The following is a 68373-nucleotide window of genomic DNA, read 5'->3' on the forward strand; positions in this document are numbered from 1 at the left end:
AGGGAAAATGGCAAGATTTTAGACAAATATATCGACAATTACATTCAAGTAAATGGATGAAGATTCCTTCTAAAAAGCAGGCATCCCCAGACTGGATTTAAAAAGCCAGAGTCAAGCAAGTGCTATTTATAAAGAAACCGCTTCCTCCTTAAAGGTACAGAGGCGAGAGGTTAGGGAGGCGACGGCTGCTCACAGCAGACCCCACCGAGGAACGCAGGCAGCCACATAGCGTCCAAGTAGACGTGGCGCCAAGGAGCATCATCAGACGCGTCGTAAGGATGCAGGGTCAAGTCATCGAAAAAGCCACGGCAGCGCCAAACGCGCATGCGGCCCAAACCAGACACACACACGAAGCCAAACCGGACGCAGGGGAGGAAGGAACAGACCGACCAGCAGAGCCGGAGGTCTCACCGCTCCTCGTGGTGACTGACGGACAGAAGAGAGAGAGAGAACATAAAACGCTGACATGAGGGACAAAGGAGAGGCATCGCTACAGACTCCGGAAGGAAAACAAGCACGTCACGCAAGGGACGAACTCCAGCCCTTGAAAGACAGATGACCAAGACGAGCACGGGGAGAAGTGGGAAATCTGCATATCCCCTTGCTATCAAAGAAATCGAATTTGTCCTTAAAACTTCCCCACAAAGAGAGCTCCAGGCTCAGGGGCTTCACTGGTGACCTTTAGCAAAGGGTTAACGGAGCAATGACGCCAACCTCACACAGACTTTACAGGAAACAGGAAGAGGAGGCAATACCTCCAACCCACTTTATGGGGCTGGCACAAACCTGCCAAAGACATCACAAGAAGTGGAATTCTAGGCCAGTGTCCCCAGTGAGTATAAACACAAATATCACAGGCCACATGTGTGCTCGGTCGATCAGTCGTGTCTGACTCTCTGCGACCCCGTGGACTGAAGCCCCCAGCCTCCTCTGTCCACAGGATTCTCTAGGCAAGAAGACCGGAGTGGGTAGCCATTTCCAACTCCAGGGGATCTTCTCGACCCAGAGATTGAACCTGCAGCTCCTGCATTGGCAGGCGGAGTTTTTTTTTTTTTTTTTTACCACTGAGCCACTGGGCTCACCTCAAAATATCAGCAAATTGAATTCAGCAATATCTAAACATGAACCTAATAATGTGAGACTGATATTCTGTTCAAAAGTCAGTCAGTGCAATTTACCACGTTGGCAGAATAAAGAAGTTATCTCCACAAATACAAAAAAGCATTTGGCAAAATCCAACAACCATCAATGACTTTAAAACAAAAACTCAGCAGACTACAAAGAGAAGGAAACTTCCTCAGTCTGATAAGGGAATCTTTGAAAAAGCTCAGCTGACATCGTACTTAACGGTGAAACACTGGACTCTTTCCCTCTAAGATCACAAAAAACACAAGGAAGCCAGCTCCCACCACCTCTGATTTCCATTGTGCTGGATGTCTAGACAGTGTGAGAAAGCATAAAGTTGTTAAATCTGTCTTCATTCACAAGCAACAGAGAAAACCCTATGAAATCTACAGACAAGATATTAGAATAGGTATGTTGCACAGGGTTATGGGATACAGTCAAGATGCAACAATTTATTTTTAAAAAACACTAAATATGCCTGCAACCCCTGCACAGTGAAAACTATGAAGCCATGCTGACAGAAATTATAGACCGGGACAGACGCACGAAGCGCCATGTTCCTGGACCGGAAAACTCAAAACGTTATGGAGTCCGTCCTTTTTTAAGTGATCAAATTTCATGGAATCCCAATCAAAATCTCAGTCGGCTTACTTTAGGAATTGATAAAGCGACTCTAAAATTTACAGAGGAAAGCAAAGAATCTAGAAAAGTCAAAGCAATCTGGAAAAAGAACAAAGCTGGTGAGCAAACACACCCACTTTCAGCCCCATTGTGAAGCCACAACAGTCAGTCCGCTGCGGCCTTGCTGTGAAGACAGACAAAGAGGTCAGCGGGGCAGAGTAGCGCCAGGAAGAGGCCCCGCGTGCAAGTTCACCCGACTTTCTAGAAAGATGCGGAGGACCGTTCCTGGGGAGAGGACGATCATCTCAGCCAGCGGGGCTGGATCACAGACATCAGACCGCAGAGGAGGAGGGGAGTGAGGAAAGGAGAGGAAGGGGGCAGGGAAAGGTAGGAGAGGGAGCAGAGAGACGGAGCTCTGGCCCGGCGTCTGAGCGACATAAACACCAGCCTGAAGTGCAGCGTGAACAAAAGCAAGAATCGCTACAGCCGAGTAGGAGTATCTCCACATCGACCTTTTAAATTTGAAAGTGGTCACATTAAAGACCTGAGGTTACCAGAGACCACAGGATGAGCCGGAACTCCATTTCCCTTTTAAGACCTCGGTGGAAAAGGTGAGAATCTGGAATGAGTTTCCTTTGAGAAAGTCTGGTGGGGAAATACGGAAAACCCTGGCCAGTGTCGAAAGGCACCGGGGTCTTTCTGGAGTCAAAAGCAATGCAATTAACCTCTAGGAGCAACAAGCTCACTTCCACTCCAAGAGTCTGGTAGGTTTCAGTGTAAGTGGTGAGTTTTTCTTTTTATGTCTTTGATCTGGATGCGTTCCTATCATACAGCCACCCGATTTTGTGATGGGGGGATGATATGTGCTTTTTGTACAAAAGAAAAAAAAATAACAGTAAAACCATAAAAGCTCTAGAAGAAAGGAAAAATAGTCTTTATGACCACGAGTTAGGTAACTATTTTCTAGACAGGACACAAAAGGAACCAACCCTAAAGGGAGAAATGAGTGAAAAACTGGACTTCCCCCAGATTAAAAGCGTCTCCTTTCCCAGCATGATCACTGAGGACTGAAGGGAACGACATGAAATGCAGACTGGCCCCCCTGCCAGCACAGGACCAGACTGGCCGCCAAGGACGCGGGGAGGCCAGCCGGGACGCAGGCACGCCGCACCCGCGGCCCAGGGCAGAGGCACCCACTCCCTTCGCGGTCGGGCCCCTGGGCGGGGCCACGTGCTTTGTGCGCTGACAAGACGGGAAGTTGAGTGCCCTTGGGAGGGAAGACGCTGCTGATAAAAGAGTAATTAACAACCTACTGAACCTCTCAATTAACAGGATCTGCACACGAGCAAACCTGTGCTCTCTGGAGCATTGCTTTTTTTTTTTTTTAATTAAAAATAACTTGAGTTCGTTCTGTAAAGGTTCCTTGAGACTCCACTGGACAGGCACACATGGGTCCAAGGCCAGGCCCACCCCCTGGCTCCAGGTGACCACCGTCCCCTCGCCGTCTCAGCCCACGACGCTCACTGCAAGGCTGCACCCCCAGGGCCTGAAGATGGGGGTCAGCCCAGGGAGAGGGCAGGCAGGACACGCCCCTGCCCTGGGAAGTGATCGACCCCCAGGGAAGCTGTGCTGAGCAAACCCGGCCCCCCAGCCTGCCGCACAGCGCCCCACGGCTCTGACCTCACCGAGCGCTCCGCACGGAGCCCCCAGCCTCGGAGCTGGCGGGCACGGCCCGCGTGGGCTCCAAGTCCACCTGTGTGCTGAGATGGCCATTCCTCAGCGGCAGCCCCCGTGAGCCGGACGCCGGCAGTGGGAGGGACGCGGGTCGCCGACTCCTGCCGTCCCAGCAGAGAAGAGGGGCAGAGCCCACACACGGGTCAGGCATTGGCTTGCCTCCGCTCCAAACCCCGGGCCTCGCTCAACACCCCAGGCTTCCCTGCAGCAGACCACGGGGTCCTTCCGAGGGAGAACCTCGCGGGGCCTCGACGATGACGCTGCTTCTCCAACGTGCAGGGAGACAGCTGCCTGGGAGAGCTGCCCACCCCACGGAGCCAGCACCGGGGCACCTGCACCTCCATGGGGCCAGGGGTCCACAGCAGGCAGGGGGTCCACAAGGGGGCCAGGGGGCCACAAGGGGGGACGGGGGTCCAGAAGAGGGGACAGCCGAGGCAGTGCCTGAGAGCCCGGCCACGGCGTGCACACCCCAAGCGCACACATTCCCACACACGCTCAAGCTCACATGCACACACAAGTTAACCCCAGAACCCCAGGCCGAGCCCGGGTACCCTTAGAGTTCTCAGCCCTGGGGTCCCTGAAGCAGGCACTGGGGTTGGTGAGCCTGGCTGCTACCTCGGGATGGAGGGGCAGGCAGGGGTGCTCGGCGCTTGTGGAAGGGCAAAGACAGGGTCTCGGGACGTATGGAGGGGTGGGGAGGGGGGCTCGGGACATGTGGAGCGGTGGGGACACGGGCAGTCGGTGCTCTGGAAGGCAGAACCAAGGTGCCAGGTGAGGTCCAGGTTGGGGAGGGGGCGTGTCAAGTGCAGAGGGGTCAACAGGCATTTGGAAGGATGAAGTCAGTGAGGAGGGAGACTGGAGGGGTGTGGGTGTGAACACGCTAAAGGACACACGTATGACACACGAGCCAGAGATGGAATGTGGGAGGCAAGGTCCTGGCTGGAGAGAAACTTGGGAGGCCTGGCATATGGATGGTATTTGAAACTGTGAGATCGTCCCCGTGAGCGAAGCAGGAAAGGAGGGGGCAGGGGCCCAGGAGGAGAGGCCAAGGCGGGCAGGGGCGTCCTGGGAGAGAGGGAAGCTGGGAGGGCGTCAGCCTGCCCCCCCGCACAAAGGAGCTTCACAAGGGCTTGGGGGCCGAGGGACAAATCCTGGCCTGCAGGTCCAGGGGACAGACACCCGCATGGACCAGCGCCCTCAGGATCTGCTGAAAACAGGGAACAAACGAGCAGGGACAGGGCATCAAGGGAAGCTCTTGACACGGGAGCAGGAAGCAGGCTGTTTACTCTCCCCCAGACACACGGAGAGTGTCTTCCGGATGCCTGGCATCAATCTCCACCCTGGGGACACAAAAACGCCCGGTTCATGCCATCCACCGCCGGGAGCATGTGCCATCACGCGTCAACGGTTATGAAACGTGAACTGGGCACAGGGCTCAGACACAGCCCTGCGTCCCCGAAGCCAGACCTGCCGGCCGCTGTCCCCGAGCTGGGACCCTGGACAGGCCTGCCTGCAGGCCTGGAGACAGACTGCCCCTGCCCCAGTGCGGGTGGAGGGGCCCTGGCTTAGGAGGGGATGGGGCAGGGACCTGCTCTGGGCGCGTGCAGACCTCCTGAAGGTTAAGAGTCTGGGCCTGAGGCTGAGCGGTGAGCTGGGTACACCTCTGTGCTTTAAAAGGTTATTATCTCCCAGGAAGGGTGAGCACCCCCAGCACCCAGATCTTGGTTTCTGACACCCTACCCAGAAGAAGGACCAGGGCTCCTGGGAGAACTGGCTGGTTCTAGGGTTGGGTTGGGGAATACACAATGAGTCCAGAGCATGTTCTAGTCCCAAAAAGTAAGGAAGTGCTCAGAAAAAAGCAAAGACAGAAAACAGTGAGGGCAGCAGGCCCAAGGGGCCAGGAGCCAACTGAAGGGCTTCTGATGGCCAAAGTTGGCCAATCTGAGCAGAAAATAAGTAAAACACAGGAGTTCTGGATCGTAATGCAAAGCATAGAACAGATATCCATGAGCCTGTAAGGGCTCGAGTGAATGACTGAATAACAAAGCAACTGGGAAGAATACACAAATTTTCTGTGCCAAAGAATTCCAAGTGATTTCATGAAGATGCCTCCCCCTAAAGGAGGTGGACCCCAACCCCCTACCCCGTAGGGATGAGCACTGTGTGGACGGGGGAAGGAGCCCCTGACAGTGAAGACGCCTGCCAGATACGACCTCAGCCAGGTGGTCAAGGTCAAGATCAGCAGCAGGAAGCCAGGCTGAGGATCTTCACCCTCAATAGGACGTGACGAGAAGAGCATTTTTCCCGTAGTCTTCCTCCCAAAGACCCAAAACTGTCATGGTCATCAAAAGAAGGGATGTCTGAGAAACTGACTCAGCTCACAGGGGCCTAAAGAGGGACAGTGAGATGTCGTGTAGGATCCTGGACGGGACCCTGGAGTAGGAAAAGAATGTTCAGTAAAAGCAGCGAATCTAAATAAACCATGACTTCAGTATCACTGAGAGTCGTGGGGGTTCATCTCACGTGTCATGCTGACTGGCCCCGGAGCACCCAGGTTCAAGTGTTCTGGGCCTGTCTGGAGGGAGCTTCTGGGCAAGATTAGCAGTTGAACCAGGGACTCAGCAAAGGAGGCGGCCCTCCCTGATGTGGGTTGGCACTTGAAGACACTTGCTCTTTGGAAGAAGAGCTATGACAAACCTAGGAAGCGTTTTTAAAAGCAGACACATCACTTTGCCAACAAAGGTCTGTATAATCAAAGCTATGGCTTTTCCAGTAGTCATGTACAGATGTGAGAGTTTGACCATAAAGAAGCCTGAGCAATGAAGAATTGATGCTTTTGAACTGCGGTGTTGGAGAAGACTCTTGAGAGTCCCTTGGACTGTGGAGATCCAACCAGTCCATCCTAAAGGAGATCAATCCTGAATATTCATTGGAAGGACGGATGCTGAAGCTGAAGCTCCAACATTTTGGCTACCTGATGAGAAGAGCTGACTCACTGGAAAAGACCCTGAAGATGGGAAAGATTGAAGGGGGAGGAGAAGAGGACGACAGAGGATGAGATGGTTGGATGGCATCACCGACTCAATGGACATGAGTTTGAGCAAGCTACAGGAGTTGGTGATGGACAGGGAGGCCTGGCGTGCTGCAGTCCATGGGGTCACAAAGAGTCGGACATGACTGAGGGACAGAACAACAAAAATGTACATTTACACACACACACACACGCACACGCACGTGCGCACATGCTTGCACACGTGCTCACACGCACACATGTTATTACTCTATTTGTCTAATGTTTGTCTAGAGAGCCCTGACTAGTACAATACCGTCTCACCACTGGCCCCCTAGTTACGACAGATGCGCTATATTAACATTAGGGGACACTAGGTGTGGGATATGTAAGAACCCTCTGTACCACCATCACAACTTTTCTGTAAATTTTCTGTAAAGCTAAAAATGTTCTAAATAAAGTTTACTTTAAAAGTCATACATAGTTTCTGGTCTTACATTTAGATCTTTAATCCACTTTGAGTTTATTTTTGTGCATGGTGTTAGAAAGTGTTCCAGTTTCGTTCTTTTACAAGTGGTTGACCAGTTTTCCCAGCACCACTTGTTAAACACTGGCAGAACACTCTCCGACATAAACCACGGCAGGGTCCTCTATGACCCACCTCCCAAAATATTGGAAATAAAAGAAAAAATAAACAAATGAGACCTAATTAAACTTAAAAGCTTTTGCACAAAAAAGGAAACTATAAGCAAGGTGAAAAGGCAGCCTTCAGAATGGGAGAAAATAATAGCAAATGAAGAAACAAACAAAGGATTAATCTCAAAAATATACAAGCAACTCCTGCAGCTCAATTCCAGAAAAATAAATGACCCGATCAAAAAATGGGCCAAAGAACTAAACAGACATTTCTCCAAAGAAGACATACAGATGGCTAACAAACACATGAAAAGATGCTCAACATCACGCATTATCAGAGAAATGCAAATCAAAACCTCAATGAGGTACCATTACACGCCAGTCAGGATGGCTGCTATCCAAAAGTCTACAAGCAATAAATGCTGGAGAGGGTGTGGAGAAAAGGGGACCCTCTTACACTGTTGGTGGGAATGCAAACTAGTACAGCCACTATGGAAAACAGTGTGGAGATTCCTTAAAAAACTGGAAATAGAACTGCCATATGACCCAGCAATCCCACTTCTGGGCATACGCACCGAGGAAACCAGATCTGAAAGAGACACATGCACCCCAATGTTCATCGCAGCACTGTTTATAATAGCCAGGACATGGAAGCAACCTAGATGCCCATCAGCAGATGAATGGATAAGGAAGCTGTGGTACATATACACCATGGAATATTACTCAGCCATTAAAAAGAATTCATTTGAATCAGTCCTAATGAGATGGATGAAACTGGAGCCCATTATACAGAGTGAAGTAAGCCAGAAAGATAAACACCAATACAGTATACTAACGCATATATACGGAATTTAGAAAGATGGTAACGATAACCCTATATGCAAAACAGAACAAGAAACACAGATGTATAGAACGGACTTTTGGACTCTGTGGGGGAAGGCGAGGGTGGGATGATCTGATAGAACAGCATCGAAACATGTATATTATCAAGTGTGAAACAGATCGCCAGTCCAGGTTGGATGCATGAGACAAGTGCTCAGGGCTGGTGCACTGGGAAGACCCAGAGGGATGGGATGGGGAGGGAGGTGGGAGGGGGGATCAGGATGGGGAACACATGTAAATCCATGACTGATTCATGTCAGTGTAAGGCAAAAACCACTACAGTATTGTAAAGTAATTAGCCTCCAACTAATAAAAATACATGAAAAAAAAAAGTCATATATATTCCATGTGTGTTCAAGTATGGACTGGGAGGGGGTGTAAAAAAGCACAAATGGTTATCTTAGCGCTGAGATTACATAAGACACCGAATTTCTTAATACTTTTCTTGTCACCTTTCGTTATATAATAAAAAGCTAAAAGGAATAAACGATCACCAGCAGCAGTGTCTGCGTCTGGACAGCCAGCCGCATCATCTATCATCCGAACTGGGGTGCGCCTCCGGGTGGGAGCGGGTCCGCGGCGCTCCGTGGCTGAGTGGGTGTGGTGAGGTCGGTGATGCTGGACAGGGGACAGCAGGCGTTGACCCCAAAGTCTCGCCCCCTTCCCCCATGCCCCCCTCGCCCCCAGGGTCTGCACCAGGTCCAGCTCCGGGGCTCTGCGGGGACCACGCCCCTTCCTGTCTGCAGCTCTGACTGCCACGGGCCCCACACGGCCCAGGACCCCCGTCCGATTCAAGTTCCACCAAGAAGAGCGTCCAGACCCCGCGCTCAGCGTAGCGTCCTGTCCCGAAGGGCGGCCACCATCCCACAGCTGCCCACCTGCCCCTCCGGGTCAATGCCAAGCAGATCCACCACCAGGCAGGGCCGTGCGAGTGGGCACAAGCCGGGCACCGAGGAGGGCGCTGGGGCCCCCCTTCCTTCGGCATGAGACTCTTCGCCCCTCCCGTCTGCCTCCTCTGTGACCCATCTCCCTCCTTTCCTCCCCTCAGCCCCGTGCTGTCTGCCTCAGCAGCTAAAAGATGACTTCCCAAACCCAAGATGACCTTGACATGAAGGAAACAGGAGAATCAGGGACGAAGCAAACACGCGTGATCCCCGCAGCCCAGCGCGGCCCTGATCCGGGCCACCCCCAAGCCACCAGCTCCCGAAACGAGGCGCTGATGTGGCTGCATCCAGCCGCCCCTTTTCTGTTTGGGGGCAACACGGTACGTGGTCACAGATAACTGACCGGGCATCCGCCCCACAGGAGCTGAGACCCCAGGGACCACCCCCAACCAGGGACACGACTCCCGCTGAGCCAGCCACCAGCCCTGGGGAGGCCGTGACGGGGAGGCCACCAGGTTTTCCCAGCTCCGCGGACGTCACGTGGAACGGGTGACCCGCCCAGATTCCCAGCCACAGAATCAGGAAAAACAGTATAAATGGTTGTTGCTAAGTCACTGAGTTTGGGGGTTGTTTACTACCAGAAACAAAGAACAAACAGGCTTCCCAGGTGGTGCTAGTGGTAAAGAACCCGCCTGCCAGCGCAGGAGCCGTAGGAGACTCGGGTTCGATCCCTGGGCTGGGACGATCCCCTGGCGCAGGGCATGGCAACCTTGCCTGGAGAATCCCAGGGACAGAGGAGCCTGGTGGGCTACAGTCCGCGGGGCCACAGAGAGTCGGACACAGCTGAAGGGGCTGAGCGCACACATGCGAATAACAGACTGTCCCGGGGTGAGCAGCCGGGGCCAAGATCCCCCTCCCGGCCCCCAGGGCCGAGTCTGAGACAGGAGGCTGGGAGCGGCACCCAGTACCGCGGACCCCGCAGGGCAGGAGCAGGAAGAGGGGACTCGTGCCCGGGAAGCCCGACAGACTCCAGACCCGCGCGCATGGCGCGGCACGTCCCAGCATCAGTGGCAGGTCCCGCCTGGCGCGTGCAGAGAGAGCTGCAGTGAGCGTCTACACCCCAGAAACCCAAAGTGCTCAGCTCCTATTTTTAATAACTTGGGGGCGACACGGAGGCCCACCCACACCATCTCCTTGGCTTCAGGACGTAAATAACACCAAGCTGGGTTTGCACGGCGTCGACCCTGCAGGGCCTGCGCAGGCCAAGTGCTGGAGGCCACCGCACACTCAGTCACATCCGGGGCGCGGAGGGAGTGACCTGGGGGCTGGGCGGGGCACACTGATCTTGCCCAGCGCCCTGGTTTCTAAATAAGAGAGTTCAGGTCAATGAGAAAATAGCTTTTGATGAAGCAGGCATCCTGCTTTTTAAAAATAACAATGATTTTATTAATTGCAGCTTCTCCCCAATTGTCTCAAATTCTGAGCATTAAAGTAATTCTGCATGCTGGCCACAGCCAGCGTTGAGGGAAGCAAGAGGAGCCCACTGTGGCCTCCAGGGCGCCGGTCAGTGTGCGTCCACCCCCTGGGACGGGACAGAGGCCTGGACGGGGTGACGGGTGACCACCTGACTCCCTCGGGGAAGCAGGGACAGGGCTGGAGGAGCCTGCCAGCAGCTGTTGGGAGCAGCAAGGTCCAGCGTCCACTGGACTCGGGCCTTGTAGCAGAGAGGCTGGTCACCAAAGTCTTCTCTCTCCCTAGATTTATCCAGAGACGGCAGAGCGAGGCAGGGACTGAGAAACACACAAGGAGGAAAACTCTGATTGCACAGGACACAGGACATCAGAAGAACAAACACCAAGTCTGGTTCTGAGCATCCCACCCAAAGGGGACTCTGGCCCACGGCCACACAGCACAGACCCTGAACGCGGAGCCACCGGCCTGGGGGTGGGAGGCTGGCACGGCTGGCCTGGGGCCCCAGGAAGGCTCTGCCTGCAGCGGCCTGGAGCAGGGCAGCCCCCACAGCAGGGCTGGACTGTCAGAGCAGCCTGGACGAGAGGACACAGTGGCCAGAAGCGGGGCGGGGGGCAGGGGGGGGGCGCACAGCCCTGAGCCACCCGCCTCTGGCAACACACCTCCCCCGGGCTGGGTGGGAGTCGGCGGGGGCTGAGTGCTCATCACGGGAAGGAAGAAGCTCAGGCTGTGGCGTCGGCTGCAGACGCAGCATCCAAAGCGCCGTGGCTGTTCCGGGTGCGTGTGTCCACGTGGTCGACGCCAGAGAAAAAGAGCAACACAGAAATAAGAGCAAAACTAAAGCGATCCCTCGGCAGGAAGAGCCAGCGTGCATCCAGACGAGGCAGCGCCCATCGCCAACGGCATCACCCAGTGGAGTGCCGGGGCGGGCACACCCCACTGCCCCCGGTGCCTTGGGGCTGGTGCCCCGGGGACCACGCCCCCAAGTCCAGCCCCCCCGCCCCCCAACAAGCCCTCCACCCAGAGTGCGTCCCCTCTGTGTCTAGCACCGCTGCCCTCGCCGGGGTGGGTGGGATGTTGGATGGAAATACAGAACCCGAGGCCTCACCCAAGGCCGACAAACAGCCTCTGCACCTTCACAAGGTCCCATGAACTGGGGGCCCCGACAGCTTGAGAAGCTCCTCTGAGCCGCCCCGACCCTGCTCCGAATAAACGCCGGGCTGAGGCCTTGCCTCCCTCTGACCGACCTGGGGCCTTGGGAGGGTTCATCCTCAGAGAGCAGCCCCGGACAAGGCTCACCACCCGTGCATCCTTGCATCCCTCCTCAACTGGAGAGACGGGTGGCTAAATGTTTAAAAGAAAATCAACTTATTTTTAGCATTTTAAAACACACAGCCAGATGGATAGACACGCAGAGCTGACATTTGTTACATAAAAAGCACGACAGCGAGTCCCTGGTCCATCCCGGACCAGCCTCGTCAGCCGCGGGAACACATCAAGCTCAGGGCTGCCCCACGGCCCCCCTGGGACACCCGACCCTGCACCGGGGCGCCCAGGGACTCCTGCTGGCTGGTAGAGGACCCCAGGGTCTGCAGCCACCGTGCTTCTGCCACCAAGGCCCCCGCGTTGTGGGAGAGGGGGTGAACTGCAGTCAGCCCGGGCCTCACAGAGAGCTGCCCCCCACCCCGGCCAGCCCCGCTCCCCAGGGTCGGGAGGGAAGGGAGAGGCACCTATTGTAAGTCAGGTCCATGCACCACCGGATGAGGACTCAGTGACAGGGCCGGACTGATGCTACGCACCCAGCACCGCACACTCCAAAGCCCCCAGCTCTGGGCACACACACCTTCAAGTCACCGAGTCGTCCTTGGCAGGTGACTCGACCGACCACCCAGGAAGTCTGGGAAAATCAACTCAAGAGTCATGAGGAGCCTCCGCAGAAAACCACACTCAGGCCAGACATCTTTGAAAGTTAAGTTTTCCTTTGTACCAGCACTAACCAGTGTGGAACTTGACGGGTGCAAAGATCTTGTTCACAATTCAACAAAAACAGGCAATGAACATGCCCGGTCTAAGCATAGGCAGGGTCCGCGGGAAGAAAAGCCCTTCTCTCTGTTTCCCATGTGAGTCCAAAATTACCAAAAGTCGCAACGTAAAAAGTGAAACCACAGAAGCACTAGAAGAAAGTGCAGGTTTTTAAAACTGAATGAGCATCACATAGTGGTGTAACTGAACACAAAGGCAGAAAACCACCAGGAAGGAGGGCCTTGATGACTCCGACCGCAAAAAATCAGCACATGCACATGGAAAAAAAACAGGCAGCACAGAAAGATGAATGACCGCCCCGGGCCCTTCTCTCCTGGGAACTGTGAAAAGACACAGGGCGGCAAACAGCCCAACCAACCGGAGGCTCGGCGCAGGGGTGTGTGCGTGCACGCTAAGTCACTTCAGTCGTGTCCATGGCGACCCCATGGACTGCTGCCCGCCAGGCTCCTCTGTGCACGGGATTCTCCAGGCAAGAACACTGGAGTGGGCTGCTTCCCAACCCAGGGATTGAACAAGCGTCTCTCATCAGGGCAGGGGTAGGAGCTGGCGATTCAGGAAAGCAGAACACAAACGTGGAAAGAAAAAGATGACCAACCTCAGCAGCAAGCAAAGCAAAGCAATGTTTCAGGTGGTCAAATAGTAAAGCCGTCACCAACACCCAGAGGCAGTGAGGATTGGACGAGAGGACCCTCCACGGGCTCCGAGGGCAGGGCCTCCCTCCTTCCCTCTCCCCCACCCGCCCGTGTTCGCTACATTCATGTTTCCTTGTCCAACACCGGTCTCTCCACCTCCTCCTTTCTCCGGGCACCCCGCACCTGCAGCAGCCACACCCACTGGGTCACCACTGTGTAACAAGCACCCGGGACAGCGGCGTGTCCCAGGACTGCTCGTCCCCAGGAGCTGGCGGATGCACCAAGCTGCCCTACGTGTGCACTCCTGACTCAGCAATGTCATCCCCAGGAATGCACCCTGAGGAAACAATGTCAAGTGTACAACGATGGACACACAAGATGGCTCGCTGCTGAGTTGCTTATATACTGATGCCTGAGCTCCAGCATCCCCCAGCCTTTCCCCCCAACAAATCCAACCTGGATTTCGGGGCAGGGAGACACCCACAGTTTTTAAGAGCATCCTTTGAGTCTAGAGGACTGAGAACAGCCCTTGGAAATTTAGCCAACAAGAGATCCTTTAGATCGACGAGATATCATGACACCTCGCTAAGTAAAAACAGCAGGTTTAGACAAAACCATAAATGAAGCATGATCCCATATCTGCACTGAAGCCATAAAGAGTGTCTCTACACGACACTCACACAGATGTGAGTGCATCCGAGAGAGGGGCTGGGGCAGGCGTACACTCAGAGGCCTTTCTGGGCTGAAGTTACCGAAGCCTTGGTTTTCCTGTTTAGGATAATTTTAGGAAAGTCTAAATTTTTCACAAATTTATACACTTTAATCTCTCTATAAGTTAAAAAAGGTTTTATAAGTTTCGTAAAAGGTTATCAGACTCCGGGAGCCCCAGGTCCCGCCTTACCGCCTGCCCCACCCCGCACGCCGAGGACCGGCACTCTGCCGCCCCGGGAAGCTTTAGTTCCAGGACGCTGGGTGAAGGCAAACCTCCCCGTGGCCGGTTGTTTCCCACCTGCAACCTAATCCCACGTGAGGCTTCAGAACAGCCAGACTGCTGAGAAGGGCAGGGGCCGCCCCGCCCCCAGTTACTGGGCACCCAGCTGCTTGGGGAAGGTGCTGGAAGACGTCCAGACAAGAGGGATGAGGGCGTCTGACCAACACACCGCAGGCTGGGCAGAGCAGCAGACTGCAGGCCCCGCAAGGCCCACCCCTGAATCAAGTGCTCCCGAAGCCACGAGGGCAGGATGAGAGGAGGGGTGGGGCTTCGGGCAGACAGAAAGGGGTCCGTTGCGAGGAGGAGGCCCAGAGGACTCTGAACACGGCCCGGCGGCACAGGCTGATCAGGGGCTCAGACACCTCGGGGTTAATGGGGACGCGGGACCTACAGGGGCCAACATGTCACAACTCTGCTTTTCAGTTGGCATCTACCTGGCACACGGTTAAACTGCACTCTTCTTTTTCTTTTTCTTTTTCTCTGCATACCAAATTTGATATATTAATTGGGTGTTTTAATCTAAAAAATTCATCAGAAGGTCTCATATCACCATGGCAACCAGGCAGTCCCAGTAAACGCAAGCCCTCAGCATAGCACCGTCACCTCTTTCAGCTCACCCGGCACGGGGCCGAGGAAGTGTGGGACCTTGTCTGGGGAGGACAGCTGCACGCCCTGAGAGAAAGGTGGGGTACAGCCTTGCCCTCCTGGAAGACCGGCCCTTCTTTTCAAAGCTCGCTCTTTCCATGTGAATAAACCCACAGCCTTCAGGCCAAGAGCTGCACACACTTTCTTTGCAAACACGTACTATGATCCCCAAGCCGGGTGCACCCTGACGATGACACAGAAACAGAATAAAACTGGAACCAAGTGGCCACCAACCAGGATCGCATCCACAGTGATCAGACCCAGGGTCAGTCTCGGCCCTCTCATCTCACCGAGCAAAGCCCAGCTAAGTCTCATCCTGAGGGGTTCAGGTTGGAGAGCTGGCCGCGGCGCCCAGGGATGAGCGCTGACTGACAGGCACGTGTGCTGAAGAGCGCGTACCTGTTGCCGAAGCCGGCTCCCGCCTGCACCAGCCCAGAATAGCCGGCACCTCTGCTGTCCTGCTTCAGGGACAGGGATGGCGGAGGGGGGGAAACGTATGAAGTAACTCTCAAATCAGACTCAAGAATCATAGACGGATTCTGTGCTTTTTTTGCCTCTTTAATGTTCCTTGGATTCTGACACCTAATACTCTGAACAGGTAGTAAAATTCGACCATTCAAAGCTGAAGGCAGCCACTGGGCTACATCAATGCCTCTCTGCCTACATTTTCCACCTTGGAGAGCAAAATGCAAAAACATACGAGAGCGGCCAGCCCTAGGCTGACACTGGCGAGTCCTGAAATCAGATGTATTTCTCAGACGTTTTCTGATCCTGCCCCTGCAGCCAGAGCTAGGTGTAATCTGCTTCCTGATTCCTTCCTAATTCACTGTGGGCTTTCTGCACTTGGAATATTCACACTCAAAAACATGTAACATATAAAACATCCCCAGCGGTAAGTTGTACCCTAAAGTTCAGAGCACAAAGACAGGTCTCCCCAGAATACACTGTGCGGGCGTGGTCGGCCCTGAAGGCCTCGCCCCTTGACCGTGTCCAGACACCCATGCCCCCTCCCCGCTGACCGAGACCGGGCTCACTGGAACCCAGCTTCCTCCAGACCTCCCCCACCCCGCCGGGCAGCAGGCTCCCCTTCCCTCTGTGAGGACCGCCACCAGGCTGCAGAGTCTCCAACACTGGCCTTAGGTCATAGTATTGTAATTTCCTATAATGCTTAAATTATTTATCAGAAATAAATAGCTTGGGTTCCTTGGCTAAGCTGTGCTCTAAAATTATAAAAGATCCATTCTACCCGCTGCAGGCTGCCTACAAATGAAAAATGCATGTTTCTACTATTTTAAGAAAATGTCAAAAAAAAAATCAAATGTGTCATCTTATAGCATTTAACTTATCTGCATGACATCTGAGAGAAGAGCTGCCTGCTTGCCTGTGGAAGTGTCACGGTGCTCCTCCGGGGCGGGCACTGCCACCTCCCCGGGGGGTGCTAAGGGAAAGGCCCTGTGCCCAGCAGGGCTCAGGGAGGCGTGCCCGCAGGCCTGCATCGGTCTCCTGCTTCCCACCGGCGCTCACCTCCAGGTCACTAGCCTTACCTGCAGGGGGACCTGAGGGCAAACTAGTTCCCAAAGGGAGGCTTTCTGCACAAAGGCATGCCTCCACCGCACATCTGAGTGCAAAGGTGGGCACGCCCGAAGCCACGCGGCGCGGTCGCCGGCACTGAGAACTCCGAGGGCCGGGCCCGCGCGCCACCTGTGGTCGGGCGTCTCCCTTGGCGAACTCGGCACCCCTCAGGTGCAGAGGGGCAACCGAGCGCGCGCAACGCACAGTAAAGGAAACCGCAGACACTGCGCACTGGCTGCAGTGGGGGCCACCGACCCTCACTCCCCGCGGCTGGAGGGCCTGCTCCGCGCGCCGCGCCGCGGCTGGACACGGGGGACGCGCGTGGGCACCGCAGGCACCGTCCGCGAGTTTCCTCGGAAACCGAGACGCCCCGGGACGCCGTCCCGCGCCGGGAACCTTGGTGCCCCGACGCACGGAAACCCTCCCGCCGCAGCCCCCCTGCGAGAGCGCGCGGGCTCCCCAGCGGCGCGGGCCCTAGTGCGCTGCCCAGGTCCCCGCCGCGCGGCCCTTCTCACCGTCCTCCTTGTCGTCAAATACCGGTCTCCGCGCGGCGGCCGCCGACATGGAGGACCCCATCCTCTTCTTCCACTTGCTCCACTGAAACAGGGGGCGCGGCTGCGCGCGGACATCGCTGGATTCCCGGGCTCGGGGCTGGCCGGCGGCGGGTGGCGGCGGGGCCGGGGGCGCGTCGGGGCCGGCAGGGCGCGCGCGGCCGAGGGGCGGCGAGCCGGGGGGCGCCGCGGCGCTGCTGCCCCTGCGCTCGGGGCCGCTCCTCATGGCCGGGCCGGAGTGCGCACCGCGGCCGGAGTCCGGGGCATGGCCCGCCCACCGGGCGGGGAGCGGGAGCGGGAACGACAGGCAGCACCCGCCTAGCGCCCCGAGCTCGGCGCTCCCGGGTCCCAGCAGCCCGGTCAGCTCAGCCGACTGCGAGAGCCGGGGGCCGGGCCTGGGCGGGGCCGGGGCGGGGCCGGCAGGCAGGAGCCGGGGCGGAGCTAGTGTGGGGCGGAGCCAGCTCGAGGGCGGGGCCGGAAGGCAGGAACCGGGGAGGGGCGAAGGCCAGGGGCGGGGCCAGCAGGCAGGAGCCGGGGCGGAGCTAGCGCGGGTAGGGGGGGGGAGGGGGCGGGCAGGGGCGGGGCCGACAGGCAGGAGCCGGGGGCGGGGCTATTGAGGGGGCGGGGCCGGAAGGCAGGGGCCGGGGCAGAGCTAGCGCGGGAGCGGAGCTAGCTCGGGGCGGGGAATGGGCGGGGCCTGGGCGGGGCAAGGGCCGGGGCGGGGCCGGAGCGAGAGCCCTCCCGCGGCCCTGGGTACCCGCCGCCTACCACTCAGGGGCGGGTGCCGCGCACAGCGCCGCGGCGGCACAGACAGAAGACAAGAAAGGGGTCCCTCTTGCTTTGGTGGATAAAGGCGGCCCGCGAGCTGCTGCCGCCCGTCCCGGGGCGCCTTAAACCTCATCCTGCGGTTCTGAGTTTGGCGAGGCCGCGCGCGGGACCCGCGAAGGGGCAGCGGGAAATGGCTGTGCGGAGGCCAAGGCCAGATCGCCGCCTTGCGGCCCCGCGTCCGGCACCGATTCAGCGCGGCGGCTGCACCAGGGCCGCAGGGAAAGAGGGACGCGGCGGCAGCGGGCCCGGGGCGGGAGAGGGCCCTGGGTGGGAGCCCCTCCCCGCGCGGCCGGCCAGACCCCGCGGCGAGCTCGCGCGCACACGCACGCACGGGCGCGCTCGGGGTCGCGGCGACGCTGAGCACCCGCTCCCGCGCCCTCGGGTCCCCTGGTTAGGTCGCTGTGGTTGGGTCTCCGGTCCGGCTCTCAGTGCGGCCGGCCGGGCATGGGACGGGACGAGAAGCTCCCGGAGTATGTCCGCGCCTCGGGCCGGCCCTGGAGCCGTGTGCGGCGTATTGCGCGAGGAGTGGGGGTGTCGAGGCTCGGTTTGACCTCCTTGCCGGTTCCCCGCCCCCCCATCGCAGGGCCAGGAGAGACCTCGCCGGTAAAGCACAGCGGACGGCCCACGAGATGGCTGCCGGTACCGCCCAGCCTGTGTGCCTGACACTTGGTCATTGAAGGCTTGCTTTTGTTGAGTTCTCCGCCTTTGACTTTTGGAAGCCTTCACCTCCTTAGGTTCCTCCCCCAGGAAGTCCCGAAAGGGCCTCTGCTGCCCCTGGATGAGGGTGGACCACCTACCCGACCTGCAAGCCGGGACACCGGACCTGCGCATCTCTCCCCCCCCCCCCGCCCCGCCTCCCCCTGGAGGCCCCCGTTCCTCCCTGGCCCTGTCCGCCCCTGGAGCCGCCCCGCCCCCCCCCCACCCCGTTGTGTCCCTCAGTCTTGGCTGTTCCTCCCTCCGCGGTAGGACTAGGCTTGTCCCCCATCCCACCTTTGAAATTCAGTGGAGCCCCTTTACCAGTGTGGGCTGCTTGAACAATGCAAGGTGAGCAGAGGTGATCTGGGTCATTTCTGAGCCACACTTTAGGGCCAGTGTCCAGACTGGCCGCACACGCCCCCTTGGCTCAGAAGGAGTCAGGATCACTGGGGGGCCACCTTCCAACCAGCAGTGGAAGAGCAGAACAAGGGAGAACTCGGCCCCTGTGGGAAGCCACTGAGGTTTGGGGCGCATTTGCCACAGCATAACGTGGCGGTGCGTCCTACCTTGAGTCCAACCCCAGGGAGGCAAGTTCCCTGGGCTCCGGGCTGAGCCTGCTTCCGTGGAGCTGCCCCAGCTCTCTGAACACAACCCCTCTGGCAAGCCCTGTCTCCCAGTGGGCCTGTTGAAGGCTCCCAGCTAAGACAAAGGGCTCTGTAGACAGCCTCCCCAGGCAGCAGCGAGTGCAGGAATGTTTCTGAAAGGGGGGTGCTCCGAGGCAGGGAGCCACTCCAGGCAGGCTGACAGCATGAGGTGCAGAGTGGGCGGGAGACAGGAAAGGGGGGTGCGAGCTGCTCACTGGAGAGCAGACCAGGCTGCCGCACCCCCGGGGCCCCTGTGGCGCTCTTGGGGCCTGGCGGGCAGGGAGGCCAGCAGAGCATCCGTGTGCCCAGGGATGCCCATGCGGAACAGGCACGCGGGCGGGGTGAGGACAGGGCCGTCCCCTGCTCTGCCAGTGACAGGACACTACGGGTGCCGCAGTCACCAGAGAAACGTGTCCCCGTCAGCCCGCCCCTGGAGCACCCGCCCCGGATCCTAGGCAGCGCGTGGTCACGGGACCACCAGAGCTGGGATGGTCTGCAGGGGTCCCAGCTGGTGACCTGGTGAAGGCCTGGGGCCCAGGAGCTGTGAGGACACCGTCCCTGAGATTGAAATGAGCTAGTGTGCGAGGACAGAAAGTGGTCAGTGTCTCTGGGGGCCGGCGGGGGCCCGCTTAGACAGGGCCTGCGCAGAGCAGCGGGAGTCTGACTTATACTCCCAGCTCAGCTCCTGAAAGCCCAGCATAAATGTGCATCGGCCTGTGATTCATCCAGAAAGCTGTGCTTCCCGAGAGGATGCGGTTGTTAGCAGTCTCCATTTCTCACCTGTACCTTGTCTTATCTCCTCATTCTGAAATTAACACGCTGCCTGCACCTTTGTAAATGGTCCCTGTTATCAATCTCCCCTCAGACTGCTCAATTTGAATGCACTGGTTCCTGCTGGGAAACATACCAGAACGGACCCTGGAAAACAGGAAACAAGCTCAAATAGGATTCCAGTCAGAGTTGCCCACATATGTGGGGGAATCCATGAGTCCCCTTTCCAGCAGGAAGTGGAAAACCAGATCATCCCTGACCACAGGGCCATCAGACTGAGCCCTGGGGGGACACGGGACAAAGGCCATGCGGAAGCAAGGATGTGGGGACCAAGTGCTGGGTGGCTGGGTTGCCTGGTGACAGTACTGACTCTCGAGGTCATGTGACTCCAGAGAGCAAGAACCAGAGGAAAACACACCTCGGAGAACAGAAGCCCCACGGCCGCTGGGAGGAACCCTTCCCCGCTGTTGTCATGGTACCAGGCATCGGCACAGTCAGCGTTCACCCTCATCAGACACCCAGTGTACCACTTCCCAGGGCTGCTGTGACAAAGGACTACAGACTCGTGGGCAAAAACAACACAAAGGTGTTTTCTCCCAGTTTTCTGCCACGAGCCCAGAAGTCGGAAATCAAGGTGTCAGCAGGCAGTCCCCTCTGGAGGTCCTGAGACGTCTCTCCCAGCTCCTAGAGGCTCCTGGCATCTCACGGTCTGCAGAGGCATCGCTCCAAGCTCTACCTCCATCATCACGCCACCTTTTCATCTGTGTCTTCTACCCTTTTCTTCCCTTACAAGGACATCTGTGGGACTTCCCTGGTGGTCCAGTAGCTAAGTCTCTGCAATCCCAATGCAGAGGGTCCAGGTTCAATCCCTGGTCAGGAAACTAGATCCCACATGCTGCAACTAAGAGACCCAGCACAGCCAAATAAATAAATTTTTTTTTGTTAAAAAAAAAGGACATTTGTTATAGGACTTAGGACTCACCTTAATGTGGGATGATTGTGTGGCATTAGTGGTAAAGAATCCACCTGCCAATGCAAGAGACACTGGTTCGATCCCTGGGTCTGGAAGATCCCCTGGAGAAGGAAATGGCAACCCACTCCAGTATTCTTGCCTGGGAAACCCCACAGACAGAGGAGCCTGGCGGGCCACAATCCATGGGGTCACAAAGTCGGTCACAACTAAGCATATGAACACATTAATGTAGGATGATACCATCTTTAACTTAATTACCCTCTTTACAAATAAGGTCATATTCGCAGGTTTCAGGTGGACATATCTTTTGGTGGGTGGCCACCACTAAACCCACTACAGTCCACTGCCTGGTCCCCAAATGTAAGCCCACCCCACATGCAGAATACATTCACCACATCCCAGCATCCACAAAGTCTCACCATTAGAGCTTGACTGAGTCCAAAAATCTCATCTAAATGTCATCAGCTCAGAAGTGCAAGACCCATTGGGTAACTCGGGTCTGGGTGAGATTCCAGGTTTGACCCAGCCTGACGCAAAGTTCTCCATTGGTGGACCTGTGTCTCTAGAAACAAGTTATCTGCTTCCAAAATGCAATGGTGGGACAAGCATAGGACAGACGTTTCCATTCCTAAAGGGAGACACTGGAAGAAATCAAGAGCTCTCTGTTCCAATTAAGTCCAGAGTTCAGCGGGGAAGAGTCCACCCAGTTTCAGGGCCCGAGAGGTTCTCTGCGGCAATGCTCTGCCCTCAGCAGCCCCTCAGAGCCATGCTTCCCTCCCCTCAAACAGGGATACGTACTCGCAGCTGACTTGTCGAGGGTGAGGACCACGTGGGGAGGAAGGATTCTGGGGGAGAACCCTTGCTTCTGAGATAGTTCTATACAATTTCTCCTGAAATCTTTAGAAGAAAGGGCCAAGCCAATTTTCTGTACCGTCTAGGTTTCTGTACTTGTCCCCCATCCTGTCTTCAAAGTGGATCTTCCCATCTCTGACTCCTTTTGGAGCTCCGATCCTAAGGCAAGCCTTGCAGCCCAAAGCCAGTCCTTTTCAGGCCCCTGGAAAGTATCGTCTGTCGGGGAGGCCACCAGCCCTGGATGGGGAGCACCCGCAGGGGCGCACACAAGAGGTTTATCACCAGCGGCTGGGTGCTTGCTTCCAAGTTCCGGGCTGGGGTAGGTCTCTGCAGGCAGCAGTCAGCAGGTGCTTCAGAGGGCCTTGGCCACCCCTCAACCGGGCACCCAGCACTGGGGGGAGGGCCGGGGCCTGGAGCAGAAAGCGGCTCATTGCAGGTGCTGGGCAGTTCCAGCAGACGGAGGCGCCTGCTAGGCGCGGAGATGAGACCTTGGTGACACTGCGGGGCCTGCTAGGCCAGCACAGAGCACTCATGGGTGTCAGACCCAGGCCGGGGGCCAGCAGGTATCACAGTTACGGCTGAGTTCTCATCAGATTGTGAGCCTGCTGGGTCTGTGGCCCTGGGAAGGCCCTCAGGGAGAAATCACCTGTGTTCTAGTGTCTTGTTGTGGGGGAGTCCCCACCTTCTTGTGTCCCCTTAGACCTGCCTGGAGGGGGCAGGCGGCCGGAGGGCGGGGGGCAGAGCCGGCGTGAGTCCAGGACCTCCGCCCACCCGTGCCCAGCCCGCAGACGCCTCCCTGCTCTCGACACTGGGGTGACGACACCGCCTCCTCGCAGCACCAGACGCACCCTTGCCCGTTTCTGGCCCCTTGGGCAGCACCCTTGCCTCTCACCGTGATCCGGACTCACAGCTGCCCTCCAAAGCCTCTCATGGCCACCCTGCTCCACAGGTGAAGGAGAGAAGGCCTGGGAGGCAGGTAAGTGCCCGAGGTTCAGCCAGAGCGTGGGAAAGACCCTGCTGACCTCCAAGAACAGCCCCCAGGCCCAGGCGATGGCAGGAAGGGGTGTCAGGACAAACCCCCCGCACACAAGTAGACAGGCTGCAGATGCTCAGCCCTGCCCCCACCCCTTCTCTCCTGGAACAGGATGCAGACAGTGGCACCCACAACACACAAAGGGGTAAGAGCTAGACCCCACCCAGGGGCCGCCCACTTCACCAGCACCCCCACCCTGGGCGGGGATACCCGCCCTCGGACCGCCACTGCATGCGTTCCTGGGGCCGCTGTAGCAAAGACTGAAGAGCAGGCACTTAAGTGACAGGGATTTATTTTCTCACGGTCTGAGGCTGGAAGTCCCACATCAAGGAGTGAGCAGAGCCGGCTCGTCCCTGGCTTGCAGACTTCTCCCCACGTCCTCACGGGCCGTCGGTCTGCATGACTGTGTCCTGATCTCCTCTTCCTGTAAGGACAGTCACACTGGAGAAGGGCCGTTCCGTGACCGTGTTTAACACCAATCTCCTCTTTAAACACCCTGTCTCCACGTAAGGCACGTCTGAGGTCCTAGGGTCAGGGTTCCAATCGGGGGACACAACCCAACCCTCAACACCAGCCACGTTCACCCTATCTCCTGCTCCCCCAGCTCAGATCACGGGCCAACCGACTCTTGGTTTTTGTCGTTTTAGAATCCTACCATTCACAACTTACTTAGTTTTGCTTGTATAAAAAAAAAGTTTCATACTCTATGGTCTCCTGGAATTTGCTTTTTTTTTTCCCCCACCAAAAGCTGTTTCTAAGACCCATTCTCACTGTGTGCAGCTAGTGCTGGTTCATTTCATGGCTTTCTCCTGTCTTGGCCTTTGGGGCCCTTTCCAGGTTTTGCTAACGTGGGGGAGGCTGCTGTGAATATCTCCACCCACCTGTTCTGATGCATCTCTGTTTGTGAGACTCTGGAGGGGAACGTGGGGTCACTGTACATGGGAGTCCAGCTGACACAGGAGAGCTGGTGCCTTCCCACACGCCCCAAGGGCTGACAGACACCGTGACAGCAGAATGAGCCACAGGCACAAACATGGGGGCTTCCCGACCTCTTCATTTTTGCCAACTGAGCAAGGGTGAAGTGGTGTCTCATTTGGATAAAACTGTATTTCCCTGCTCGCTGGTGAAGTGGAGCATCTTTGTATAACCTAAAAAAGAAATTTTTTGACAAGTACACACTGCTGTATTCGTTTATTTGTTTTGTGTAGTTTTGGCTACTCTGGGTCTTCGCTGCTGCACGAGGGCGTCCTCCAGCACAGTGGGGGCTCCTCGCTAGTTTCGGAGCACAGGCCCTGGGTGCTCGGCTCAGTGGTTGCGGCTTGCAGGCTCTAGGGCTCAGGCGTTGCGGTGCATGGGCTCAGTTGCTCTGAGGCATGTGGAATCGTCCCCCACCAGGGACGGAACCTGCGCCCCGTGCATTGGCAGGTGGATTATCCACAAGAGCGTCCCTTGTGGCTCAGCTGGTGAAGAATCCGCCTGCAATGTGGGAGACCTGGGTTCGATCCCTGGATTGGGAAGATCCCCTGGAGAAGGGAAAAACTACCCACTCCAGTATTCTGGCCTGGAGAATTCCATGAACTATATAGGCCATGGGGTCACAAAGAGTCGGACATAACTGAACGACTTGCACTTTGCACACTTATCCACTGTACCATCAAGGAAATCCTCTTTCATATCTTTATTGGCTGGTTTTTCCTCCTCTACTGGGAATTGTTGGTGTGTATATTTTGCCTGTTGATCTAAATGTAACTATTATCTTAATATTTTTAAAATGGAAATATAGTTCTTTTTGTATTCTGCATATATATTAGATTATATATTGTGGAACTAATTTTTATTTGATATAAGAATTGGCAATATCTTGTCTTGTTTGGGGCTCAATTTTGAATTTTCTTCACAGTGTCTTTTAGACATACAAGAGTACTTTTAATGTAGTGAATTTATCAACATTTGTTTTTATGGTTACTGCTTTTATATCCTGTTTAAGAAATCCTTTCTGAGCCTAAGAGCAAAATTCACCCATACTTTCTTCTAAGAATGTACAGAATAAACTCTAGTACTGACATACAGCACGCACGTGGAAAATTTCCCTCACTCCGGTGTTCGTGGAAGGATTGGTCTGAATGACCTCACTTGGTTCGACCACAGCAGAAACCCAAAACCATCTTTTGTTAAAACCCGTGTGAAACTCTTCACAGCTCTAGCACTGACGCTTTCGGTCGCCTGCTCAGCGGCCAGTCAGCCCTTTCCTCACGTCTGACAGGTGCTGAGCTGGCTCCGTTATGTGTCAGCGAGGCTGGGCTGAACTACTTCTCCAGAATTCCTTTTCCGGCAGGTTTCCTAACTTGGCTCTTGGCCTGAGATGTGGGAGGTAGCAGGGGAGCATGAGTCGGACCTGACTCAGCGGCTGACCACCACCAGGAGCATGAGGTACCTGGACTGTTCTGAAACCTGGAGTGTCAGGGCAGGGGCCCAGTGTGGCTGCAGCTCCCACGAGATGCCCCTTCTCTGCTGGCTCCCCTCCCTGGCAGGAGGCAGGTGTGCGGCTGATTCGCCTCTCAAGCCATCCTTTGGCTTCTCCAGCTCCTGGGCCAGAAGTGAGTGCGGTTTCCTGACACGGTGCCAACTTCTGCAGGACACCCACGTGAGGCGCCCATCCTCCTGACTTCGAGCTTGGGCTCGCTGGTCCCCCCCTCCAGCTCCACCTTCCCTTCGTGACTACCTGCTCCACACACTTGAGGCTGCAGCGTCAGGCAGGGCGGCGGCAGCTTCCAGAGACCCTTCGAGCAGCCTGGCGACTGCAGAGGTCAGCTCCCTTAATGACGTCACCCCCGTGGCCCTGCGCCGGGCGGGCACAGGTGCCAGGCGCGCAGACCTTTCTACCTGGGTGCTAGGAGCGGAGGCCCGGCCCCGAGACAAACCCTGATGGGCTTCATTTCCCTCCCGGTGACGGGTCTAGGTGTCCGAAGCCAGTTCCAGGCGGGGAGGGCGAGGGGGGCGGCTCCCTTGCCCTCCTGGGCGCTGAGTGTCGGCCTGACTGCAGCCGGGACCGCCATCCTGTGACCCCAGGAGGAAGGAGGTCTGCCTGCTGCTGGCGGGGAGGTAAAGAGCAGGGAGGGCGTCCACGCACTGGACGCCGGGGGCTCCACCAGGAAAGCCAGCCTACCAGTGCGGGCGATCGGCGGCTCCCCGCGGCCCCCTCCCTCCCGCAGCAGGACGCTCTGGGCCTCAGCGCCCTTGTCCCCTTTGTCCGGAACGCTCCACCTCCGTCCGTGTCACCGACCGCCCAGCCGAGAAGGGCGGGGACGGCGGGCGAGGCGGGGACCTTACGTCCAGACCAGCGCGCGCGCAGGCGCAGCACCGTCCCCACGCGCCCTCCGCGCGGTTTGGTGCCTGCGGGCCGCCGTACGGCCGGGCGTCTCCATGGCGACCGCGTGCGCCCACCGCCTCCGACTGGCCGCGTCGCCATGGCGACCGCGTGCGCCAGCGGCCTGTATTGTTCCGCTGGGCCCTCCGCTCCCGGGGCGGGCGGGTGAGGACGGGCTGTGGGCTGGCACGGGGACCCAGCTGGGGGCGCCGGCTGATGGGAAGTGGGGCGCACTGGAGACTCTGGGGCACCGCGCGCTTGTGGGGCCCGGAGCGCCGCCTCCCTGCCCCCGCGCGGCCCGCCCCGCCTGGGCGAGGACCCATCGGGAGATGCTAGGGGCGCCGGGTGATGGGAGGTGGGTCCCGGAGCGCGGCCCACGCAGTGGGGACGCTGCCTCCCAGCCCCTGCGCGGCCCGCCCCGCCCGCTCGCGGTCCTGAGACTTTCTCCTTGGTCTAGAGGTTTGGGGAGGTTGCAGCCTGAACTCCCCGTAGTCATAGAAAAGGACCCACGGGAAGGCCCAGGGGGCGCGGGCCTCGCACTCCCCGCCCCTGAAATGGAGGGACAGACACACTGCAGACCCTGAGCTGGCAGCACCCCCGCTGAGCGAAACGCTGATGGGAAGGACCCAGACCTGCAAATAAGAAAGGGCGAGCTCAGGGCGCCCTCCGCACCCAGGGGAGGGAGATGCCAGCGTGTGGATTTGGAACCGTTCTGATTCGGTTTCGTCCCTCGAGAAGGCATTTCTCCTTTGCATTTTCCAGGAATTAAAAGTTAAGACTGGAACTCCGAGGTGCAGAGGGAGGGGCGGAGCAGTTTAACCTGAGCCTTCTTGCAGCCCGCTTCGTTTTACCAAAGTCCGGTTTATCATGCTGTTTATTAGACGCGCAGGTTTTTGTAAGCCAGCACAGTCATTGCAGGCCTGCCGAGCCGCCGGAAGGCGTGACTGTGCTGCGTACCCATTGTTGATGTGTCTCCCCTCCCCGCCCCCTGTCTCCAGGTGACTCCACATCCTGAAGGATGCGCCGCGGTCCCCAGAGGAGTGCTTCCTCCCGGCCAACTGATGGAGGGGAGCGGTTCCCTCTCGGTTCCCTGCGGGGCTGGTGACCAGGAGAGCAGCGCTGGCCAGGCTGGAAGCAAGCCCACCTCCGCCTCCAGAGACGTTCACGCGGGGGTCATCTTCTCCTCCTCAGCGATTTTAGACTTGAGTCAAAGTGGTCTTCACCATTTTGAGGAGATCTTTAAAGTCCCCAACCTCAGAGTAAGTGGGGCAGCCTCCGGGCTTGGTGCACGCAGGCCGTGTAGATGTGAATGAAGGCTTTGCTCACTTTCAGGTTTCTTTTTAGAGAGAAATTCTAGAATGAGGTGGATTGGAAGAGGGTCAGCTTGGGGTTTCATGTGCGGCTCACTGCAAAATGAGAAATTCCAGCAGGGGACCAGCCAGAGGCTAATGTCCTCTCCTTGGAAACATCTTAAGTAAAAAGCCCATGGTGGGTGGAAACTGTTGCTAAAAACACACTTGGTCTCTTAATCAAAACTCAGCACCCCTGAGAGACTTCCCTGGAGGTCCGGTGGTTAAGCCTTTGCCTTCCAGTGCAGGGGGTGTGGGTTTGATCCCTGGTTGGGTGCTAAGATTACACATGCCTCTCAGGCAAGAAACAAAAAAAACAGAAGCAGTGTTGTAACAAAAGCAATAAAGAGTTAAAAAAATGGTCTATATCCAAAAAAAAAAACCAATCTAAAAAAGCAAAAACCACAGTACCCCTTAAAAACTTCAGTCAAACCTTTCTCCCCCGACAGCGTTGCCCATGGTGAGTCCTTGACTATGCTGTGGGCCGGGTGCCTTCATGGGATCCCGCCCCCGCCTACTTGAGATCCAGCAGGTCTGTCTCCTCTGGCGAGTTCTACAGCAAAGTTCCCTCTGCACAGATTGACGGAGACTGTCCAGGGTCAGCAGCTCTCTCGCTGCCCAATAGTCATGCAGCTTCCTTGAACCTCAGCTTGTCTTCATGGTGTATCAGGAGGATCAGCATATAAAGCAGTGTCCACACAGGACACACACCCATGTGTCGAGCTGTTAGCCTGCTGATTGACAGTTTTTAGTGCTTTTATTAGGTTGGCCGAAAAGCTTCTTCGATTTTTAAGTAAAAATAAAAGGCAGTTTTCATTTTCACCAAGAACTTTATTGAAGTACGTATTCGTTGTTTTGTTCCATTACCTTCTGCCATTTCCCAGGCAACTTCGTAATTCCATCTTCCAAAAGCTTGTTATCTTTTTGAGCAAAGAACTGTTCCAAGTGCCTTTTACAGTCTTCCAGGGAATTGAAATTTTTCCATTAAGAGAATTTTGTAAAGACTGAAACGAATGAACATCCAGAAGTGCAGTGTCTGCTGGATACGGAGGATCCCAGCCAAGCTGTAACAGTGTTTGCCTGGTCACCAAAGAAGCATTCAGTCTTGCATTATCCTGATGGGAGGTTTTTTTTTTTCTGTTGACTAATTCTGGACATTTTTCGTGGCATGCTGCTTTTGGTTGGTCTCACTGGGAGCAGCACTTGTTGGACCCAATCGTGTGATTTTCCAGGAGCTCAGAGGACTCCCTGCCAACTGCACCCCATACATTACCTCACCTTTGCATGAAGACCAGCCTTTGGTGTGGTTGGTGGTGGTTCATTTCGCTTGCCCTGTGATCTCTTCTGTTCCACACTTTTGTACAGTATCCATTTTTCCTTGCCTGGTGTTTTAAAAATGGAACATTTTTGTTATGTTTAAGTAGAGAATCACATGTGGAAATAAGGTACAGAAGGTTTTTTCACTTAACTTACGTGGAACCCAAATATCAAAGCGATGAACATAATTAAGCTGGTGCAAATGATTTTCAGTGCTTGCTTGGAACATTTTGAGTATATCCATTCTCTCCCGTGTGGTGTAACGTTGGTTATTCTCAATGTCTCAGTTTGGTGGCTGTCAACTTCGAGGAGTATGCTGAGCCATGGAGCATCGTCCAGTGAGAAATCCCAGCATAAAACTTCACAAACCACTTTTGGCACTTTTGATCAGTCACAGCACATACTCCATACACGGCACAAGTCTTTTTTTTGCATTTCAATCTCATTCTTACCTTTCTTGAAATAAGAAAGCTTTTGTGTGTGCATGCTCAGTCAATAAGATGCTGAAAATGTTGCTTTTTTGCTTCCATCTTCAGTGTTTAAATGGCTGCACAAAAATTGACCAGTTTTGATAAGTTTTTAAAAAAAAATTTATACCGATATGACAGCTGTCACACTATAACAAAATTGTTTCCAATGAAGTTAAAGACGAGAGCTACTGGAACCATCACATGCAAAGAAATGAACGAACTTCTTGGCCTCCCCAGTGTCTGTGGCCGGGTGCTTAGACTTAGGTGGCCGCTTGCTTTCCTAGCCCTGGTTGTGTTCCACAGCCTATGTGTGCTGTTGGGCCAGCACTGGTCTTGCTGTTTCCTTAGCACTGCCCTCCACGAGTGAATTACTGTGTCTTCCTATAATACACCACTTTTAGTGAAGCAAACGCTCTCGGTTCTGAACGAGGAGCCCAGCAGTGTAGAGACTCATGGTGCCTTCATGCATAAAAGAAGGAGGAAGCCTTCTTTAGCCTGAATGAAGGGGCTTTATTTGTGCCTCTCAGAATACAGAGGTGTCAACCTTGTCACCGTGGCAACAAGTCCCCGAGTGAGGTGACCACCCCAGCTGTGGCCCTTCAGGTGTTACGTTGCGTTTTGCAGCCATAGCAACACCCTCCAAAGCCTCCAGTCACTCCCGCAGAGACCCTCACGGTCAGGGGACATGGACGCCCTCCCCAGCCTTCCCATCCTCACGAGGCCTCACGGAACCCGGCAGGCAGGGTGGGCTCGTGTGATGCACTCAGCCTGGCCCCAGGGAGCCGAGGCGGAGGCGGGCGTATCTCTGCGATCTCCTCCTCTGATGTGGACGAGGACCCGCAGCTTCAGGGCTGAGTCTGGGAGACAGAGCGCCTAAAGCTGCCCGGGGGCTGGGCCGGGAGTGGCCCGGAGCGACGGCATCCACAAGCCGAGCCCAGTCACCAGGCGGTCCCTGGCCGCGTCTGAGCTGACCTGGGATTGTGTTTTCAGCTTATCTGCGGTTTCTTGCTGGCGTGTCTCAAGCGTGTGCCGTGCGCTTGACGGGACTTGGAAGGTGGCTTTGGCCGCAGAGCTGGGACCGAGACCCTGGTGGCAGAAGAGCGCCTGCCGTGTGCCCGGGGCTGTAATAGAGCGGCCCGTTCCCCCAGGGCGTGCACACCGACACAGGCCAGGCCCGGAGCACAGAGGGGCTCAGGAACCTCCTCCAGGGCACACAGCTCGCGGGTTTTTCCAAGTAGAGATTTGAACCCAGGGAGCCTGGTTTCCCGGCCGGTGTCCTTCAGTTCTCCACTCTGCCGCCCTGGTGAACAGAAATACATAGATGCGTCTCTGTGTGGTTCAGGAAGCTCTCCTGGAGACGGGATGACAGCCCACTCCAGTGTCCGCGCCTGGAGAATCCTGTGGGCAGAGGAGCCTGGGGGGCTGCAGTCCATGGGGTCACAGAGAGTCGGACACGACTGGGCGGCTGAGACTTTCCCGTGTGTGAAAGGTGACTCCACGCAGCAGGTGGCGACCGCGGGAGAGAAGGTTTCTGTGTCACCACCAACCCGGCTGCCCTGACGGCCACATCTCACTCGTACGCGGTGCGCGCTGCGCGAGGGCCAACGTGCGTGTGTCCTGGCCCCTCCCTCCCGTGCTGCCCTGTCTGGCTCCGTGGTGACCTAAGGGTCCACTGGGTGGGGGTCAGACTCCCTGACGTGACCGTGACCGGCTGACTCTGTGTGGCCGTTTGCAGCACCGGTGACGCCACGGCTCACAGCTCAGCCCTGCGCCCTTTGGTTGCCCTTTCAGCGCCTCCTGACCCAGGAACTGAGACCCAGACGCGGCGCCTGCCCTCATCCTCTGGGCAGCGGGGCCGTGGACACTGCGTGTGGGCCCGGGATGGGGACCGGGACGCAGACACACCAGGGGTGAAGGTGGGCATTCTAGTTGGTGGAAAAGGTGGATGTGCTCAGCGGTGGCGTCTCGACCACCGGTTGGGAGAGAAGCCACGTTCAGGTGGGAAGCCGCTCGAGCGGCTGCGTGGGGAGGCCTGGCCTCGTCTTTCTCACTCTAAATTTTTTAAGAGAAATGTTTGGTTGGATCGGGTCTCATCTGTGGTCTGCAGCGTCTCTCGCTGTGGCCCATGGGCTTAGTTGCCCCCAGCAAGTGGGATATTCGCTCCCCGCCAGGGGACTGAACCTGCGTGCCCTGCATTCAGAGCAGATGCTCAGCCACTGGACCACCAGGGGAGCCCCCAGGCCTCGACTTTCTGATGCTTGTGTTTCCCGTTTCAACCATTTCAGGGGAAACACTCGGGTTTTCGTGTAACTCGCTGTGTGTGATTGCAGTCACCAGTGCAAATATTCTGAGGGTGTATCACGTTTTAGAATTTAGTTGGCTGACAAAACATTCTTCTTTTCCCCCCGGAAGCAATTGCACCTTCAGCGAAATGCCCTGTGCACGATTCCTAAGGACTTCTTCCAGCTGCTCCCCAACCTCTTGTGGCTGGACCTGCGTTTCAACAGGATCACCGCACTGCCCTCTGGGATTGGCCGTCACAAGTGAGTAGCATGTCTGTCTGGCCGGGTGAGGAGGTCACCGTCTCTTTAACGTGCCTGTCTTTGGCTGCCTCGCTCTCCCCCACTCCTCCCGTGAATCTCAACTTTAGAACAGAAGCGTGTAGTGGGGTCTTCAAAGCCGTTTAGAGCCTGTGGTGGCTGCAGGTACCGAAAGCGCATGTGCTGTGGTTGGTTTAGTCACTAAGTCGTGCCCGACTCTTGTGACCCCACGGACTGTAGGCCGCCAGGCTCTTCTGTCCATGGGATTCTCCAGGCAAGAATGCCGGAGTGGGTTGCCATTCCCTTCTCCAGGGGATCTTCCTGACCCAGGGATTGAACCCAGGTCTCCTGCATTGCAGGTGGATTCTTTACTGACTGAGCTACAAGGGAAGCCCAAAAGCACATACATGATTATCACTTAGGACACCCAGTACCTCGGAACACGCCAGCACCACGGCGCCTCTGCTGGATGGCGCCCGCAGCTATCCCCACAAGCAGGTTCCATCTCTGGCTCCCGTGTCAGAAATATTAATACTTCTGATGCATGCAGACCTGCGGCTTCGCTCCCGAGGGCCCATGTGTGACTGTACCAGCTCCTGGTAGACAATGAGACGGTCTTCCCGTCTGGGGGAACCGGAAACCCTGGGGCACGCTCTGCGCTGTCCTGCTGAGTTCCTGCCACCCAGATGCCAGGCGTCCCCTAGCAACCCCCTTCTACAACCGAGGCCAAACTGCCTCCCCTGTGTGCCCCCCAGAGGCATGTGCAGCCTGAGGCCACCCCTCTCTCAGGCGCCGTGGCCCAGGCCCAGTCCCCCCGTGGCAGCCTGTCGACCTTTAGGAAACCTCGTGGTTTGAATGTAAGACGCTCCTGTAGTGTCAGCGTGCCCGCGGCAGGGGGGACGTCAGCTGCAAGGGCGCTGAGGTGGGCCTGTCCCTGGGGGCAGAGCTGAGGCGGGGAGGCGGCAGGCGGCGCCCAGAGAGGGAGTTGCCGAGCTCGTAGGATGATTGCTAGTTTGAATTTCGTCAGGGAAGAGACAGGAGGTCACAGAGGGTTGCAGGGAGGGGGCAGGCCCGTCCAGAGGCCCTGCAGCTGTCCATGCGGGAGAGCCAACGGCATTCAGGTCGGAGGGAGGGTGTGGGAGGGAGAGAGGGGTCTGAGGGTGACCCCCTTCCTAGAGGAGTCATCACAGACCCATGAAATGCAGAGAAGGGGCTGTAGAAGGCCCTTCAGTCGCCTGGACGGCTGCGCAGTGGTTTTAAAAGCATTCCACAGAAGTGAGTGTTGTGTTGCGTGTAACAGGGAAGGGCCCCCACGAATCGCCCGGGCCTGCTGCAGCTCTGCTGGAAGCAGCTCCGTTCTGTTGGCCGCGGGCGTCTCGGGCACCCCGGGCGGGGCACCCAGGCCATCTCCCCAAGCTCCTGGGTCTGCCGGGGGCCGTGCCCCTGGGCCTGGAGCAGCGTGACACGCGGCTCTGCCCACTCCGCTTTCTCACGGGCCCCCGCCAGCGTGGCCGGTGGCCTCAGCGTCCCCGAGTGTGTGTCAGGGTGGTTTTCGGCAGCTCCGCTCATCACAGGGCCCTTGGCCGCTGTGTTGAGACCAGTTTTGTGCTCTTGGCCCACTGTTGACTTAGCAGTGGCACTCGGGTCTGGAGAGTAAGCGCTCCTCAGAGGGTAAACAAACCAGCGCTGCTTCTCGTAAGCCCTGTTCTTCCTTCTGAAACAAAGACACGGCCTCAAACTTGAGAATTCTTTGATTTTGCCACTTCTGAAAGCCAGCTGCTGAATGTTGTCTAAGATATAATTTTGCCTGTGGTTTATACCCCGTTATGTCATTAAAATTAGATCAGCGTGCTGAAGAGCTGAAAACATGTTCATTAGAAATTTTAAGTAATTGTGGGCTTATTAAAAGCCTTAAACTTTCCAAAAAGCGTAATCAAAACAACACCAGCGTTCACGTGCCCCCTGTCCGTGTCGTGGGAGTGGGAGCCGCCAGCAGGGAGCGATTTAAAGTGTCCAGCAGCGTATGTGACGGGGCCATCGTGCCTCGGCAGGTGTTTGGCAGCGTCTGGAGATCCTGAGGTTGTCACGCTTGAGGAGGGGGTGTCTAGGTTGGGAGACCGGGACGCTGCTAGACACCGTGCGGGCAGGACGGGCCCTCACAAAGCTGCCTGGTTCCGGCGCCTGCAGCGCTGAGGCTGAGCCCGACCAGCTGCCAAGCGGCAAGGCTGCTGGCTGTCGGAGCAGAGTGTTGGGGGGAACGTGTGCACGTCTGCCTGGACGCCACCCCCACAGAGAGAAGACAGGTGAAGAAATGTGATGCTCATTTGACTTCCTGCTTGCTAAATTATATATTTTTTGTCTTGTTTTGAAGGCATTTGAAAACTTTGCTTTTAGAAAGAAATCCCATCAGAATGTTACCCGTGGAGCTGGGTAAGTGTTAACAAGCAGTGAAATGAAAGATGGGTTTAAATGCAGCCTTCCGCAGCCACCGGAACTCGCAATGGACACACAGGCCCGCCCCCGCGTGGGGGACGCAGCCGATGCCGTCTGCTCTGGGCGCCGAGACGACGGGGCTCACGCAGGCTGCCACTGTCACGCTGACATCCTGCATGTGCACACGTGTGTGAGCACTGCGGACGCGGGGCCCTGCGGTGCTCAGGGAGGGCGGCATCGGGGCTCTGTGGGCCCAGCGCCCTCCCAGTCCAGCTGCGCGCCCCCCTCGGCCAGCAGGGTCTCTGCTCACCCTTCTTTGCTTGCCTTGGGAGCTTTCCTACTCACCGCCCCTGCCCAGTACGTGTTTAAAGGCCTTCCTTTCAGACTCCAGCTAAGCTTCTGCATTTGCCTCCTCCCGTGTGTATTCTTGGTGACCTGGCATCTGGGGCTTAGCACAGTCCCGGAGGTTTATCCACGTGGGCGTGGATGCCGGGAGTGTGTCCGTCTCTGTTCACTTTCCCTGTGAAGGGTTCTTCCTCCTGCCTGGTTCCTGGGCTGCTCCTGCCAAGGCCCCATGCCTCCTGCCTCCCATGTGAGCTCTTGTCTTCGTGCATTCTGCTTTTAGGCGTGGACTGGATCCAGTGGACACTCTGTCTGCTTACCTTTCTCCCATGGTCACCCTCTGCTGCTCTTCACTTCTTCTTGAAGTTTCATCTTCCATCTGGGACAACTTTGTTGGCGGGAAGACCTTCTTTTGGGTCGCACTGAGTCTTGTGGTAAAGGATTATTGCTACTGGTCAGCCGTGAAGTCGTGTCTGGCTCTCTGTGACCTGGTGGGCTGCAGCACGCTGGGCCCCTCTGTCCTGCACTGACTCCTGGAGTTTGCTCAGATTCATGTCTGTTGGGTCGGCCATGCCATCCAATCATCTCATCGTCTGCCCCCTCAACCTCAGGCTTTCTCAAAGGCCATCTGCGTTTTTCCTTCGTTGTTGGAGGCTGTTCCAGCAAGTGTGGGAGCCAGCCTGTAGGGGCCGACTACTGTGCAGATGTCTGTGTTGTGTGGATTCCATCATCTGTTCAGACGTCAACAGTTTTGATAGAGGTACCATCTTCTTTTCTCTGGGTGCTTTAGAATGTTTCTTTTTCCGTTTGATTTTCAGTGGTTTGTCTGTGGTAGGCCTGCGTGTGGCTTTCTGTGTATTTACATTGCTTGGGGTTCACTGAGCTGCTTGAATCTGCGTATTGATGCCTTTCGTCAGATTTGGGGAATTCCAGGGCCGAGGTCGTTTCTCTGGGTGTTGTGTGTCCCGCATGCCTTTTCCTCGCATCCGGCACTCCTGACGGTTACACGTGGTTCTGACTCAGATGCCTCGAGTGCCCCCTTTCCCGGCTTCTGTCTCCCCTCTGCATCCCACCATCATGGACTCTCTGTTGGCCCGCCTTTGACTTCATCGGTTCTGTCTTTTGTGCCCAGTTTGCTGTTAAGCTCGTCTGTTTTGTTCAGTGGTTTTCACCTGGACTTGAGATTGCGTGTGTGGTGGGGCTGGGGGCGGGTATAATGACCAGTGCATGTTTTCAATGGTTACAGGCCAGTTTGTATTCTCTGTTCCTATGTGAGTCCATCCTGGCAGGCTTTCCTTTTATCTGGGGTCTTGAAGGACAGTTTGGGTGGGCTCAGACGCTCCCTGCCTTCTGCCACCATTGCTCGTGACAAGAACTCAGCCGTTGACCTTGTGGTGGTGTTCAGTCACTCATTCGTGTCCAGCTCTTTGCAACCCCATGATCTGCAGCACGCCAGGCCTCCCTGTCCTCCTCTATCTCCTGGAGCTTACTCAAACTCATGTCCATCGAGTCGGTGATGCCATCCGACCATCTCATCCTCTGTTGTCCCCTTCTCCTCCTGCCTTCAATCATTTTCAGCATCAGGGTCTTTTCCAATGAATCAGTTATTTGCATCCAGTGGCCAAAGTATTGGTGCCTTAGCTTTGGCATCAGTCCTTCTAATGAATATTCAGGACTGATTTCCTTTAGGATGGACTGGTTTGATCTCTTTGCTGTACAAGGGACTCTCAAGAGTCTTCTTCAGCACCACGGTTTGAAAGCATCAGTTCTTTGGTTCTCAGCCTTCTTTATGGTACAACTCTCACATCCATGCATGACTACTGGAAAGACCAGAGCTTGTGGCTGGTCGCTTTGTGTAATGACTTGTTTCCGAGGTTATTTTCTGGGTCTTTCAGGAATCGCACCGAGACGTTCCTCGTGTGAACCCCTTTGAGCGTCCTGAGAGTGTAGATTAGCGTCTGTCGTCACCTCCAGGGCCGTCTTGGCCATGGTCTCCTCGGGTGACCCCTCTGCTCCTTTCTGCGTCTGCTCTCCTTACACACGTGTTTGCACACCTGCCGTTGTTCCACAGTCTCTGGAGGTTCCACTCTGGTTTTAACCCTTTCTCCTCTGTGATCTTCGGATGGAGACTCTGTGCTCCTCCATCTTCAAGTTCACTTACTGTCTCTTCTCCATCTCACGCCTGCTGCTGAGTCCCTCCAGATTTTCATCGCAGTCTTCGTAATTTTCAACTCTAAAACTTCCACTTGCTTCTTTTGTGTAGTTTCTACTTTTTATTGACATTTGTTGAGTCATTTTACATTTTCCTTTAATCATTTAAACATGGATTGTTGGTTGTTGTTTTTTTTTTTCATTTCTTTGAACACATTTAAAATGACTGTTTTGAAGTTTCTGTGTGCTAAATCCGGCACCTGGACCAACTGGAAGACAGTTTCTTCCGACTGTTTGTTTCCTGAGTATACGTCCCGTTCTCCTCCTCCTCCTTCTTTTCTATATGACCTGTAGTTTTGCTGTTGTTGTTGAAAATAGGTCTTTGAGATAGCATATGACAGCATCTTTGTATTTTGGTTTTCACCTGAGGGCTGCGGTTGCCGCTTCTGTTTGCATATTTAATTTCTAACCACCATGGTCTTCATCTGCAGAACCCGTCTCCCCTGCAGAGTTTTTTTTTGGGGGGGGGAGCAGATCTCAGGCACCTGTCGTGACCTTTCGCCCCAGATCCTCGGCAGGCTTTCTCTCCTTCGTGCTGGGGGCCGGGCTGCCCTGACCGCCGGCTCCCGCTGGGCGGCGGGCGCCGCCGGCTCTGCTCTCCTGCAGGGAGCGTGACCACCCTGAGGGCCCTGGGCCTGCGGCACTGCCCCCTGGAGTTCCCGCCGCAGCTCGTGGTGCAGAGGGGGCTGGTGGCCATCCTGACCTTCCTGCAGATCTGCGCGGCCGAGCACGCGGCGCCCCGAGACGGCTCCCCTCGAGGTGGGTGGCGCGCTTGTTAGGACGCTCTGACGCCGGTGCTCTGTAACCCCGGGGCCCCAGGGAGTCACGCGGGCTAAGGGCGCCCGGCGCGTCCCCTGCCCAACTCACAGACCTGTGCTCACTCGGAGCCGTGTGTCTTCATGGTTCCGTGTGCGTGGGTTTGCATCCTCGGTGCCCGTCACTGAGCTTGTCGAGGGTGGGTTTGGCTAAAAGCCCACTGGGGTGGTTCAGACGAAGCTGTCCTCACCTGCAAGCCCCCACGGAGGTGACCACCCCAGGAGTCACTTAAAAATGCACCAAAGGACCAGTCAGAGCGGTGGTTTCCATTGTCATGCACTAGTTGTCCCCATGCCGCATGGGGTGATGCTCAGCGTTCACTTACAGTGCCTGCGTCCGGCCCGTTTGCTCGACTTTAAACCCCCTCTGCTGGCATCTCTGCTCCTGTTTGGTGGTGTGACGGGTCCAGTTTGCCTCTTTGACGCTGAGTCAATTGTCTGTCCACAAGCAAATTGGACACATGTGCTCATTTCTTGTCACTTCTTAAGACTTTTTAAAGCAGGTCTTTGCCCATTTTGAAAACTGTTTTTCTTCAAAAAACAAAAGAACACCGACCCCCAGCACCGGTCCCCAGTGGTCGGGACCAGGCCGTCCTGGGCTCACACGAGCCGCGCCCGGTGCAGCCGCAGTGCACCCCGCTGAGCCGCCCTCGGGTTCCCGCGGGAGGAGACCCGGGCCAGGGTTCCGAAGGGCAGGTGCCGTCCTGCTAGCCTGTGAGTCCAGGTGTCCACCCGCCCACCTTCCACGGTCTCCCCAGAGCACGGGAGAGCAGCCTCCACTTCAGGAAACACTGTTGTGACATATTGTTTAGAATTTAACATTTTATTGTGCAGTTAAAACTCATCATCTTTCAGTCCCATTGTATTTTTTATTTGTATTTTTACAAAGAGAGCTCTATTGGTTCTAACGTGATAGATACATGATCACCTGGGGAAAAGGGTAGAAAATAGCTGAATAAATTAGGCCAAAAAGCTGAAGATGAATTCATCTTATACCAGAAGGTAACTTGGACGCGCAAAGCTGTCTCAATGTGTTGAAGAACGCCAGGGGCCGCTGGGTCTGGGTGTGTGCCTCAGGCTGAGGCTGGGCTTGGTGGGCGAGCCCCCCAGTCCGAGCCCACAGCAGGCCCAGGCCCCCTGTCTGTCTGTCAGTCGGCACATCAGGTCCTGCCCCGCCAGAACGGAGGCCGTGTGAGGCCAGATGACCCCCGTCTGCGGGATTCTGTGGCCCTAACGCCCGATGCAGGGTCTGGTGCACCTCGGGATGAATATGTTTGGGGCCAGTTTTCTCACTAGACTTTCCTAGAGATCAAAGTGTCTAAAGTCAGCAGAAGCGCTGCAATAAAATATCACAGGTGTGTGGGCTGAGCATCAGTTAGAAGCAGATACTAGAAGGTCTACATGGGGAAGGTATCTTCATTTATACAGACTTGTGTGGAGTGAGGGCCTGGGGCACAGAGATCCCCCCGCCCACCCTACACAGGGAGCCCCCAGCCTCCTCTGTGCAGGGACCACCCCCAGCCCTCTCTGTGGGAGAGGCCTCCAGGCTGCGTGCGTCTCGGGCTTGGAGCTGCAATCTACTAAAACGGCCTTTTGTTCGCTGTCCGTTTCCCCAGTTAAAAAGATGACCGTAAGGGATCTGCCACAGCCCATGTTGGACTTATCCGAAGAGTGCATGACGAACAAAGAAACCATTGGTTCTCAGGAGCCAAAGGGAAGCATGGTAACAGAAAAGGCAGACTCTTTCCCACCTGTTGAAACACTAGACCTGCTCAGGCCCGGGAGGTCCACCGAGACCCCAGAGAACTGGCCAAGCGAGGAGGAGATCCGGCGGTTCTGGAAGCTGCGGCAGGAGATCGTGGAGAATGAGCAGGCGGGGGCGCTGGGGAACCAGCTCCTGCCGGTGGAGCTGCCCCCCAACCTCAGGGCCGCGCTGAGCTCCAAGGGGAAGCCGCTCCCCCACCCGAGGCCCCTCTTCAGGTGAAGGCAGGAGGCGAGGCTGGACGCGGTCCCCGCAGGTCGTCACGTTTTTCTGCGAGGCCCTAATGTTACGATGTCAGGTGGACGTGTGTCCACGTCGTCATCCCGAGACGTGGCAGGTGCCAGCCCCCGGTTAGGGTTCAAGTTACCCCGACGGTGCGGGGGGGAGGCCAGGGAAACAGGCTCAGAGCAAGAGGTTACGTGAGAGAAAAACTCAGACGCCGTGTGCGTGTGCCCGGCATGTGTGTGCACGGTCTGCATACGTGTGTGGATGTGTGTGTGCAGAGAGAACATGACCCAGTAACACTGGCGAACACAGCTCATACGTCGGCACGGGCAGTGACGTCACGTCCAGGGCACGGACGTGGTCCGCGGTCACTCGTCTGCGGCCCTGTGGACTGTGTGGACACGCGAGTCTGTGGTGAAAGTCTGCAGTGAGGCTGTGAGCACCGGCCCATCTGAGCTGACAAGGCTGCGCTGGGCGCAGCTGGAAAACAGACGAGAGCGTAGACCCCCAAGCAAAAGGGGCACGTGTTCACTGCATCGTCGCTGTAGGTTTGAGAATTTCTCAGAGGAAAGCATCGTTGGAGGGTCACTGCCTGGCCGTGGCCCTGGGCTCACAGCGCAGGGCTCCCCGGCAGAGGCCCGATGGCCTAGTTCATCTAGGTCCACGCCCACCTTTTCCTGCAGCGGCAGTCTCACCTGGTCTCAGGTGTCTCACAGTCGTGACCTGGCCTGGGGAGGGGGTGGAGGCCCTGCCCACCAACAGAGACAGTCGTGGCTTCCATAGGCAGCCGCCCGCGGCCCCGCGCTCACCCCCGAGCCCGTCTCGGGCTGCGTGACGTGCTCGGCTGACGACCTCGTGTCGTCGCAGGATGAAGGTGCCCTCTTTCCAAGGCGTCCTGCCCGAGCTGGACTCCGCCCAGCAGGCCCTGGTCCGTGCCAGCCAGCTGGGGGAGAGCAGGGGCCTGGCCCTCCGGGAGCTGCGGGAGAGGCAGGCTCAGGAGCAGAGCCGGAGGTGAGTTTGGGGGGGCAGGTTGGGGGGGTGCCGGGGTCAGGGCGGGGGAGTGCCTGGGATCAGGGAGGGGGGCCCCGGGGTTGGGGCAGGGCCTCCCAGGGTCGGGGCTGGGGGAGCGCCGGGGTCTTGGCTTCACTGGAAGCCGCCATGGTGTCCCCCGTGGCTGGGCACGGCCCCTCGTCTGCTGCTGGCCTGTGTCCCCCTCTGCTTCCTTATTCTCCCCAGTCCGTCCTCTCCTGTTCGTCACTGGCTCACAGGCCTTTTTCAAGGCAAGTTGCTTACAGTAGCCTGCTGTCCGTGGGCTCATCCTGCCCCTACCCCGGGGTCTGGGCTGACTTGGTCGGCCTCGAGGCGGGTCACCTTGGTCCCGTCCTCACTGTCCGCCCTCTGCCCTCCAGCCCCGCCAACCGCCCGTCTCCAGTGCACCCTGGGCCCCCAGAGACCGCCTAGCACGGACGGACTGCCTCCAGCGTGCTCAGGTGCCCCCACCCTCTGGTTTGGCCGGTGGGGGGTCCGGCAGGAGGTCAGTGGGGCGGGGGAGAGGGAGGACAGAGTCTGTCCGCCCCCCACCCCCGGGGCTGCAGTGGGCACAGCCCCTCCTCCTAGCAGGGCCCGCTCTGCCCCTGCGGTCCTGCCCCTGTCTTGTAAATTGTCTGAATAAACCTCCTGAAATCAGCCCACCTGAGTGTCTTCTCTCAGGACCCTCAGGTGTAGAGGGTTCGTGTGCTGGTCCCAGCTCGGACGTGCTTTTCTAGTCGGGTTCCGTCGCCCTCAGGGAAAGGCCGGTGCTGCAAGGCGCTCAGACTGGGGCAGGGAACACGGCGTCCCCGCCCAGGGCCCCGCACCCCGTGACTGACAGCGCGGCTGAGCGAGACGGTGTGGCCTGGGCTCCCCTGGGCCGCCCTCCCGTCACCCGGGTGTCTGTCCACCTGCGTGCCGCATGGAGCCTGTTGCGCGCCCCCTAAGGCCCCCGGCCCCTCCCCATCCAGGCAGGTCTGCAGGGGTGGCTGCCCACCCTCCTCCCGAGCACCTCTGCCTCCGTCGCCCACGGCCCCACCCTGCGTGGCACAGCTTCCTGTGGGCAGCGGCTTGGGGCTGGTGGGCAGCCCCGCAGGGGAGGAGGGCTCCGTGCAGGTGCAAAGGGGGCGCCTGGCCCCTGGGAGGCTGGGGGGGAGGACAGCCAGCCTCTCACCAGGCCTAGGGATGAGCAGGCCGGTGAGGGGTCCCAGGATGGCGCAGCCCCCCGAGGAGGGTGCGGGGCAGTGACACCCTCTCCGGGAGGACCCAGGCCTAAGCTGCAGGAGGAGTAAGGAGTGAGCTCTGGGGAGGGGGCCTGAGCACCCACAGGGAGCTCCTGGGAGGCGGGCGGCGGGGCTGCAGGGGGCGAAGTGCTCTGCTTGGAGCACCAAAGCCTGTGCCACCCTCAGGCTGGAGCCCAGGACAGAGGCCTTGAAGGGCGCCAGCCAGGAGCCCAGGAGGGCCCAGCCCCGTGACCCTGAGGACGGAGGGGATCTGGCCCCTCTGGGCGGGGGCCCAGGCTGCAGGGAGGGGCAGGCGAGTCTGGGAGGGCTCTGCCCCTAGACGAACTGGAGAGCCAGGTCTGGGGGCCGGAAGGGGATGCCCCAGGGACAGGCACCCGGAAGAGTCAGGACGTGGTTCAAACAGGCGAGTGGCCGCCTGGGCTGGAGAGATGGTGTCCAGAGCCGGAGTTCGGCGGGTGAAGCCCTGGGCCTAGCCGTCCCAGCGCCACAGCCGCAGCCCAGGGCTCTGTTCAGCCAGGGAGCTCCCGGGCGTGGTGCCCGGCACGCGTGGAGGCATCGAGCCCCGGGCATCATCAGGGGTTGTGGTGCAGCGGGTGATACGCTATCAACAGCCCAGCCATGGGCGCCGGGCAGCAGAGACGGGGCTCAGGGGTCGGAGAGCGAGCGGGCTGGCGGCTAGGCGGCCCCCGGGGCTGCGTGCAAACCCGTGAATGCCCGAGGCCTTGGCTCTGGAGCTCGCGGCCCCAGCTGGGCCTTCCTGGAAAGAGTCCTGGTGCCTCAGCGGGCAGGAGCTGGCCAGAGCCGGGCTGGTCCCTGCCGGGAGGCCCAGACAGACTCAGAGGCGCCAAGCGCTGCCCAGGAGGCCCGGGTGTCCGGCCGGCGTCTGTCCTCTGGGCGGAGCGGGGGGGCCCGGAATGACGGGCTTTTGTGTGAAGCTCTAGAAGTGACCGTAGAAACGCTGGTGAGAGCCGCCTTACCCACAGCACTCAGGTTCTGCTCCCCCCACCCCTCCCCCAGAGACAAGCCAGAGCTGCAGAAGTGGAGGGAGCGTGCCCAGAGGAGGAGAAGGCCAGAGGAGCCCGGGGGCCTGCCGGGCCCTCGCCTGCGGAGGGACCCGGTACGTGGCGGGTCGGGGAGGGCACGCCCGCGGAGGGGAGAGAGGCGCCCCCGCGGAGGGGATGGGGCGCCCCCACGGAGGAACCCGGTACGTGGGGGGACGGGGAGGGGGAGGAACCCGGTAGGTGGGGGGGTGGGGGGGCCCCGCAGAGGAGAGGGGGCGCGCCCACGGAGGGGAGAGAGGTGCCCCTGCGGAGGGGAGGGGGCGCCCGCGGAGGGGAGGGGGCACACCCGTGGAGGGGAGGGGGCGCCCTGCGGAGGGGAGGGGGCCCTGCGGAGGAACCCCGGAGCCCGGTGGCGGTGCTGGGTGAGCGGGCTGCGTCCAGGTACCCGCGCGAAGGCGGCCTGCCTTGCAAAGCCCGTCAGCTCGCCGTCCTGTTCCTCTGCCAGCCGTGACCTCCCGCAGAAAACAGAGACCACCAGCTCGTCCACCCTGTCCGGGCCTCCGCCGGCCGCCCCCCCTGCAGCCGCGCTGCCCGGCCTCCCTGGAGCTCCCTGTGGGTGCTCAGACCCCTTCCCGGAAGATCACCCCTCACTCCTCCTGCAGCTCAGGAGGGTCCTCCCGGAGCAGGCGTCTCTGCCCTGCACCCTCCTCCCGGAGCAGGCGTCTCTGCCCTGCACCCTCCTCTGGGGGTTGTGCCGTCCTGGGACCTCCCTCCCACCGGGCTCCTCATTCCCAGGCCCAGTAAGAGGCTGGCTGTCCTCGCCCCCCCATCCCTCCCACGGGCCATCCCGAGGCCCGGTGGGTCCTCGCTTGCACCTGCCAAGCACCCCCAAGCGTCTCCGTTCTGGCGCCCAGGCCTCATCACCTGCTCTGCTGGGGGCAGCCTTGTGTCTGCAGCCCCCACCCCTGTGTGTGAGACCCCAGTAATGAAGGCACTCTGCCCCTGCCCAGGGCCCCAGGGCCTCCCTGCAGCACCCCAGGTGTGTCCTCAGAGCGGGGTGGGGCTCGTGGCCGTCCACCTTGACCTGCACAGGCTCCTGGCTCCAGGCAGCCGGTGGCCAGACTGTGCGGGTCGTGCTGGCCTATTGTCCCTCTGGAGTCCCTTGGCCTCACCTGCTCCCTTCCATAGGCACTCGGCCCGCCAGCATGCTGATCCGGCAGCAGACGGGCTCGCGATGGCGGGCTCAGGGCCCCCAGGCTGGACTCTGGTCCACAGTCCAGGCCACGGACCACGAGCCCGGCAGCAGACCTCCTCCCCTCCCCCGGGGCCCCAGAGGCCCATTTCCCCTCCACCTGCCCCCCGGCCCGCCGCAGCCTCTTCATGCAGATGAGGGCGCCCCCCCCCCCCCAACACAGAGCGGATTGTCAAGGTGACCCCTAGAGACCAGGGCCCCACTGCGGGGCTGGATTTAGGCCTCGTTGTGGCCGTCGGATGGGGAGCCTCCATGAGTCACGTGTGCCTGAGTGCCCGTGACAGACCACGTGCCGTCTGGACCGTGGTTAAGCGTGCGGCTCAGGGGCACTTAGCGCCGTCCCGGCACTCTACAAGCACCACCTCGCCCACCTGCAGGGCCTTCCTGGCTTCCCAGCCTGCGGCTCTGTCCCCGTGCAGCGCTGGCTCCCCAGCCCCTGACCCCCACCCTGTCTGTGTCTGACTCCTGGGACCCCCGTGAGTGAGGGCACCCTGTGTGTGCGCCGCGGCGGTCATTTCACTGTCCAGCGCGTCCTCAAGGCTCGTCGGCATCATGGCCTGTGTTGAAATCCCTTCCTCTTGGGGGCCGAGTGACGTTCCGCGTGTGGACAGGCACTTTGCTTCTCTGTCCATCCAAGCACAGGCACTGAGTCACTCCCCCACGGGGCGGCCGTGGCCCAGGTCGCGGTATTTGCGCGCTCAGGCATGTGTTGCTGGGGCTCACTGCCTCTTTGCATGCTTCCCTCCAGCTGGAAATGACTTCCGTGATGTCGTGCAAGAAGAAGCTTGTCCCATTCTGTATATTTTGTATATCACGGAGAAATACGGCATCTCGTCACTCCGTTACTAGGGTTCATAGCATAGGAATTGAAGAGTGTCTGTAAACCAGGAGTAGCACTTTGCCTTCTAAGTTAAATGTAACAACTCTGAAACTAAAAATAGGAAGCTAAAAGTGGAAGTATTTTTCATGGCCTAAAATAACTATAATCAAAGTCAAACATGGGGAGATTATTTGTGACTTATATTTGTAACAAAAGATTAACATCTAATATATAAGGAAAAACCAGAAATAGATTTTTTAAAGAGTGCAGTAGACAAACAGGCCAAGGGTAGGACAGGCAGGTTGCAGACGACGCCCGGGTGGCAGAAAATCCAGAGGAGACGCCCGTGTCTCAGGGCTCCAGCTGTGAACGGCGGCCAGCATGCTCGGGGCAACCTAGAGAGACGGGGCTGCAGAGGGCCGGCTGCAGGCCATCCGCTTCCAGGAGCATGTCCAGGAGATTTAAAGACACTAAATTGTTGGGAGACTTCTGGGGGCCTGTCTCAGAGAAGGAAAAGCAATTGTGTGGCAGGCCTGTAGGTGGAAAGCCTGTTAGTGGCCCTCAGCGTCATCTGCAGGGGTGAGCGTAGGCAGGGGGCTCCATCCATTGCATCCCTCGTTCTGGCAAGCTTGGCGGAGGGGCCGGGCTGGGGACATGAGGGGACACGGGGGTGCCGGGCCTCCTAGGGCCTGGCCTCCTAGGGCGGGGGTCGCCAGCGTCCTGTCCACTGCCCGCACGGGTCAGGAAGCTTCCTCTGGCCCAGGCAGGGGCCCGAGCCTCGTGACTCATCACCCACTCTTTAGAAAGCGTGGTGTCCTCGTTTTTCATCATGCTCTGAACCCAGCGGCTTTGTCAGTGACCTTGGAGTCCACGCGCTGTGCTCTGGCAACACGGTGCTGGGGTGCGGCCGGAATCACACCCTTTGTGTCTTAAAGGTAAAAGCAGGCGTCTGCGTCTAAGAAACCCCACTGGACCCAGCGCTTGTCCGGGGGCCGCGGCAGGCGGGCCTGACCCGTGGTCCTGTGTGTGCAGCACCCCACCTCCCAGGCAGGAGGTTCCGATTCCGCTGGTCTGCGCAGCAGCTGTCCCAGCGTGGGTGGGAGTGGGGGGGAGGGGAGAAGCTGGCCGGCTCCCCCCGCCCCCCAGCCTCCCCCGGCCTGAGGCTCCTTCTGAGGTCAGGCCGGTGCTGCTGGGCTGGAGCTGGTGACGCAGGTGGCCGGCCTGGTGACCCACTTAGAGGTGACCTGGCAGATTAGCCCTGCGTGAACCTCCCCCTCCGCGCCGCCCCGGCGCCCCCCGCAGCCTTCTCCCATCTGAGACTCACCCAATCCCTGCAGCAGCTGTGCGCCCCGACACACACACAGACGCACTCGCACACTTCACAGACGCAGACGCACTCGCACACTTCACAGACGCACTTGCACACTTCACACAGACGCACTTGCACACTTCACACAGACGCACTTGCACACTTCAGACACAGACGCACTTGCATGCTTCACACAGACGCACTTGCACACTTCAGACACAGATGCACTTGCACACTTCACAGACACAGACGCACTTGCATGCTTCACACAGACGCACTTGCACACTTCACAGACAGACGCGCTTGCACACTTCAGACACAGACGCACTTGCACACTTCACACAGATGCACTTGCACACTTCACAGACACAGATGCACTTGCACACTTCACAGACACAGACGCACTAGCACACTTCAGACACAGACGCACTTGCACACTTCACAGACACAGACACACTTGCATGCTTCACACAGACGCACTTGCACACTTCACAGACAGACGCGCTTGCACACTTCACAGATGTACTTGCACACTTCACAGACACAGATGCACTTGCATGCTTCACACAGACGCACTTGCACACTTCAGACAGACGCGCTTGCACACTTCACAGACGTACTTGCACACTTCACAGACACAGACACACTTGCATGCTTCACACAGACGCACTTGCACACTTCAGACACAGACGCACTTGCATGCTTCACACAGACGCACTTGCACACTTCAGACACAGACGCACTTGCACACTACACAGACACAGATGCACTAGCACACTTCAGACACAGACGCACTTGCACACTTCACAGACACAGATGCACTAGCACACTTCAGACACAGATGCACTTGCACACTTCAGACACAGACGCACTTGCACACTTCACAGACACAGATGCACTAGCACACTTCACAGACGCACTTGCACACTTCACAGACACAGACGCACTTGCATGCTTCACACAGACGCACTTGCACACTTCAGACACAGACACACTTGCACACTTCACACAGATGCACTTGCACACTTCAGACACAGACGCACTTGCAAACTTCACAGACGCACTTGCACACTTCACAGACACAGACGCACTTGCACACTTCACACAGACGCACTTGCACACTTCAGACAGACGCTCTTGCACACTTCACAGACACAGACACACTCGCACACTTCTTTACACACACACAGTCCCTGCAGCAGCTGTGCACTGACTCACACACTTCATGTGCAGTCACACAGACACATGCACAGTCTCTGCAGCAGCTGTGCCCCCGACACAGACACACACTCACACACTTCACACACACACTTGCACACTTCACACACAGACACACACAGTCCCTGCATCAGTGGTGCGCCCTGATGCACACACAGACTCACACACTTCACACACACACGCGCTCGCGTACTTCAGATGCACAGGTCTAAGCTCCCTGGGTTGGGGGTTGGCTTGGTTCTCAGGGCTCCGGGGGGCGGGGGCAGCTGCAGGCAGCGCCAGGTGACGGCTCTGGCATGTTGCCACTCGCGTCCCGGTTCAGGGCTGCAGGGCCCCCAGCTTGTAGCCCTGATGGCAGAAATCTTCCAGGTCCCCGCCAGGAGGAAACCGCTGCAGGATGGCTGGGGGGGAGGTGCAGGGGCACCCCAGCAGAGCAGCTTCTCTTGTCGCAGAGCCCGGGATCTGGGTGTCAGGCTTCAGGAGCCGTGGCTCTCCGGCCTTCCAGCACGTGGGCCTCAGTAGCTGCGGCACACGGGCTTAGCTGCCCCGTGGCATGTGAACCGCCCCCCCAGACCAGGGATCAAACCCGTGTTCTCTGCACTGGCCGGTGGACGCCTGTCTGCTGTCCAGCCAGGGAAGGCCTAAGCAGTCTGCGGATCCTTACAGAACCACGCAGCTTTTATCCTGCCTCCCTGGCCCCCGCTCAGGGCCCCTCCGCCCAGAAGAACCTGTCACGGCTGCTTCCGGGGAGGACTGAGAGGGCGTCCTGCTAGAGACACTGGACGGTCACCATCGGAGCTTGTGGGGTCCCTGAGGGCAGTCGAAGCTCACCGGCCATGGTTCGGGAGGCACGGGGCTAGTTAGGGGACACCCCTGAGCCCCGCCATACCTGCACACTTGTGGGGGGCCGTGAGCTCACGTGGAGCCACAGACAGAGGTCTGTCTCTGTCGGAAAAGCTGGCTTTGCTGCTTCTGGCACGTTTTGAAAGCCTGTTTTGTGCTGGTTCATCGTGTCATTGATCCAAGCCGATGAGTCTGTAATTCAGGCTTTCTGACTGCAAGGCGTCTTCTGCTTCCCCACTTTATTAGTCAGGCATGAGCCCGCACGTCAGCCTGACTTACGGATCAAACAGTCAGGTGTGCTGTGCCCACACCCGGCTGGGCCGCCGAGCAGCCGTCTTCTCACCTATGTCCTGCGCTGTGGCCTCGCCCCCGCTCGGGCCCGCGCCGGCCGAGGGTTGGGACCCCAGCGTGAGGGGCACGAGCGTGCTGTGCCCGGCAGCTGCCTTGGTGTCAGCAGCTGTTTTCCTGAAAGGATCTTGCTGCGTCTTCCAGGGGGCGGCAAAGATGGCCTTTGCCACGGACCTGAGAGAGAACGGGAAAATACCGAAGAATTTGCCTGGAAAAGTGAAACAAAGCAAAGAAAAACCGCTGCAAGCATGTCAGGAAATGAGGTTGGTAACCTCGTTGGTAACCGGGCATGATTCTGTCCCCCTAGACACGCCCCCTCCGCCTGCCCTGACCCCGGCGGTCCCTGGGCCCCTCCGGCCTGGCCAGGGGCGCTCACCTCTCCCAGCCCAGCCCTGCCCCCTCCACAGCTCTGGTCCGAGGGCACTGGAGGAAGGTGGTTGTGCTGTGACCTGTGGGTGGCAGAGGGCTCGTTCGTCCCTCATCCTGGAAACTGGGAAAGTGTCATGGGTCCGTCGGTGAGGTTAAGGCAGCCACGTGGGGGTCTCACCTGCAGCTGAGGAGTTGGTGGGGGGTGCTCGCACATCCGGGATCCCATGTTGCCCCCGTGGCCCCTTAACAAGCCCACAGCCGGCCACATCTGTGCACAGACACCCCACCCCGTGGGTAGGACTTCCCAGGAGCTGGGGTCTGAGATGAGGGCAGTCAGGCCCCTCACCAGGGGGTCTGTCCTGAGGGCTCAGGTGGCCACTGTGCTGGGGTGGGGGGTCTCAGGGGTGTGCCCCAGGGCCTGCCACCCTCCCCACTGCGCTCCTGATGTCCTGAGGGGGACACGGCCCCAGGCCTCGCTAAGCAGACCCTCCAACGTCACCCCCGAGGCCGTGCTCTGTTCCTCGCTGAGGAATTATTAAAACCGTGTGTTCCCGCTGGAAACAGACACCCCCTCCTTCAGGAGGCGCTGCGTGCAGGTCCGCGGTGTGTAACGTCTCACGTGAACCTGAGGGTTTAAAGCAGAGCAGGTCCAGCAGGAGGGGGCACGGGAGGCGGCCCGTCCCCGGTGGGCGGGCACCCGAGGCGGGGGAGCTGCCCCTCCCGGCGGGGGGACAGGAGGCGCTCCGGGGTGGGTGGGCGAGCGGCTCTGTCCCCCCGCACCCGGTCCCCGCAGTGGCCTCCGAGGGCAGATTCTGGCGGAGACGCTGAAGCCACAGGCCCAGCAGCTGCACGCGCGGAGGAGCAGGTTCCGGGGGCTGGCGCCCCTCGAGGACGTCGGGAGGGCCACCCGAGACGTGGAGATGGTGAGTGTCCATTGAAACCCGGAGGGAACCACACAGGCTCTGACCTTGGGGTTTCCCTGGGTCACAGGGTCGGAGGGCAGGAAGGAAGCGGAAGCAGCAGATCCTGAATGGACGAGCCTGGGGGTCTCCCTGGTGCTGTCCTGGGGGAGGGGTCTCGGGGGGGGTAAGGGAATGTGGGAGGTGGGACAGAAGGGAGACCCCTGAACGATGCACGCCAGCCCTCTGACAGGAGGGGGCTGCTCCAACACTGGCCCCCTGGCCCCCTCACTCTCCATCTCACCGTTTCCTGGTCCAGACTCTGTGAGGTGGGGAATGGGGAGGAAGGGAGACCCTCAGCAGAGGGGGCTGAGGCTTGTGGGGTGGGGGGTGGGGGAAGGGAGACCCCCCAGCACAGGGGACTGAGGCTCGTGGGGCGAGGGATGTGGGGGGGAAGAACCCCAGCAGAGGGGGCTGAGGCTTGCAGGGTGGGGGCCGGGGGATGGAAGGGAGACCCCCAGCAGAGGGGGCTGAGGCTTGCAGGGTGGGGGGTGGGGGAAGGGAGACCCCCAGCACAGGGGGCTGAGGCTTGCAGGGTGGGGGCCGGGGGGTGGAAGGGAGACCCCCAGCAGAGGGGGCTGAGGCTTGGGGGGTGGGGGGTGGGGGTAGGGAGACCCCCAGCACAGGGGACTGAGGCTTGCAGGTCGTGGGGGGCCCTCCCCTTCGGGGGCAGCTCCAGGCCCAGGGCACAGGCTCTGCCCCCACCGTGCCTCTGCGTCCGGGCTGACCTGACTCCTCTCTGTCCCCAGGCCCGGAGGCTGCATGATGAAGTCCTGAAGCTGAAACTGAGGTCGACCTTGAACAGAAACCACCAGTGCGCTGCTCTGCCCAGGAGCCTGTCGCTCGGGCCGGCTGCGTCCCAGAATATATTTTTTAACCCAAAGTATTAAGAATCTGAAGACGTTTACAGACACTACTGAGAGAGGGTCTTCTCACCTGGAAGACGGCCGTGGCTCGCGCCCTCCCAGGGCGCCCCCTGGCGCAGAGCCTGAGGGTCTGCGTCTCCATCCCTCCATCCGCACGTTCTGAGCCTGAGGCGGTCTGAGCTGCATTAAAGGAGAACGTGGTGACAGGCACGCGGCTCCGGCTCCATCACGGACGATCGCGGGCGGAGCGCGGCGTCGTAGGCGCCTGCGCCTGCCCTCAGGCACGCCTCCCTCCCCCGGGGGCCCCTCCCACCTCCCCTGGGGGTCCCCACCTGCTTTCAGCCCCTCCACTTCCCCTCGCCCCGCCTGCCTCCCTTCAGCCCCTCCCAGCTGCTCACAGCAGGCCTGGACGTTCCGTGACTGACTGACTGCAGCGGGTCGGGGTCCGTGAGCGGTGCCCTCCTCCTGCCTGGCTATGTTGCCCTCCCCCCAAGGGCGGCCCGGCCCCCTGCCCGCCCAGACCAGTCCCAGACCCGCGGGGGGCCGTCACTCAAAGGCACTCAACTTAGCCTCTTGCGCTGGACATGTGATGACGTGAGATGAGGGCTTGATCTAGAAAACACCTTTGATTCTAATTGACAGATACAGGATAACTCAGAGTCTCGACTTCTTCTTGTGTCAATTTTGGTAGATAGGTTTCTCAGTGACTTTTTTCATTGCATCCAAGCTGTCTGGTTATCAGCATAACATTCCTTGTAATCTTCTCATCCAGCGCTCTCTCGGTGGCTGAGGACCTGTGGTGCGTCCCCTCTCACTGTTGGTGTGACTCTGCCTCTCTAATCTTGCTCGGATTCATCGCTTCCGTTAGCCTTTTGGACAGTCACTGTGGGCTCTGTCGAGGCGCTGTTGTGTTTTCTGCGTCACTGGTTCCTGTTCTCCTTTCCTCTGCTCCTTTGGGTTTTGTTAGTGCTGGGAGGGAACTTGCCCACTTTCCGTGCATGTGTCAGAAAGGAAGAAACGTGTAACATCCATACCCTGGGCTCCCAGGTCAAGAGGCTAAGATGTGTCAGTTACTTGCTGCTATGTAACAAGTTACTGCAAAGCAAAGCAGCTGGGAAAGTAGGTAAATAATAATAAATAATTATAGTGTGTGTTATTATATAGTATGTAACATCTGAGAAAACTCTTGAGGTCCCTTGGACTGCAGGGAGATCAAACCAGTCAATCCTAAAGGAAATCAACCCTGAATGAAATTCATTGGAAGGACTGATGCTGAAGATCCAATACTTTCGTCACCTGATGTAAAGAGCCAGCTCATTGGAAAAGACCCTGATGCTGGAGAAGATTGAGGGCAGGAGGAGAAGGGGACGAGAGAGGATGAGGTGGTTGGATGGCATCACGGACTCAATGGACAGGAGTTTGAGCAAGCTCCGGGAGACAGTGAAGGACAGGGAAGCCTGGTATACTGCAGGGTCCCAAAGAGTCAAACACGACTTAGCGAATGAACAACAACAAACGTAACACATTATTATATTAATGTTATGAATGATAATAAATATCTATTATCTCTCCCAGGTTCTGAGGGTCAGGGTTGGCAGCAGCTGGGCTGGTGTTTCTGGTTCACTCAGGCCGGGGGAGGGCCCGTGGGGTCTGGAGGCTGGGCTGGAGGGTCTAGCTTGCTGTGACCCCAGTCCTGTGACGTGACTGTGACTACAGCTGCCACATGACTTCTGCTGGGAAACGTTCCGTGTGACTCGACAGGAATCTGCTTGGCGGCTGTTGGATGTGGTGTGTTCGTGTGACAAGTCGCCCCCTGCATCTTCAGGGTCTGCTTGTCTTGTCCCGTCTGCTGGGCCCCACTTGCAGCCGCAGCGGTGGACTTGTCTGTATCTCCCTTTAGCTGTGTCAGCTGCTGCTGTGTGTAGTCTGGAACTATGCTGTTAGATGCCTGCACATTTAGGATTGTTGTGTCTTCCTGTTGAATTAAACTTTTCATCAGTGTGAAATATGTCTCAGTTTCTGGTTTCACGCTTGCTGCCTTCAGGCCCCTGTGCCTGTCGCTAGTATAAGTACCACCACAGTGCCAGTGTCTGTATCCTTCCACTCCGGGCTTCCTGTGTTTGTATATGCAGAGAACGTCTCAGGTGAGCATCATATGTCAGGTCTTTCTTCCTTTCTCCAGCCTGACAGTCTCTGTCCTCTGATTACAGTGTTTGACCCCTTACGGTCAAATGGGTGATTTTAAGTCTCCCATGTTGATATTCATTGGAAGGACTGATGCTGAAGCTGAAGCTCTAATGTATTGGCCACCTGATGTGAAGAACTGACTCATTTGAAAAGACCCTGATGCTGGGAAAGATTGAAGGCGGGAGGAGAAGGGGACGACAGAGGATGAGATGGCTGGATGGCATCACCGACTCGATGGACATGAACTTGAGTAAACTCTGGCGCTGGTGATGGACAGGGAGGCCTGGCGTGCTGCGGTCCATGGGGTCACAAAGACTCGGACACGACTGAGCGCCTGAGCTGCAACAGGTTTATTACTGTTTGTTTATGAGTCTCATGCTTTTGTTCCTTTATTCTTCCTTTGCTGTTCTCTGATGTTAATTTTTTTTTAATTTAAAATTATTTTGGGGCTTCCCTAGTAACTCAGTGGTAAAGAATCTGCCTGCCAATGCAGGAGAGACGGTGCGATCCATGGTCCGGGAAGATTCTATCTGCGTCGGAGCAACTAAGCCCACGAGCCGTGACTATGGGGCCTGGGCTCTCGAGCCCGGGCCCCTAAACTGCTGAGCCCGCGTGCCCCAGGCTGGCTCCGTGATGAGGAGCCATGGCAACGCGAAGCCCCCATTCACCACAGCTACAGAGAACATACGCAGCAATGAAAAGCCAGCATAGCCCCAAATAACTGAGTAAGTAAATAAAAATTATAAAAAGTGCAGGTCATAAAAAAAGAAAGCAAGACCTCATGATCTAGAAAACAGAGCATCAATAAAACAAGTTTTTAAACCAATTTTTAAAAAAAATATTTTTTGATGTGGACCATTTTTTTAGACTTTATTGAATGTTGGTTACATTGTTGCTTCTGATTTATGTTCTGGTTTTTTTTGGACCGGGAAGCACTGTGAGGTCTCATCTCCCTGACCAGGGAGTGAACCCGACCTCCTCCATTGGGAGACGAATTCTCAACCACTGGACTAGGGAGGTCCCGAAAACCACTTTTTTTTTTTTAATTTTAAAAATTTTATCTGGGGGGGGAAGCAGGGAGGGAAGGGAAACTGGGGTCAGGGGACACACAGAAGAAAAAACACGTCTAATTTTCCAAAATGAAGAGAGAAGGTCAGGGATCGTTAACAGGATGCAGAGCGAACGGAACTTCAGATGAGCGGCAAAAAGGGCAGAGGGAATCACCAACCAGCAGAACAGACAGACACAAAAGCAGAAGGGATACAGTCAAGGGTATCGGCCATCATGCTGAACTTTTTTGGGGGTGTCGGCATCACAGTTTACTTTTTAAATTACCTTTATTGGAGTGTAGTTGTTTTACAGTGTTGGGTTGATCTCTGATGTATGGCAAAGTGAATCAGCTCTGTGTGCTCACACATCCACGCTTTTCTGGATTTCCTTCCCAGTTAGGACACCCAGTTAGGTCACTGGGTAGACTTCCCTGTGCTGTACTGTGGGTCCTCACTGTTGTTGTTCACTTGCTAAGTCATGTTCGGCTCTGCAACCCCATGAACTGCACCACGCCAGGCTTCCCTGTCCTTCACGGTCTCCTGGAATTGCTCAAACTCATGTCCACTGAGTCGGTGATGCCATCCAACCATCTGTTGTCCCCTTCTCCTCCTGCCCTCAATCTTTGCCAGCATCAGGTTCTCTTCAAATGAGTCAGCTCTTCGCATCAGGTGGCCAAAGTACTGGAGTTTCAGCTTCAGCATCAGTCCTTCCAATGAACACCCAGGGCTGATCTCCTTTAGGATGGACTGGTTTGATCTCCTTGCAGTCCAAGGGACTCTCAAGAGTCTTCTCCAACACCACAGTTCAAAAGCATCAATTCTTTGGCACTCAGCCTTCTTTATAGTCCAACTCTCACATCCATACATGACCACTGGAAAAACCATAGCTTTGACTAGATGGACCTTTGTCGGCAAAATAATGTCTCTGCTTTTTAATAAACTGTCTAGGTTGGTCAAGCTTTTCTTCCAAGGAACAAGCGTTTTTTAATTTCATGGCTGCAGTCAACATCTGCAGTGATTTTGGAACCCCAAAAAAATAGTCTCTCACTGTTTCCACTGTTTCCCCGTCTATTTCCCATGAAGTGATGGGACCAGATGCCATGATCTTAGTTTTCTGAATGTTGAGCTTTAAGCCAACTTTTTCACTCTCCTCTTTCACTTTCATCAAGAGGCTCTTCTTCACTTTCTGCCATAAGGGTGGTGTCATCTGCATATCTGAGGCTTTGATATTTCTCCTGGCAATCTTGATTCCAGCTTGTGCTTCACCCAGCCCAGCGTTTCACATGATATACTCTGCATATAAGTTAAATAAGCAGGGTGACCATATGCAACCTTCACATACTCCTTTTCCTACTCGGAACCAGTCTGTTGTTCTATGTCTGGTTCTAACCAAAGTATTGGAGCTTCAGCATCACATGTATTTCACACTGAGTACCGTATGTATGTCAATCCCAATTTCTCAGTTCATCCCGCCAGACCCCTTCCCTGGGTGTCGGCATGTTTGTTCTCTATGTCTGTGTCTATCTCTGCTTTGCAAATAAGTTCATCTGTATCATTTTTCTAGTTCCACAGTTAATCCTATATGATTATGTTGAACTTGCTAATGCTGAGTTTTTCTATTATTTAAAAAAAACAACCCACTGTCTGACAGTCTTTGACTTTTACGCTGTTTCTAAGTCATTCTTACAGCAGAGTGATTTTTTTACAAAGCTCGAGGTGTGGGGAGTTTGACTTCCATTTGGCACTAAAGGATCTGGTCCTGCCGCGGCCGGGAGACCCCAATGCAGATTACAGAGGCCACGGATGGTGGCGGGGGCGGGCAGCTTACTGTCTGTTGAACGGTGTGTGTGGCCGCTCCTGGGTCACCGGGCCTCCTTGGGCCGGTTCTCTCATCAGTCCCTGTCTCCCCGGCGCACTCCGCGGTCCGTGGTCCTCCCACGCGGCCTCTGTGGTGGATGCCTCGCCCTCTTCAGGTTTCTCGGGGCTCACAAGTGCAGAGCAGAGGCCCCTAGGCCTCCCTGAGGCTCGGGCGCAAACCAGCACAGCATGCGTGCCCACGTGCCCTGCGTGGACTCCACCTCGGGCCACCTGGCCTCCACTGTGCGGAGCCCCGCGCTCCCCTTCTCAGGAGGGGGGGCAGGGTCAGACCAGACCCACCCCCGAGGCATGAGCAGCGGCCCCCAGACCCTGGCCAGGTGTCCCCTCATCGCTGCCCTCAAGGCAGGGACGGTAGGCATCTGACTCAGGGAGGCAGGCAGGCTGGCCTGGCCTGAGGCTGGGAGCAGGGGAGGCCCCTCCCCAGGCGCCTCATGGCCCGTCACGTGTTCATCCTGCCTCTACCAGAGCAGGCCTGGTTCCCCAAGACGCCTCGGACAGCAGCTCTCACTGCCCGGAAGGGGCCGGGCTGCCGGGGGCGGCCTGCTCCCAGGATTCGGATTCAGAGCGTGTGGGCGGGGCAGCACCCGCCGTGGCATTGGGGTGTCTGGGCGGGGGACGCCCTCCGTCCTTCGCGCCCTTGCCCCGCCCACCCCGGGTGGTGTCTGCTCATTCCTTACCCCCACTGCACCCCTGGCGGCAGGCCTGACCGCTCCGGTCTCCCGCCGGCCGGCCCCGGACAGGTGGGGGGAGGAGCATGTCGCGGGGAAGGCGGAACCCGGGGTGCAGAGGCTGGGTGTGTCCGCCGCGGCCTGGCCAGGGGAGCCGTCAGGGGTGCTGGGCGGCCTGGCCCAGGCCTGCTGCGAGGTTCCCTGCAGGTGGCGCCGCGAGTCGGACGCGGGCTGGGCTCCAGGGCCACAGTCAGCCGGGTCCTGCCTCGCCCAGAGCGCAGCCGCTGGCCAGCGCGGGGCCACAAGAGCAGGGCGCCTCCCACCGCAACAAGACCCCCGCATCCCTGCTGGTACACAGTCCGGGAGCTGAGAGTCCTGAGTACAGGGCCTTTCCTCTCCCCAGGAGCCTGGTCAAGTCCGCGGACGCGCCCTCCGCTCCCCTTGCACTGTCCACCGGCCGGCCCAGGGGTGTCATCCCGCGGCCCTGCTCGGAAGGCCGTGGTGTGCGGGTGTGGCCAGGACCTGCGCTGCGGGCCCTGTGGGTGCAGGTGAAGTCCTGGGTGCTCACCGGCGTCCTGAGGTGGGTGTGGGCCCAAGGTGGACACACATCCTGGCTCGGGGACGCTGTGCCTGTTGAGGGCCCTCCTCTGGCCTAAGGGCGGAGGTGGAGTGTCCTCAGGCCCCAGCGGTGCAGCCCATCCCCCATCCTCGCGTGTCGGCCATCCCCGCAGGGCAGGGAGCCCGCTGCTCTGGAGGGATGAGCAGTCCTTGGGCTTGGGGGCTACATGTCGCTTCTCCTGCCTGCATATCCCAGGGCGGTGTTCCCGCCGCCTAGGAATGGCTGCTGATGGTCTCCAGGCAGCCTGAGGCCCGAGCAGAGCAGGGCTCAGGGAAGAACCGCCCACCCCACCCGGCACAAAACCATCGGCCGCCCTTCCTTCCCTGGGAGGGCTGAGCACCCAGCAGGAGGAAGCCACTCTGGGCCTGTCCAAGCTCTGGCCACCCCCGCCCTGGGCCCCACGTCCTGTGCCCCCCCGCCCCTCTGTGCCCCCAGGGGGCCGGGGGCACTGGGTTCTCAGGCCTCTGTGGGTACCTGGGCACGGGTGCAGAGGGGCAAGGTCACAGGGCAGGTGGGTTACGGGAAAGGCCTCTAGGTGGGACCAGACCCCCTGCCAGGGCCCTTCAGCATCTCCACCGGACCAGGCTCAGTACCAGTGGTGGGGTCGGATGATGCAGAGGAGACAGCCCAGCTACAGGGAGAACGTGCTGCTGGTGTTGGTGATGGTGGAGATGGTGGTGGTGGTGAGGGAGGTGATGGTGATGATGACGGTGGTGACGGTGATGGTCATGATAGTGGTGGCGGTGGTGGAGGTGATGTGATTGTGGTGGTGATGGTAATGGTGGTGGAGACGATGATGACAATGGTGGTGATGGTGGTGACGGTCATGATGGTGATGGTCATGATGGTGATGGTGATGGTGGTGATGGTGATGACGATGGCAGTAATGGTGGAGGTGATGGTGAGGGGGTGATGGTGACAACGGTGACGGTGATGATGATGGTGGTGATGGTGGTGGTGGTGATGACGATGGCGGTAATGGTGGAGGTGATGGTGGTGATGGTGGTGGTGGTGATGACGGTGGTGGTGGTAGTGGTGGTGATGGAGGTGATGGTGACGATGGTGACAATGGTGGTGATGGTGGTGATGGTGATGGTGGTGGTGATGACGATGGTGGTGGTGGTGGTGGAGGTGATGGTGACGATGGTGACGGTGATGACAATGGTGGTGATGGTGGTGGTGGTGGTGGTGGTGATGACGATGGTGGTGGTGATGGTGGTGGAGGTGATGGTGATGGAGGTGATGGTGACAACAGTGACGGTGATGACGATGGTGGTGATGGTGGTGATGGTGACGGTGATGACAATGGTGGTGATGGTGGTGGTGGAGGTGATGGTGAGGGGGTGATGGTGACAACGGTGACGGTGATGACGATGGTGGTGATGGTGGTGATGACGGTGGTGGTGGTGGTGGTGATGGAGGTGATGATTATGACGATGGTGGTGATGGTGGGTACAACAGTGGTGATGGTGAAGAGGATGATAGCAGGTAACTCTTATAGACTCATTACTAGGAGCTGGTGCTGTGCTAAGTACATCATGTATAATAAAAACTCATTTAACCTCCACAGCAAGCCCATCTTGTAGGGCTCCCACATTCCAGATGAAGACACCGAGGCACAGGGGTTTAGGCAGACTCCCCAAGGTTGCACAGCAGGATCCCAGCCATCAGGCCCAAGTCCATGCTCCTAACCAACTATGTAGAACCTCCAGTGGAGTCCTGGCAGGTTTGTTTGCAGCCAGGCCTTTGAGACGATGATCGCCCTCATCGTCCATAGAGTGGGCTGGAGGCTCTAGACCTGACCCTCCAGGCTGGTCAGATGGAAAGAAATCAGTCTTACAGATCCAGGGCTTCCAGGTCGGAACAGAACAGAACAAGTTTCCAACGGGTTTTGTGACCTACAGGGGAGGAGATGATGATGATGATGGCCACAAGGCTCTGCTCCAGCCCTGGGCCGAGGAGGGCGGGCGTCAGTGGCGCTCGGTGAAGTCAGCACCCTCACCCAGGCCGTAGTCTCCTCCTCCCAGCCCTAACTGCCAGGACTGAGTGGCGCCAGGAGCATCTGGGTCCCTCCCGGCTCTCACACCCTGGTGCTCTGGGCACTGGCTCTGGGGAAATCATGACTGCTGACCCATGGCTCCGGCCTGAGGTCCTCCTGTGACCAGGCACCCTGGCTCCACCTCAGAAGCACTTGGCCTTGGGAGGACTGGGCTGGGCGGCCAGGGGAGCTTCAGTAAGGAAGTGGCAGGAGGCCCGGGCATGAGGTGGGCTGGGGGGGGCAGGGCGGGGCACCAGCCACCTGACCCAGCAAACCCACAACAGGCCACTCCTTCTGGGCACAGGGAGGCTCGGGGAGTCTCCCAGCTCATGGGAGAGAGAGGATGGCAAAGACGCAATTATGTCCCACAGCGCACAGGGGCTCTCCTGTGGGCCAAGGCTGCAGGGTCACCCGGGAGATGGGGGCACTGGCAGGGAGTGAGGGGCCAGGCTGCCACCTGGTGGGTCCTGGGCTCCTCCAAGGACCAGCGCAGGACCTCGGGGGAGGCTGACACCGAGTCAGCCGCTACCTGGAGCGCCTCTGCGGGCCTCCTGCCAGCCCGTGGTCACCGGACTCCACCCTAGTGGGCGCTGGACCATCTCCTGCCCCCCTGCAGGCCACCTCCCTGCCCATCTGGCCAGGCCAGCCAGCCTGGGTCATTCTCCTGGCACCCCGGGCAGGCCTGGCAGTGGCTGTGTGCCCACAACCAAGGAGCGACAGCTTTAGGCCAAAGTCCGGAGACCTAGGGAGAGGCTCCTGGCCAGGCTCGGCTTCCCTCGGGCAGAGCCCCTCGGAAGCTCCTCCCAGCCCCAAGGGGCCTTCAGCGCCGGGCAGTCCGGGAGCGGGCCTGGAGGAGGGGACGCGGGTGAGGGGGAGGTGGTGGCCTGGGGACCCCGGGGTTGATCAGCCCGCTCTGAAGGTCGCTGCATTTTAGCCAGGGTGTCAGCAAACTCCCCGGGACTTCCAGGAACCAGGAAGCAGGCGGGGAGCCCGCAGGGAGCTGGCAGGCGGGGCGGGCCTGCCGGCGGGGTCCTGAGCAGCCACCTTTTAAAATGCAAATCGATTTGCCAGTCAGCTGACTCTCCTTTCACTATCCTACCTTGTGGAGACAGGGTTTTTAAAAATGGCTTCCATGCTCACTTAAAAATACCTGGCACGCGGACAGGTTGGGTCCCAAGCCGAGAGGAAGCGGGGCGGGTCACCCTTCTCCTAAGTCCTGTCCCCTCTCAGCTCCGCGACGCTGCCCCCTCGAAACTGGGAGCTCTGGCGTGGTCCTTAGGCTCCCACCCCCCCGCCGGTGCCCCCTGCCCCCAACACACACCACTGCCCCATCGCTGCCCCCAAAGCCCAGCTCATCCTCGGGTGTACCTGCCTCTCCACCCCAAATGGCTGCTCCTGCTGACACCTAGGACTTATCCCAGAAGCCCCCTTCCTCGCCCAACCCCAGGCCCCTTTCAGAGGTTCCCCCCCCCCAGTGCACCCCCACACCCAGCGCTGTAGCCCTGCAACAGACTCTGGGGCCCCTTCTGCATCAGGGGGAGGCCTGCTGGCGGCTCTATCTCTGGACACCGCCGTCTGCACACACTCCTCCATGCACACCCTGGCATGCTCCCATGGGGGTGCCCCCGCCAGCTCGGAGCTGACTCACACCCGAGCTGCCCCGTTCCTGGTGCCCAGGAAGGGCAACGCCCAGAAGGCGTCTCCAGCACTCTGGCGCCTGTGCTGAGCCGGCGGGCAGCCTCTGGTCAGGCCCCCTTCCCAGGGCCAGCAGGGGTCCCTGTTGCCTGGCCTTTCTGCTCCAAAGCAGCCATTCCCAGCTCTGGAGAGAGCAGGCTCCAGAAGCCAGGGGTGTGGAGAGCAGTCACGAGAAGGGGGCAACCGACCTGCAGAGGGGGCAACGGGGAGCACTGCCCGAGGCCTCCTGGGCGAGGAAGCGGCAGGCGGGCATCTCCGGGAACCCAAGCCTCAGACCTCCCCAAGGGTGCTTGGGGCCGGACTCTAGCTCCCAGGTCTCAATCCCCAGCCCGTACAACGCAGGGCGGACTGGCGCTGCGAGGTCGAACTCCTTCCAGCCGGCTCCCCCGCGCAGCGAGGCCGCCCGAGGGCGAAGCCGAGCGGCGCCGCGGTGGCCCCACTGTCCGCGGCGGCGCCGGGGGTGGCGGCCCAGGCGCAGGTCCGAGCCTGGCTGGCCCTGGCCGCCTCGGAGGGGCGGGGCCGGCCAGAGGCGGCGTCCGGGTCGTCAGGACAACCGGCCGCCCGCCCGTCTCGGGTGTCCAGTCGAGCGCCGCGATCCCGGCTTAGGGGACCGGGCAGGGCCGCGCTAGGGGCAAGGTCACTGCAACAGACCGGGTCCTGGGGGCGGCCCGGGGGCCCGAGCCGCGTGCGGGACGCTCAAGTGCTCGGCAAAGTCAAGAACCGGCACCAGGCTGAAGGCTCGCCGGATCCCGGCCGGGCGGGGGTCCCGCGTCCGCTCCGCGCCTCCCCCTACCCACGGCCGGGCTGGCGTGCCAGCGAGCCCCGCTCTCGCTCGGGAAGGCTGTCCTTCCCATTGTGACCAGGCCGCGTGGCGCCCTGGCCGCACCGAGGGTCGCACAGAACCCGCTCCCCGCCGCCTTGCGACTTAGACTTGAGGGCAAATCACCCCCCCTCAGCCCGCGGCAGGCAACCCGGGGCCGAGCGCGCTCTCTCCCGTCACCCGGAGAGGCGCCGAGCACACGGGGTCGTCAAGTGCTCCCCTGGCGGCTGCGGCGGCCGCCGTGTCCCCTCGGTGCCCCGCGCCTCCTCGCGCCGGCCCACCGGGCTTCCTGCTCGCGCCGCCGGGACTTCCTCCCCGCAGTGCCGGGTGGCTACCCGAGCGCCAGACCCGAAGGCGGGGAACCCGGGGACTCGAGAAGCGAGGGCCGGGGAGAGGAGAGGGGGGAGACACCGTGGGGCAGAGAGGGGCAGGCGCCCCTGGTCGATCCCAGCCGGCGGGGAGGGGTCCCTGGGGCCGGGGCCCGGGCGTTCTCCCGGCGCCGGCTCTCAGATCCTCCCGGCGGGCGCTCGCGGCCGGCGTCGCCGGGGGTGGAGCGCGGCCCTGCCCCATCCCGGCCCATCCTGCCCCCTCGGTGGGGCTCCGCAGTGCGTCTCCGCGCCGGGTGTGGAGGCCGCACGGCCCGGCGCGCGTCTGAGGGCGCCGGTGCCCCGCGCGCCCCTCCCCGCGCCCCCGGCCCGCTCGCGGAGGCCGCCCCGAGCGGAGCTTTGTGACGTCAGGCGGCCGGCGGGCGGCGTCACGCGCGGGGCTGACCCGGCGCGGGGCGGGGGCCGGGCCGGGACGCGGAGCATGGAGCCGCGGGCCGGCTGCCGGCTGCCCGTGCGGGTGGAGCAGGTCGTCAACGGCGCGCTGCTGGTCACCGCGAGCTGCGGCGAGCGCAGCTTCGCCGGGATCTTGCTGGACTGCACAAAAAAGTGAGCGGGGGCGGGGGCGCGAGCCCGGGACGCCCCCGGATTCCCCTCGGGACACTTCCCCCCTCCCCCGCGCTCTGGCCCAAGGCCGGGACCCGCTCCGGGGCGGGGCGGCGTGGCGCCCGCGCCCGCTTTCGGTTTCCCCAGCCCCAGTTTCGGGGTGCGCGAGCGCGGCCGCCGCTCGGGGGGCAAAAGTGGTTCTCAAAGTCGTCGCGACTTTTCGGGCGGGGGATCGCGCGGCCGGGCGGGGGGCGGCGGGGGCGGCCGGCTGGAGCCCGGGCGCGGCGCGTGGATCCCGAGCCCCCGCACCCGCCGCCGCGATGCCGGGCTCGTAACTCCGCACGTCTGCCATAATTAACGCACTTTTCTTTGTTCAGACGCACTGTTGAATTCGGCTCTGTTCAGAATTGTCATCCGTTGCGGGGGGGCGGGGGGGCTCCCGTGCGCTGCCGCACTTGCCTGGGGGCTACTCACAAGAGGGGTTTCCGCGGGCCCTGAAATGCCCTCTTCCGGCTCCCGGGCGCAGTCGGGGCTGAGGCGAGGACAGAGGGCAAGCAGTCGTGTCCGGCAGTGGGATGTGAGAACACTGTTTGGGGTGAGGAGCCCCCAGGCGGAGCAGGGATGCAAAGAGAGGAGTTGCAGAACTGCGAGGGGGCGCCCCGAGGGAGCCGGGCGTCCCTGGTGGAGGGGTCCCCGGGCAGGCCTGGGGCAAGTCCCTGCCGAGAGGCACCTGTGCGCCGGCGGCAGGGAGCTCTGCAGCGGGAAAGTCTCCTGGATACAGCGTCACATGGTCGCGAGCTGTCGCGCAGATAAATGATTAGGCATTAATCAGGCACTAATGTCTCGAGGCTCTGGCTGGGCCTTATCCTAAACCGCCTCCCCTCTGCAGAGGCCCAGCTTCGCCCCCCGGTGCAGGCCGGGTTTGTGCCCGCGGCGTGGATGTGGCGGGAGGACTGTCACCTTTCAGCAGTCACCCTGCTGGCATTACCTCCTCATTAGATGTGCCAGAGCCATTTATGCGCAAGTCATGTGGTTTAACATATGGCCTCCCCGGTGACTTACCGCCCTGCTCGGAGCCAGCTACTGCAGAGAGGGCTTGGTGGGACCCGGGGACCCCGCAGGCTGCAGGCCCGCGCCCTGGGGTGGCCGAGGTCCCCTGCTGCCGGTGGCCGGCGCTTCCCCGTCAGGCAGGGCCGCGCTCAGCCTTCCTGCACAGCCCTGCCTGGCCTTTCCTCTTTGCAGCGGGCACTTGCAGGAGCGGCCCCCCAACCCCATTTTCTGGGCTCCCCGACTCAGGACAAAGGAGGCTGCAGGGTAGACTCGTGGCTGGGGGTGTCTGTGGAGGCTGCAGGCTCGCTGCCCTTGCTCTCTGCCTCCAGCCAGGGCTCCGGGCCCTGCGGCCTGTGGATGCCCGGCTTTGGAGATCTGCACTGCCCCCCCACCCGCTCCCCACCCCCTCGTGGAGGAAGCAGGCTCTGCTGGGATCCCAGCACGGGAACTGGCAGCTGTAGGGCGTGTGGGCGTCCGCCCTGCCACGGCCACATGAGGCTGTAACCGAGCCACCCACGGAGCCAGGGGCTGGGCCTCGGTGGGCACAGCTCAGCTGGGCAGCACCCCTTTCTGGCTTGAGTGGGCCCCCCCAGTCCCTGCAGAGAGTCTGAGGCTTAGTCTGGCCTCTCCCAGCCCCCGGTTGTCTGAAGCCTGCGCCTGCCGACCCCGCCTCGCCTCTGCGGTCACCTTCAGTTTCATCCTGACCCTGGTTTTCTCCCATGATGTTATGAGTTGCAGTACTCGAGTTTACAGCCAGCTTGTCAGGCAGGGTCCAGAGGCCTGGGCTGGGTGTCCCTGGCAGAGGGGGCCTGGCCTCAGGCCTCGGGGTCCCCAGCACCCACCTGCCTTCCCTGGAGCCCTCCCCCTCCCCCCCACACCATGGGGGCAGGGCCAGCCGGTCGGGCCCCTTCCCGGGCGGGCGTGGGCACTGACGGGCAGAGAGAGCAGCTGGGGGCTCCGATTGCAGGCACCGCCCCCCTCCCGGGCCTGCGGGTCCCCGAGCGGCGGGCTGGTGCGGGGTTGGGCCGGGGCATCAGGCCACTGCGCCCGCGGTGCCCCCGTGGGACACAGGCCAGTCACCGCCGTGCGTTAGCCTTGCTGGAACATGTGGGCAGAGCTGGGGGCGTCCTCTGGGACAGGCAGTTCTCACAGGGGGCCCAGCTACCAGTATTAACTTGACGGCACTCGGGAGACAGTGCCCCTCGCTGCGGGCCCTGAGCTGAACATGCGTGTGTCCTCGGAGGCCAGGCCGAGGTCCCGGCAGGTGGGAGGCGCTCGGTGCCCAATGCCCCCCCCCATCCAGCCTGGAACCTGCTGCCCAGCTGCCGTGTGGGCTGAAGCCAGGTCCTCGGGGACTCTTGCGTCCACACCCAGTCAGTGTGCGCGAGGAGACGGCCTGAGTCTCGCTCTCACTCCCCCGCGTCTCTGCTGGGCAGCGGCTGTCCTGACACCGGTGATGCAAACGGCCTCGCCTGCCACGCCGCCGTGGCTCCTGTCTCCAGGCCAGGTTCCAGGCGGATGTGGGCACTGTTTCGTAGGCGACTTGGGGGTGTGCCTCTGCTCAGGGACCTCAGGTGGGGCGGCCAAAGACAGCAAAGGCTCTGAGTGGTGAAAAGAGGGGGGTCCCCAGACGAGGCGTGAGGGCTAGCTGCCTGTCAGGCCTGGCCTTGACCTCTGAGCTGGGGTTTCTTGAACTTCCCAGTGTGAATCCCCCGGCCATCACCACGCAGACTCCTGGGCCCCTCTGCTGGGAAGGTTGGGTGCAGGCCTTTGTGACCTGCCCAGAGGGGTGGGGTGGAGAAGGAAATGGCAGCCCACTCCAGTACTCCTGCCTGGAGAATTCCATGGACAGAGGAGCCTGGTGGGCTCCAGTCCACGGGGTCGCAAAGAGCTGGACACAACTGAGCGACTATCAGCCACTCAGGGGGGTGGCGCCCGAGGCTTCTGGAGACTCAGCCTCTGGAGACCAGCCAAGAGTCCCCGCCTAGCTGGTCCCTGGGCCTGGGAGCGCCCCTGCTCCATCCTGGGCCCACCCGCCCAGGCCCCACTGGCTCTTCCCCCGCCCTCGGGGAGCTGGAGGGTGGGGGAGCCCAGTGCATCACAGGGTGGCATGACCTGCAGCCAGCGGGCAGATGCTTCACCAGGGGACCAGGCTGGCATGGCTGATCTCTAGAGCTGCTCCAAGGTGGGAGGGGGGCTGGGTGGGCCTGGCCTCGGGCTTCTGGGGACCTCGGAGAGGTGAGCGGGACACAGCTGAGTTGCACTGGGATGATGCTGATGGTTCTAAAACCCTGGATGCAAGACCCTGGGAGCAGCTGGGGCAGATATCCTATGTTGCTGTCCTCCGGGAGGGGCAGGGTCCCCTGTGTGGCCCTGGAGGGGGGCAGGGTCCCCTGTGTGGCCCTGGGGAGGGGGCAGGGCCCCCTGTGTGGCTCTGGGGGGGGGCAGGGTCCCCTGTGTGGCTCTGGGGGAGGGGGCAGGGTCCCCTGTGTGGCTCTGGGGGGGCAGGGTCCCCTGTGTGGCCCTGGGGGGGGACAGGGTCCCCTGTGTGACTCTGGGGGGGGGACAGGGCCCCCTGTGTGGCCCTGGGGGGGGCAGGGTCCCCTGTGTGGCCCTGGGGAGGGGGCAGGGTCCCCTGTGTGGCCCTGGGGGGGGCAGGGTCCCCTGTGTGGCCCTGGGGAGGGAGCAGGGCCCCCTGTGTGGCTCTGGGGGAATCAGGGTCCCATGTGTGGCCCTGGGGAGGGGGCAGGGTCCCCTGTGTGGCCCTGGGGGAGGGAGCAGGGTCCCCTGTGTGACTCCAGGGGGGCAGGGCCCCCTGTGTGGCCCTGGGGAGGGCCCCTCTGTAGTCCAGGCCGCACTTCCTGTCTCCCCGCTCCCTGAGCAGAGGTGGCCCTCAGGGCAGCCTGGCGCCCGTCCGCCCGCCTCTCCCGCAGTGCCCGCCCCTCCCCTGCCCTGGGCTCCAGCCTTGCGGCCGGCCGTCTGTCTGGCAGGACTGTGGGAGAGAGAAGCTGCCATGTGTTTTCTGAACCAGCGCTGTAACACTCAGCCAGCCGCAGGGTGGGCCCCGCCTGGAGGCATGGGGCTGCGGGCTCTGCCCGTACGGGCGTCCACTGCAGAAGGCTTCCCTGGACGCCTGGCCCGGGGGTGGTCCCAGGAGCCTGGTCTTCTCATCTCTGCGCAGGGCACCAGGGTGGTCTCTCCCCCGGGGGGACGAGGCAGGAAGGTCCGGGGAGCCGGGCTGGGCTCAGAGGCTGCTGCTGGGCCCCAGGCCTGCGGGGGGAGGCCGTGGTGGGCGTGCGGGGGGTCTCACGCTCCGGCAGGCTGCCTGGCCAGCTCCTCCTGGCCGTGGGCCCACCAGGGTGGCTCTGGGGGTGCCCCACACAAACCCCAGGATGAGGGTGAGTGCAGGCCTGGCCCCTGCTGTGGCACCGAGGATGGCAGGCCAGGCCCCCGTGTCCCTGCGGGCGGCCGTGCCCTCACCTGGACAGAGCAGTGGGAGACCCTGGGCGCTCTGTCTCCTGTCCCCTCGGGGGCAGAGCTATTCTGCTTTGGGGTCTGACCCCCAATAAGCCTCACAGCCGAAGCCGCCTATGCGAACTTCCCCCTTTCTCGCCCTGGCTCTGTCTCCCCCTCCTCTCCTCGGAGTGCAGTCGTCTGTCCCTCCCACAGCTCCCCGAGGACACGGGGCTGCAGTTTGCTCCAGGCCCCCTTGGGCTTCCTGGTCAAAGCGGGGCTCCACCCGTGAGTCTCCCCAGCTCCCAGGCCCTGATCCCGGCCCCTTCTCTCCACCTTGGGGGCTGCACCTGGAAGCCCCAGTGGGCTCAGATCTCAGCACAGCAGAGGGCGGACAGTGGGGTCTGGCAGACCGTGTCTCTGGCCCCAGGGACCCCCACCTTCTGCCACCAGGCCCTGCAGTGTCGCCGCGGGGCTCTGCCAGGCCAGCCGCACCTCCGTCCCTGAGCGCAGGCCCACATGGGTGGAGCCCGGCCTCGCCGGGGACCCAGCCCCACGGTCACGCTCAAACCTCAGTGGCGCCACAGCTTGTGTCCGGGGTCCAGGAGGCGCCCCGTGGGGGCAGGCTGCTGAGGTCCTTCCCTGAGAGAGCGGCCTGTGCTGGAGCCGTCTCTGTGCCCCGGGGCAGCCGAGCTGGGGGTCAAGCACAGACCTTGCCCACCCCCCAGCCTGTCCCAGCCGAAAGCTGGGATGGTGACCAGGGCGCCTAATGGGGCTGTAGACAGGGCCCTGCCCGCGGCCCATGGCTGGGCAGCCAGGGTCCCGCTGGCCCTGTTTACCCACCGGCAGGCGTGGGTGTGGCCGGGGCCGGGCAGCTGCTCCGGGAAGGAAGTGCCCCAGTCACGGGGCCTGCCGTGCCGGCCACGGCCATGGTCCCAGGCCGCCTGCCGTCTGGAGGGAGGCACCGCCTTCAGGCCGTGAGCATGGGGGGACCTGCACCCCAGGGCGGGGCTCATGGCCTCCATGGCCTCCTGGTTTGATCTGCTGGGGCTGGGGGGAAGAGGGGACGGGGTTGACTGCCAGATCACCACGGCTGCCCACCACCCTGAGCAGAATCCACCGCAGAGGGGCCAGGTCCCCACTGCTGGCCCCAGGCTGGCCCTGCTGCCCCCGTCTCCCCACCTTTCTCTCTCTGCACCCCTCACCCCCTCCTGCCTCAGTCACACTCGCAGCTCACAGGCCACTCGTGAGCCGGCTGAATGAACTGCATCCTTACGGCCAAGCAGAGGACAGGAGTCCATGGCC

General features: G+C 59.4%; 3 protein-coding genes and 1 long non-coding RNA gene across 13 annotated transcripts in view; 2 read left to right on the forward strand and 2 right to left on the reverse strand.

Annotated features, from left to right (window-relative positions):
* Positions 1-17176, reverse strand: part of STK32C (serine/threonine kinase 32C) — a 72115-nt gene extending 54939 nt beyond the window's left edge. The window contains exon 1 of the mRNA XM_043926554.1: positions 16761-17176. Within this exon, the coding sequence (XP_043782489.1) occupies positions 16761-17022 (262 nt within the window). The 5' untranslated portion in view covers positions 17023-17176. The remainder of the gene's footprint in view (positions 1-16760) is intronic.
* Positions 17177-20431: 3255 nt separating this feature from the next.
* Positions 20432-25875, reverse strand: LOC122708858. Its single transcript, XR_006345337.1, has 4 exons — positions 25477-25875; positions 21128-23017; positions 20718-20809; positions 20432-20569 (listed from the first exon to the last, which is right to left on the reverse strand). It is a non-coding gene; the product is annotated as an uncharacterized LOC122708858 (long non-coding RNA).
* LRRC27 (leucine rich repeat containing 27) lies at positions 25299-50753 on the forward strand. Of its 9 annotated transcripts, none has more exons than XM_043925567.1 (11): positions 25299-25399; positions 26959-27219; positions 31509-31639; positions 34008-34066; positions 37229-37381; positions 39054-39417; positions 40292-40435; positions 42715-42814; positions 48633-48751; positions 49651-49780; positions 50566-50753. In XM_043925567.1, exons 2-11 carry the CDS (start codon positions 27022-27024, stop codon positions 50704-50706), a joined length of 1539 nt encoding a protein of 512 aa, XP_043781502.1. In that variant the 5' UTR covers positions 25299-25399; positions 26959-27021; the 3' UTR covers positions 50707-50753. The 9 variants fall into 9 exon arrangements, with proteins under 9 accessions (XP_043781502.1, XP_043781503.1, XP_043781501.1 ...); XM_043925568.1 differs by lacking the exon at positions 25299-25399 and adding an exon at positions 25562-25695; XM_043925566.1 differs by lacking the exon at positions 25299-25399 and adding an exon at positions 26009-26125.
* An 11409-nt stretch (positions 50754-62162) lies between these two features.
* The window catches only part of PWWP2B (PWWP domain containing 2B), a 19362-nt gene continuing 13151 nt past the window's right edge, over positions 62163-68373 (forward strand). For both annotated transcript variants that reach the window (XM_043925564.1, XM_043925562.1), the window contains exon 1: positions 62163-62568. In XM_043925564.1, the coding sequence (XP_043781499.1) occupies positions 62444-62568 (125 nt within the window). In that variant the 5' untranslated portion in view covers positions 62163-62443. The remainder of the gene's footprint in view (positions 62569-68373) is intronic.

The sequence above is a fragment of the Cervus elaphus genome, chromosome 15 (assembly GCF_910594005.1).
Source record: "Cervus elaphus chromosome 15, mCerEla1.1, whole genome shotgun sequence".
Taxonomy (NCBI): Eukaryota; Metazoa; Chordata; class Mammalia; order Artiodactyla; family Cervidae; genus Cervus; species Cervus elaphus.

What these genes read in the sequence shown, in the direction of transcription:
- LRRC27 (XM_043925567.1), top strand. Translation starts at nt 27,022, where the DNA reads ATGGAGGGGAGCGGTTCCCTCTCGGTTCCCTGCGGGGCTGGTGACCAG. An exon ending in CAAGCATGTCAGGAAATGAG is followed by an intron (nt 48,752 to 49,650) that starts GTTGGTAACCTC and finishes CGGTCCCCGCAG; the next exon opens with TGGCCTCCGAGGGCAGATTC. An exon ending in CCACCCGAGACGTGGAGATG is followed by an intron (nt 49,781 to 50,565) that starts GTGAGTGTCCAT and finishes CTCTGTCCCCAG; the next exon opens with GCCCGGAGGCTGCATGATGA.